Source organism: Lathyrus oleraceus, chromosome 2 (genome assembly GCF_024323335.1).
Source record: "Lathyrus oleraceus cultivar Zhongwan6 chromosome 2, CAAS_Psat_ZW6_1.0, whole genome shotgun sequence".
Taxonomy (NCBI): Eukaryota; Viridiplantae; Streptophyta; class Magnoliopsida; order Fabales; family Fabaceae; genus Lathyrus; species Lathyrus oleraceus.
Window position 1 is genome coordinate 116,690,849 of NC_066580.1, and position 72,089 is coordinate 116,762,937.

At 40.2% G+C, this 72,089-nt stretch overlaps 5 protein-coding genes across 5 annotated transcripts; 3 read left to right on the plus strand and 2 right to left on the minus strand.

The window, feature by feature from the left end:
• Positions 1 to 25,993: 25,993 nt before the first annotated feature.
• On the minus strand, positions 25,994 to 27,702 carry LOC127121216 (SPX domain-containing membrane protein At4g22990-like). The gene is made up of 2 exons (XM_051051787.1): positions 26,726 to 27,702; positions 25,994 to 26,477 (listed from the first exon to the last, which is right to left on the minus strand). The coding sequence occupies exons 1-2, from the start codon at positions 26,893 to 26,895 to the stop codon at positions 26,084 to 26,086; spliced, it is 564 nt and encodes a 187-aa protein (XP_050907744.1). The 5' UTR covers positions 26,896 to 27,702; the 3' UTR covers positions 25,994 to 26,083.
• Positions 27,375 to 29,924, minus strand: LOC127122173 (putative protein phosphatase 2C 76). The gene is made up of 6 exons (XM_051052554.1): positions 29,786 to 29,924; positions 29,424 to 29,688; positions 28,924 to 29,029; positions 28,668 to 28,831; positions 28,535 to 28,615; positions 27,375 to 27,735 (listed from the first exon to the last, which is right to left on the minus strand). The coding sequence occupies exons 1-6, from the start codon at positions 29,856 to 29,858 to the stop codon at positions 27,375 to 27,377; spliced, it is 1,050 nt and encodes a 349-aa protein (XP_050908511.1). The 5' UTR covers positions 29,859 to 29,924.
• Positions 29,925 to 49,726: 19,802 nt separating this feature from the next.
• Positions 49,727 to 51,785, plus strand: LOC127122174 (uncharacterized). Its single transcript, XM_051052556.1, has 2 exons — positions 49,727 to 51,243; positions 51,494 to 51,785. Exons 1-2 carry the CDS (start codon positions 49,727 to 49,729, stop codon positions 51,783 to 51,785), a joined length of 1,809 nt encoding a protein of 602 aa, XP_050908513.1.
• A 543-nt stretch (positions 51,786 to 52,328) lies between these two features.
• Positions 52,329 to 54,756, plus strand: LOC127122175 (uncharacterized). The gene is made up of 2 exons (XM_051052557.1): positions 52,329 to 53,967; positions 54,512 to 54,756. The coding sequence occupies exons 1-2, from the start codon at positions 52,329 to 52,331 to the stop codon at positions 54,754 to 54,756; spliced, it is 1,884 nt and encodes a 627-aa protein (XP_050908514.1).
• Positions 54,757 to 59,845: 5,089 nt separating this feature from the next.
• On the plus strand, positions 59,846 to 60,157 carry LOC127121217 (replication protein A 14 kDa subunit B-like). The gene has a single exon (XM_051051788.1). It carries the CDS (start codon positions 59,846 to 59,848, stop codon positions 60,155 to 60,157), a length of 312 nt encoding a protein of 103 aa, XP_050907745.1.
• The last annotated feature ends 11,932 nt before the right edge of the window (positions 60,158 to 72,089 follow it).

Sequence of the window (72,089 nt, forward strand, 5' to 3'; positions counted from 1 at the left end):
GGAAAAAATTACCACACGGATAAAGATCCGAAGCTATAGCAGTTAAAGGGGCAAGAAACCCTGAAATGTCTCCAGCTGGACCGTCAAAGGAAATCAGTCAACACGAATAATCAGAATAAAACTCCAAGGGGTATCCCACAAATAAAGTGGGAAACCACGCGAGTGTCTCTGCGAAAGCCATGTGAGCCCTCACAAAACTCGACAAAGGGTTAGAGTAGTAGGATGAAATCAAGAGAAAACAATGCCATGGAAACACAAGACAGGTTAGAATAAACAAAATAGGGTAACCCAGAGTTGCCCCTAAATCAAAATGTAACCACATGAATAATTCCATCAAAATTCACAAAAGGCTCACAAAAAGGTATCAAATTCACCCATAATACCTCATACATTTAGAACATTCAAATAAAAGGCATAAAGATGATGGATATAGGGCAAACCTGATTGGAGAGCTTGATTGAGTTGCGCCCGTGAGGTTTTCAAGTTGAGTTCCTTTCAGGGTTTGGAGGTTGCTCTGAACTCTGTTGGCTTTTCTTTCACTATCTTTTCCTCAGGGTTTTGCTTCTCTTCCTTCTTTCTCCAGTGAATCTCCCAGTGTAACTCCAAGTGTGTTTTCCTCTACTGAAACTTCAGTATTTATAGACTGATTTTCGTGGGTAATGGGCTCAAATGAGGGAGACCCAAGTCCAAAATAATTTTTATATTTTATTTATTTATTTATTTTATTTATTTAATTAATTAATTAAATTATATTATTATTTTTTTTTTTCATTTTTTTTTTTTCGTTTTTTTTTTTTCGTTTTTTTTTTCGTTTTTTTTTTTTTTTTTTTTTTTTTAAGGAAAAATGAAGGGTAAATTTTGGGGTATTACAATATGCATGTGAACAGTGCACGAAATTTCATTTGATTTCACTTAAAATTCTGTTTTGGAGCCAATGGTGGTGGTGGAATGCTTAAACAATGCACCAAATTTAAATTTCATGTTTTCCCTCCAAAAATCCAATGAATTATCAAATGCTCATGTGAATATAATTTATGCAATGTAATGCATGCTTTGGAAACTAGAGGTCAAAAGGAGAATTTAGCAAAAAGAACCACTTGAATTGGAGCTTTGGTTGGAAAGTTATGCTCATTTGAATCTCCAAGTACACTTTGCCATGTTTTGATCATATCTCCTTAACCACACATGAGAAATTGATGATCTTGGACTTTTTGGAAATGGGAGAGAATGATCTACAACTTTCATGTTCAACAAAATTTCATTTGAAGCTTTCTTGATGATGTAATCTTGAGTTGAAGTTGGGTTAAAACCTTTTCCATTTTTGGCAAAATTCAAATTATAGGTCACTTTCTATTTTTGGAAAGTTTTGACCTGACTTTAAATTCTTCAATGTTGATGTTTGAAATGTCAAATGAGACTTGTTTGAACATGAATGAAGTATTTCTAATCACTTCCCACCTCCAAATCCACTGTTGACTTGGCGGTTGACTTTCTAGGTCTTCAGTTGACCTGGCAATGTTCTGATGAAATTCAAGCCTCTACCACGTGGGATTTTGCTTCAAAATAACATCATGGTTCATATGAACTCTTGTGAATGATTATGGGGTCCAAATTCTCAAGAATGGCCACCATCTATTGCTTAATGACTGCCTTTGACTGCTTTGACTGTTGATTGCTTCATCTGCAAGGCAAAGGTTAGATGACATATTTTTGTACTTTTGGTTAGTGATAAAAGGAAAAGCAATGATATACAAATGCAAAACATGCTTGGTGATCAAGAACCACTCTCAATAAGATAACCAACCCACAGGGAAGGAAGCAAGGTGCACAATGATCCTTGAGGCAATGAAATGATATGATATGATGCCATGAGGGATCTTAGGGGCAAAATTGGGGTCTTACAGATGCCCTTATTTAAGGTCATTCTAGCCGGAGAAGTGAAGTTTAGAAATCTTCATCTCGACGCGGTAGAATGGGCTTAAATAACAGTAATGAGACAAATTTTGGTCCCTAAGAGACCTTATGATGCAAATGTATGCATGCAAAAGAAACAAACTCTGTGGGGAATATGGGTCCACAAAGAAAGACGATCCATTCGGAGTAATACACTCACTAGGAACAGAGACTCTAATAGGACTCTCATGGGGATAAGAAAAAAGAAAAGAATGCGTCAGCAGGACACGACTCTGAATTAGGGAAAACGAGAATTAGACACAGCGTCAACAAAGACACGACTGGACTAGAGACATCACTGGGGAGTGAAGGACTCAAACTATCCACAAAGGATACTTCGGATGAAAAATCCGGACTCGGACTGGGGAAAAAAGATTCACACAGAACCTCCCTGCCTGGGAAAAATGCATATATTAGGGAAAACGCCAATACAGCAAAAGGGTAAAATCACAACGGAAACTCCACTGGAGAAGGTCTAACAAAAAGACTCTCCTGGAGAAGCAACAAAGAATGAGGTGTTACCGGTATAAGGGTAACAAACTCAGGAAGAATGAATATCTAAGACCGGTATAAGGGTGAGAGATATCAATCAACCAAACATCTGAGAAAGACCTGAAAAAGGTACATCAACTCAGGAAAATCTGACTCCACAGGGGGCCGAGGTCATAATAGGGAGCAGGCCAAAGCGTGGATTGGTATATATGCCAAAACACTCATCATCCGAAAGGAGGGCTTGAAAAAAGCAAATCAACTTACAGGATGGACATTCGACTCCGCAACGGGAAAACGAATCTTACTCAGCTGGGAAAACAAACCCAAAGAGCGCATGAGATATAATATCCATTACCGTCAGAACGTGGATAGTATACTCGCATGAGATATATTATCTATTACCGTCAGAACGTAGATAATACACTCGCATGGAAGGAAACACCAGGGATACCGGTTACTGTGTATATAATAGGTGGCCAACCGAACACGTGAATTGGTATATGTGCCAAAACACTCATCATCTTGAAAAGAGCAAAACACAAACTTTTCAAAGGATGGTTATTCGATTCTACAAAGAATACGAATCTTACTCCGCTGGGGAAAATCAACAAAGGATTCCAACCAAAGAGCGAAAGAGACATATTATTCATTACCGTCAGAACGTGAATAATACACTCGAAAAGGAAGAGACACCAGAGATACCGGTTACTGGGTATATAATAGGTGACCAACCAAAAAGAGAAACAATCGTTACCAACAACAACAGGGTAAACGAAAGATAACTCACAGGGGATAAATTGCAAGCATCCGGCAATTATCCAAGAGAACAACAAATATTCGATTCCGCAAAGGAATACGAATCTTACTCGACCGAGGAAACACAACAGGCTTCGACTGAAGAGTGCATGAGATATATTATCCATTACCGTCAGAACGTGGATAACATACTCGCATGGAAGATTATCCACAACCGGTTACTGGGTTAATAAAGGATAAATCGACCGAAAAGAAAGGCATTGGGATACCAAACTAGGTATATAAAGATGACCGGTCAAAGGGAGCAACAATCATTACCAAGCAAAAGGGTAAATGAAAGACTCACAAGGGATGCATTGATAAACAAATCAACGATCCGAGGAACAAATCACTGGCAAACGGTGAAAAGGCCCACTGAGGATAAAATTGCTAGCATCCGGCAATTATCCACAAAACTTGATGGGGATACAATTGCTATCATACGGCAATTACCCAGAAGCAAGGAGGGAATATCAACATCGAATACTGGATGAAGATAACCACAAAGAGTAACCATCATCGGTTAGGATGAACAATAAGGTTAACTCTGCAAAGAGGAGAAATTAGGGTTTACAACTACCGAATACGGGGTAGAAGACCAAAAACTCTGGCTAAGGATAAAATTGCTAGCATCCGGCAATTATCCACAAGAAAGCACAGACTCCGTTGGGGATAAAACCACAACAACATAGGATTTACAACTATCGAATACTGGGTAGAAGACCACAAAATCCACCGTCAACCAGAATGAACCACAAAGGTTACCTCTGCTAGGGGATAAAAGAGATAGGACTCACAACCACCGAATACTGGGTAGTAGCCAACAACTCTGATGAGGATAAAAAGTAGGGTTTACATCTACCGAATATGGGGTAGAAAACCAAAACATCCGCGTGGGAATGAAAGAATCATAATTCCGCACGGGAAACAAAAATAGGGTTTATAACAAACCACCAACTACTGAGGAGCAGAAAAACTAGGATTTACAACTACCAATTATTGGGTAGAAGACCATCAACTCTTGTTGAGGAATAAAAGGTATATCACCACAAATTCCGCCAAGAAGAGGGAACATAGGACTTACAACTACCGCTATAAAGGTAGAGGCCCAAAAGATTCCGCTGGGGGATAAAATGAACTATTGTCGGTTACTGGGCAATTTATTCATTTATTCCACCGGGAAACACGAGAAACGGTTGACAAATGCCAATTCAGGATCAAACCAAAAAGACAGACTGAATCAAGACTCGTCCTATGAGGATATAACTCAATAGGAAGATCCATCCCAATATATGTGTTGGGAGGAAATGGACAAAACCTTCATCCACGAGAATATATCTCAGTGGGGAACTGCAGAAGGAAAGACAAACACTTTCTGCTTATGGGGCTGACTCTATATGGAGAGATTAAACACCCGACATCTGCTTGGGAAGATCTACTTGAGATCTATACCACCATTAGCAGGAGACAACAAACAAGAGATATATGGCAAAAATGCAACATGAATATCTGAATGTTTATGAGTATGCATGAATATGCGTAATTTATGTTTGATGAATGCTGACAAAACAGACATATCTAACACAAACAGGCCCAGGAATCAAATGCCTGGTACTACACTTCCAGAGGAAAATCCAAGGAAAGCCAATCTGCTGGAGATCTGAATGCTAAAAAGCAAAGATCTGCGGGAAGGCAAAAGATCAGAGATATCAAAGAAATCACAAAATCTCTGAGTGATGGATCAACAATCAACCCAACTGGGGAACAGAAGTTCACAACAGGCAACAACTGCCACAAAAGCAAATCTGTTGGGAAAATGGAGAAATCCCGAGATTTCTGCAGGGGGATCCTCAGTATCAACTAGGAAGCAAGAGTTCACTGCACAAGCGAGAACCGCTGAAGAGAACAGAACACACAAGTAGAATCTAGCTGCACAAGCAACTCTACTGGGAATAATGTCAGCCACTCCATCGGGGATACACCCACTGAGGGAAAAGTAGACCACAAAAATAGATTATGCAACAAGCCACTCTACTAGGGGTTAAAGCATCAGGGAATCAACCAAATCTATGGATGATAGATCACTAACCGACCCCTCTGGGGAAACAGATATTTTCAACAGGCAGAAACTGCCATAAAAGCAACTCTGTTGAGGATACCAACTCCGTTGGAGAATACCAACTCTGGCAGGGATTTCGTAAGGAAACATCACAGATACAATCCATCATACCACAACTCTACTGGTGGCTCCACTAGGGACGAGGAGGAGAGCTGGGGATCAACCACCAAATGCTGAACCTTCCAAAAAGAAATCAACAAGCTGAAGAGGAAATAATCACTGCTCCGCTGAAGGGTTAAGAGGTAAAAATCTCTACAAGCGCTCTGATGGGGAGATATAACACACATGAAGCGTATCATATCAACAATTCTGCTAGCAACTATGCTGAGGAAAATGATGAAATACCGGGATGTCAACCCATCCACCACTGAATCTTCCAAAGGAAAGCACCCATGCTGAGGAGAGAATACTGTTGGAGAGGACTCTAAAGTCTATAACCAACACTCTGCTTGGGGAACAACCCCAACAAAAGCTCTGCTTAGGGAACAAACCCAACAACAAAATCTGGAAAAAGAGGATACAACCATGCCAAGAATATGAACAAATGTCTTACCTGTTGGAAATCATGCCACCCTCGGGAGAGCACTGAGAAATTCACAAGTATCCTTTTATCATTGTGAATGTTCACTTTGTTTAAAACAAAAAATTTTGAAAAATTTATTTATTTAAACAATGACATTTTATCAATTAAAACATGCAAAACATTTGTTGAATTGAAACAAATAAGAGTGCAAATAATTGGATAAAAGCTCAAATTGATTTGATGGAATGGTAGCCTGCAAATGGCAAGACTCCATAGATCTGTACAAATTTGAAATCAGTGATATATATTGGAAGAGGGCTACATTGAACATAATGATCCTTTCTCTACCAATTTGAATCTCAATGTATTCGAAGCTTCAGTCGACGACGAATCGAGAATCTCTGATGAAAAGACAGCTGTGGAACAGAAAGTCTTGTCAGGGTGCAGCTACTTGCCAAATCCCTAATTTTTGCCTAGATTGCCCCAAGGTGAGGTACTCAATCTAGCGGGATGCAAATATACTTTTTTCATGTCTCTAACTTTTTCCTGGATCGCCCTTTCGGGTTCTCCACCGAGACGCTCATTTTTGCCTAAGCCGCCCTTTCGGGTTTTCAACTTACCGAGCTATTCTGTTTTTCTTTTGCATATACTTTTTTTAGGCAAAGTATTTCTTGACTGCATCTGAATTCACAGGACGAGTGAAATCCTCCCCATCCATAGTTGTAAGCATTAAAGCACCGCCTGAAAAGGCTCTCTTAACAACATATGGACCCTCGTAGTTTGGAGTCCACTTGCCCCTGGAATCGGGCGCGAAAGACAAGACTTTCTTGAGCACGAGGTCACCTTCTCGGAACACATGAGGTTTGACCTTTTTATCGAATGTTTTCTTCATTCTCTGCTGATATAATTGACCATGGCACATGGCAGTCAATCTCTTCTCTTCAATCAAATTCAGCTGGTAATAACGACTCTGAATCCATTCAGTATCAGTCAACTTGGCTTCCATCAAGACTCTCATTGATGGGATCTCCACCTCTACTGGGAGCACAGCCTCCATGCCGTAAACAAGAGAAAAAGGGGTTGCCCCTGTTGAAGTGTGGACAGATGTACGATAACCATGCAAAGCAAATGGCAGCATCTCATGCCAATCTTTGTACGTAACTGTCATCTTCTGGATAATCTTCTTGATATTCTTATTAGCAGCTTCAACAGCCCCATTCATCTTAGGTCTGTAAGGAGAAGAATTATGGTGTGCAATCTTGAACTCAGTGCACAACTCTTCCATCATCTTATTATTCAGATTAGATCCATTATCAGTAATGATCTTATCTGGCACACCATAACGGTAAATCAACTGGTTCTTGATAAACTTCACGACCACCTGCCTGGTCACATTTGCATACGAAGCGACTTCAACCCATTTGGTGAAGTAGTCAATCGCTACGAGAATAAACCTGTGCCCATTGGACGCTTTTGGTTCAATCATGCCGATCATGTCAATTCCCCACATAGAGAAAGGCCATGGTGATGAAATCACATTCAGAAGTGTCGGAGGAATATGAATCTTATCCGCGTAAATCTGACACTTGTGGCATTTCTTCACATATTTGCAGCAGTCAGACTCCATTGTCAGCCAATAGTAGCCTGCTCTCAACATCTTTCTAGCCATGGCATGTCCATTGGAATGAGTACCAAATGAACCCTCATGGACCTCAGTCATTAACAGGTTTGCTTCGTGTCTATCCACGCATCTGAGCAAAACCATGTCAAAATTTCTCTTATACAGCACTTCACCACTGAGGTAGAAACTGCCTGACAACCTTCTCAAAGTTTTCCTGTCTTTTACAGAAGCCTCAGGCGGGTAGACCTGGTTCTGGAGGAAATTCTTGATATCAAAATACCAAGGCTTGTCATCATTTACTTCTTCAACTGCAAACACGTGGGCTGGTCTATCCAAGCGCATCACGGTGATATTGGGAACTTCATTCCAATATTTGACCATAATCATTGAAGCAAGCGTAGCAAGTGCATCTGCCATCCGATTATCCTCTCGAGGAATATGATGAAAGTCAACTTCTGTAAAGAATGTTGAAATCCTCCTCGCATAATCTCTATACGGAATGAGACCAGGCTGGTTCGTCTCCCATTCACCCTTGATCTGATTGACAACCAAGGCCGAATCACCATACACATCGAGATGCTTGATTCTCAAATCAATACATTCTTCCAGTCGCATAATACATGCCTCATACTCAGCCATGTTATTCGTGCATTTGAAAGTTAGCCTTGCTGTAAAAGGAATATGCGTGCCATGAGGAGTAATGATTACTGCCCCAATTCCATTTCCGTACTGATTCACAGCGCCATCAAACACCATCGTCCATCTGGAACCAGGTTCCGGACCTTCATCAAGTGTAGGCTCATCACAATCTTTCATTTTCAAATACAGAATCTCCTCATCTGGGAAGTCGTACTGAACAGACTAATGATCTTCGATCGGCTGGTGCGCTAAATGGTCGGCCAAGATATTACCTTTGATAGCTTTCTGAGTTCGATACTCGATATCATACTCAGAAAACAACATCTGCCAACGGGCAATCCTCCCAGTTAAAGCAGGCTTCTCGAAAATATACTTGATTGGATCCATTCTGGATATCAACCAAGTTGTATAATTTATCATGTACTGGCGTAAACGCTTAGCAGCCCAAGCCAAAGCACATCACGTCTTCTCAAGCATAGAGTATCGAGACTCACAATCAGTAAACTTCTTATTGAGGTAGTAGATAGCAGATTCTTTCTTCCCTGATTCATCTTGTTGACCGAGTACACAACCCATCGAGTCTTCAAGAACAGTCAAATACATGATCAGAGGTCTTCCTTCTACAGGCGGAGACAAGATCGGAGGTTCAGACAAATATTCTTTGATACTGTCGAAAGCTTTCTGGCAATCTTCGGTCCAATCATGAGACTGATCTTTCCGGAGGAGCTTGAATATCGGTGCACATGTGGCAATCATGTGGGATATAAATCTGGAAATATAATTCAAGCGGCCAAGAAAACCTCGGACTTGCTTTTCAGTTTTGGGCGCAGGCATCTCTTGTATTGCTTTGACCTTTGCAGGATCAACCTCAATACCTCTCTCGCTGACAACAAAACCCAACAACTTACCGGAACGGACTCCAAATGTACATTTGTTCGGATTCAGGCGAAGTCTGAACTTCCTCAAACGCTGAAAAAGCTTCAACAAATGCTCAACATGTTCAACTTCCGTTCGGGACTTAGCAATCATATCATCAACATAGACCTCTATCTCCTTGCATCATATCATGAAACAAGGTAGTCATAGCTCGTTGATACGTGGCTTCGGCGTTCTTCAAACCGAAGGGCATCACTCGATAACAGAATGTTCCCCAAGGTGTGATGAATGTTGTCTTCTCCATATCTTCGGGTGCCATCTTGATTTGATTATATCCGGAAAATCCGTCCATAAACGAAAAGACTTTGAATTTAGCTGTATTGTCTACCAACATGTCAATGTGTGGTAGAGGGAAATCATCTTTTGGACTAGCTTCATTCAAATCTCTGTAATCAACACACATACGGACTTTTCCGTCTTTCTTAGGCACTGGCACAATGTTGGCCACCCATTGAGGATATATAGAAGTCACCAGAAACCCCGCATCAATTTGCTTCTGAACTTCCTCTTTGATCTTCACTGCCATATCTGGATGAGTTCTTCTGAGCTTCTGCTTCACAAGCACGCACTCAGGCTTCAAAGGCAGGAAATGTTGCACAATATCTGTATCTAGACCCGACATATCTTCATACCACCAAGCAAAGATATCAGAATATTCTCGTAGCAAACTGATCAACCCCTTCTTGACAGACTCTTCAAGAAGTGCCCCAATCTTCACCATACGAACACAATCCTCAGACCCCAAGTTGACCGTTTCCAGATCTTCGAGATGCGGCTGAATGATCTTCTTCTCGTGCTCAAGGAGACGGGTAATCTCATTAGGAATCCCCTCAACATCATCTTCATCTGCTTCAAATATAGGGAATTCAAAATTGGGAGATGGCGTTGGATCATTATGTTCAATGGGTTTTAGGATCAACCTGCATAATGATTTTGGATAATAAAAAGCTTTAGAATTTAAACAAGCAAATCATTATGCAGATGAAAAGATTGTTTTTATTCTTGTTTTTAGGGTTTTTTGTGATCACTGATTTCATGCAAAAGCAAAAAGTGAAAACAAATGGAAAAACAAATGTTTAACAATGCATTAATTGAATGAAAATATCATTGTATAAATGCTGCCAACAATGTCATCACTTCTCCTTTTGGCATAGGAGAAGGGTTTTGAACAAAGTGAACAAATTACGCTGACTTATGAATGACTGTAGGAACATCCACAGCGACCCAATTGTGGCAGATACCGCCAGGGATGACAAAGTTGTTCAAGTTCTCTGCATCCTCTTCCAGAATAGCAGCAGCTTCCTCAGCTTGATCAGCATGGATGAAACCTCCACTCTTGAACAGTCCTTTCTCGTTGAATGCCCTAGAAAAATAGCCAATGCCAGCCCGGGACTTATTATCTTCAAGCTCGATCATCTTCCCCAAACCAGCAACTGCACCATATTCAATGGCGAGCTTCGCATCACGATAGGAAGCAAATGAAGGAGACTTCTTCTCAATTGGCTCAACAACAGACAAAGCTTGGAAAGGCGTTCCAACTTCATCTTCAGCATCAATATATGAGAAAGAAGACAAGTGGCTAACCAGGAGAGCCTTTTCTCCCCCTACCACAACCAGTTTCTTATTCTTAACGAATTTCAGCTTCTGGTGTAGGGTGGATGTCACGGCGCCAGCCTCGTGAATCCATGGTCTACCAAGGAGAAAACTATAAGATGGGTGGATATCCATAACCTGAAAGGTAACTTGGAAATCACTTGGTCCAATCTTGATTGGGAGATCAACTTCCCCAATCACGGTCTTACGTGACCCATCTAAAGCTTTCACAACAACACCGCTCTGCCTCATGGGAGGCCCCTGATATGACAATCTCGAAAGAGTGGTTTTCGGCAATACATTTAGAGATGACCCAGTGTCCACCAGCACGTTGGACATGGCGTCAGTCTTGCAATTCATAGAAATATGTAAAGCCATGTTGTGGTCTCTTCCCTCCTCAGGGAGATCAGCGTCACAAAAACTCAAATTGTTGCAAGCAGTAATATTTGCAACTATACTATCAAACTGTTCAATCGTGACATCATGATCGACATAAGCCAGATCCAATACTTTCTGCAGAGCCTCCCTATGGGGTTATGAATTCAGCAGTAAAGATAGCACGAAGATCTTGGACGGCATTTGTAGAAGCTGGTCTACAACGTTGTACTCACTCTTCTTGATGAGCCTCAGCATCTCATCACATTCTTCGTTCCCAGTGCCGCTCGGGCCAACAGAAGAAACAAGAGTCTTTTGTACAGAAGAGGGTTTGGCAACAGCAAGTGCCGGATTCGGAACATTCACCGCAGTCCCAACCGGACGCTCAGCAGAATCAGAAACGACAGCTCTAGCCTGAGGCTTAGGTGCTGAAAATACACGACCACTTCGGGTCAATCCGCTCACGTCAGCAATATTAACAACAGAAGTTGAAGGCAACGACACTTCTTTCCCATCTTCCACAGCAACTGGATTGTATCGGAAGGGAATAGCTCTATCTGAAGCATAAGGCACAGGGCCTGCAGGCTTGATTACCAGAGAAGGAGAGACCTTCGGCTTGCTCCCATCATAACGGATGACAACAGGCTCGGGAAATTTGAACACAAGAGAAATCACATTCACTTCTGGTTCGTCTTCATCAACATTTCTGTTCTGAAGGATCTCAATGGTACCCTCATCCAACAGCTCTTGAAGCTCTCTTCGCACTTGGCGATAACCCAATCTATTAACAGAACAGATACGGCATCTGTCATGGTCATGCTCCATATGACTGTACTGACACAGCAAACGATGTAACTCGACCAATGACTGTCGAATATGACTCACATATTTGACTTTATACTTGCTAGGGCAACCATGGACCATGTTCACAGATTTCCCATGCTCGGGCAATGGGTTCTTCGTAACATTCGGGCCTGAGTCCTCAAAGCTCAGAATGCCGCATCGCATAAGGTCTTGAACCTTGGTTTTCAACGGATATCAGTTTTCAATATTGTGACCGGGAGCACCGGAGTGATAAACACAATGTTGATCTGGCTTGTACCACCACTGCGGGTTAGCAGGCACAGTCGGAGGCTCTCTGGGAGTAACCAGTTTCCGCTCCAATAGAGGAGGATATAACTAATCATATGACATAGGAATAGGATCAAAACTGACCTTCTTCCTATCATAATTCAAATTAGCCTGATTACTAGTGCTGCCACGAGGCTGGTAAGCCTGTTGCTGTGGACGATGTTGCTGATGATACTGAGGTTGTTGCTGATGCTGATTGTTGTCTCTGAAGAAAGGTGCTATATGAGCCACCTGGTGTTGATGACGCACTGGCTTCCTCCTATCGGAGGGTCTTCTAGGTTTAGCATGGGATTGCACAGCATGCGCCTCCCCATATTTCTTCTTAAACGCCCCATATCATTTAGAAGAGCTCTCATCTTTAGACAACCGTCCTTCCCGGGCACCTTCCTCCAAACGCATCCCCATGTTCACCATCTCGGTGAAATCAGAGGGAGCACTCGCGACCATCCGCTCATAATAAAATGAACTAAGAGTCTTCAAAAAGATCTTAGTCATCTCCTTCTCTTCCAGCGGAGGAGTAATCTGAGCTGCCAGCTCTCGCCATCTCTGGGCGTACTCTTTGAATGTCTCTTTATCCTTCTGAGACATGGCCCTGAGTTGATCACGGTCAGGAGCCATATCAATATTGTATTTGTATTGCTTGACGAAGGCCTCGCCAAGATCGTTGAAGGAACGGATGTTTGCGCTATCAAGGCTCATATGCCAACGAAGAGCCGCACCGAACAAACTATCCTGAAAGTAATGAATCAGAAGCTGATCATTATCTGTCTGAGTAGATATTTTCCTGGCATACATAACCAGGTGAGCGAGAGGGCAGGTGTTCCCCTTATATTTCTCAAAGTATGGGACTTTGAATTTGACGGGTATCTTCACACCGGGAACCAGGCATAACTCGGCAGCAGACTTGCCGAACAAATCTTTCCCTCGGATGGTCTTCAATTCCTTACGGAGCTCGAGGAATTGGTCATTCATAGCTTCCATCTTATCATTAACATCTGGGCCCTCAGACGGCTCAGAATGATAGATGGTGTCGTCTACCATGGGAATGGTATGCACGACAGGATGAGGCATAGCAAGGACCGGGCTAGATGCCGGCATGGAAGCAAAAGTAGGAGCTGGGATATCTGGCATGAAACCTGGAGGCATACCCCACGGAAACCCGGCTGGCATGGCATTCGGCACGAAATAGGCACTAACAGTTGGCACTGTCGAAGACACAACCTCAGATATAACAGTCCTCTGGGGAGGAGTTGCAGGAGGTGGAGAAGGTTGATTCTGAGCAGCCAAAAATTGCTCCATCAGAGCACTCAGTCTGGCGACCTCTTCCTTCAGCTCTCTGTTCTCTTGTTCAAGTTGATCCATCACTCTTGCAGAATTGGCTCTGGTATAGTACCGATGAGTCAACTTGTCTTCAAAATAAATGAAGAGCACAGAGTTAGGCCACAGACAAGAAGACCAGAACAACCTGCTTATGCAAAATGATGCACGCAATGCTCGTGCATATGCTTTGTTTTTATTTCAAGGAACTTTTAGGGTTCGATTTGCAAATTTTTAAATTTAAAGCATTTAATCGCATATGGAAAATATCTCATCGAATATATTCGAGACAAAGAAGTACAACATTTTTGATTATTACAAAGGGAAAAGGAAAATAAACATCCTATGGATCCCTAGAAGCTCGAGATGCTGGAAGACGGAATGCACAAAGCTTCTTGATCTCTCTCTCATATGCTGCTTCTATATCCGCTTTCACCTTAGCGAGTCGATCATACTTCCTCTTCCAGAATTTGGAAGACTGAGGAAGCAGAGAAGTCCAAGTATCATTCGGATCATCTATCACCTGATGCTCGAGAAACTCGATCAGAGCGTCCTTCTCCTTAAGCTGTTGAAGCAACTCTTCTCTTTCATGGATCCAGGCACGTGAAAGGTCTTCGTCTCTCAAATCCTCTACGCCTTGGTTAGGGAGGGTTGAAGGCCCAGCCACAACCAACGGTGTAGGTCTCGGATAATCGTATGGCATAAGATACTCTGATGCTCTCTGTCTGACCCAAGAAGTATATGGCTCCAAAGTAATGCAGTTCTTCGGACCCAACTCACTCCTACCCTTCTTGTGAATCTTGCGCCAAGCGCAGACCATCCTGGCTTTCAGGCCTTGGGGATCTTTACCCTCCTGAAAGAACACACCTTCTAACAGAATGTTATGAGGTTTATCCTTCAGGGGGAACCCAAGCTGACGACGTGCTAAGATAGGATTGTAGTTGATCCCACCACATGTACCAAGAAGAGGCACATTAGGGAATTCACCATAATAGTCAATGATCTGAACTGTATCATACACGCGATCATACCAAGAGATGTCATCATTGGTGAGAGACATGAGTCTCGCAGACCACCGTAGACATCCCTTGTTCTCCTTGAAAGCAACCGTCTGCGGTAAGTGAGAAATAAACCACTTATACAACAGAGGCAAACATCACACAATAACTCCTCCACCCTTTGCATTCCTCAGATGCAAAGAGAAATATGTATCACCCAACAGAGTAGGAACGGGATTAAGAACAGCAAAGATCCTAATGGCGTTCACATCCACAAATTTGTCGATGTTGGGGAACAATACCAATCCATAGATGAGCAACACAAATAAAGCCTCAAAGGCATCCTCACTCCTGGCCTTCCCATAAACGGTAGCTTGAGCAATGAGGAAATCAGAAGGAAGACCCTGAATTCCACCTTTGGTGGTCATATGCGCTTCAATAAGGGATTCATCTATGTGCAACAAGTCTGCAATCCAGAATACTCACAAGATGAGCATACTCCTCGAGAAGTCGGAATACTCTCCAAGCCACTGAACGGCACATGATCCAGAATAGGAATACCCACAAGATGAGCATACTCCTCAAGTGTAGGCAACAACTGAAAGTCCGGAAAAGAGAAGTAGTGATACAGAGGATCATAGAACTGCGCCAAAGTACTCATCAACCCTTCGTCAACCTGAGTAGTCAACAGAGGCAGAAGCTTCCCATAACGAGCTTTGAAACCCAAGGGATCTAATACATAGGATGTCAGATTCCTTAACTCTTTCAGATCGCGCTGTCTAAAGCTGTACTTCTTTGTATGCCTTTTTGGTCTTTCCATGTCTGAAAATTTTGCAAATAAACCCTTTAAGTTCCTTGAAAATTTTCTCATTTTTCTGATGACATGAATGCAGATGAATGCATGAATGCATGAATGCAACAATCACACTCAAGGATCAAGCAAGGCACACCAAACAAAGGTCATGGGAAAGCTCATAGCATCCTTAATATCAATCATCCATTTTGGTGGATTATGGTTTACACCTTATCGACACCCAAGTTCCATTGATATTAACAATACATGAACCGGCTCAATCATCCTTAATATCAATCATCCATTTTGGTGGATTATGATTTTCACCTTATCGACACCCAAGTTCCATTGATATTAAGGATGTCTGAACGACTCAACCATGAATCACGGGTTTGTTGAGAGTCACGAGCATGGAGTCTCGGTTAAGAACCACCCAAAGGGAGTGTACTAGGGTTTAAACCTGTCGAGCATGTTCTACCAGAGGTTCCCATAGTCATCATCCCATCTTTCGAATATTATCGGAGGAACGAATACTCGTATTCCAAAAATATTCTCAAGAGAGACTCTTATGAGTGTAGTATCGCGTAACAATCACATCAGATCTTACATCTGAACGACCTCCGCACTACGTCCTAAAAATAGGCCAAGATGGGCTTGGTAAACTAAGGTCCTTGGCTTCTAAGGCACATGATTGAAAGAATAATGCCTAACCACAAATAACTTGCGTGACATTATTAATCCAACATGACCTCCACCAAGTGAATGGACTCGCAAGTCAACTTGTTAAGGAATACTCCACACAAGTCGACAAGACTATGCCATTCTCCTATCCTAGAGTGCACTCGAGTTCGGGTATAGAACTCATCTCACAAAGATCACCAAGCAAACAAGCAATTGTATATCAAGCAAATCAATCATTACAATCAATACAGTTATCCCAAATTGTACAAAAATATGTCACATAACAGATAAACAAATATCATACAACAAGGGTGAAAAGTAGGCAAAACCACCAAGGAGATGTCCCCAGCAGAGTCGCCACTTTTCTGTAGCGGTGTATTCGTCACTTTATGATTTATTGACTAAATCAAAAGCAAAGCATACAAAGAATCGAGTCGCCACCGCACTTTTATTTATCCAAAGGAATGGCTAAAAAGCGAACAAAAGCCTAAGAAGTTTTACACATAGAAAACTAATGAAAAGATCAGAGATCTGGGTAAGGGGTTAATTACGCAATGGGAAGGTGTTAGGCACCCAAAACGTCCTAGGTACTCCTAGGGATCCCTTTTCACACTTGTTGTACGAAATGTTATTTGTTATGAAATATTTATTGTGCAAACATGGGTTGAAGGGATGAGAAAAGAATATACAATTTATTATTTTTGTGTTTGAACGGATGAACCCGTTGCCTACGTACCTTTCCATGGAAGGTAAGGATCAAAACACCGTAGTTCGGCTAAAAGATTTCCAAAATATGAGTGGATTCATTTTAAAACAAAATCCCTAAGGTCTTTCCTTATCCACGGGAGAAAACTCAACCTTATACAAACAACAAGTCCACCATGTGAGAAAAGCTTCAACTTGCTAGTGAGGGGTTAACCCTATAATAAGCAAGAAAGTCTTACAATTCAATCACTAAGGACAAAAGGTGAGATTAACATCAACCAACTAGGATAAATCAAACCTATGGCTAATGTATGAAAACTTATCAAGAATGGACAAAGCCACAAAACAATTGAATGAGTGAAATTAACCAATTAGGATTTATTCACAAAAGATGGTCAAAGTATGATTAGAATTCAATTCAAAAGAAGTATTATGAAAATGAGGTTTGGAAAATCAAAGGCCTAAGGCCTAGGTTTCTAATTTGAAAAGAAATGAAGATGTTTGCACAATAGTATTTCAGGTTTGTATTAGCATGCAAATGGAGGTTTAAAGAAACAAAAGGTGGGAGGTTAGGGAGTGTAAAACTTCTTAGATGTTCACCTCTTGAGATCATATGTAGATGATTCAAGTGATTCCTTTGGAATAAGGCAACAATGCAAATAAGCAAATGAGCAAAGCAAAGTGGATACCGAATGCCAATCAATGGACTTACACCAATCTCACAAACAAACATGGATACCGGATACCAATTGTAGCACCTCAAATTTGCACCCTACCATTTGCATATTCATTTCATTTTTTAGGTCATTAACATCACATTAACATTGCCTTAGCATTGCATAGCATATTGCATTTTTATCATGCAAAACTGATCAGAAGAAGTCATCTGAACAAGAGAGCAAGGGATTTTCATGCTGGAAAAGGTCCTATGGTCGTTCTGGAAAGCTCATGTGAATTAAGGCTCATGTTGTAGCAAGTTGGCCAAAGTTGGGGGTTCAGGAGTCCATGGTGTATGACCAAGTCATCTGAGGCCCATAAAAGTCAATTGTGAGTCGACTGAGGGCTAGGAGGTAGAGAGATGGTTTGAGACGCTTCCGTCATGTCCCAAAGAAGGTCATTTGTCATTGCAAATACTTATCTTGAAGAAGAAATCATTTCGTCCTTTCTCCGAACTAATATTGGAAATTCAAGTTGAGTTGGATGCTCTGAGTTGATTACTGAAAAGTTGAATTGGTTTTGGAGATTTAACCGTGGTTGCATTAAGCCCATTTATCCAATTCTTACCCAAGTCCATTGATCCATTTGTATCCATTTGGGTTAACCCATATCCATTGAATCAAAATCTAAGTCCACTTTTATTTTTAGAACCATTCGTTACCATATCCATTGCTAGTTAACCAAATCCATTTAATCATTTTTAACAATTATCGAAATTCCATATCCCTCAAAACCACTTTCATTCCAATTTAATCGTTACCCAATTTCATAACCATTTTTCCAATCCATATCCATTATTGTCCATTTTTCATGATACAAATATCCATTTTCAATTCTTGAACTACACTTGTTTGATCAATTCTAATTATTTTCCATAACTTGTGTAATTTTCCAATCTAATTACCATAATCATCATCCATTATCCAATTTTATTAGTCAATTTAATTTTTGTTTATGTCAGTAACAAAATGAAGTCCAAGCCTGAGCCAAAAGTGCAACTCAAAGCTGCTACCAAAAAGCTGTTGAGCCAAAACCAAACACAGGCAGCAAGCTTCACCAAGCGGTGCAAAGCTTCAAGCCAAGCAGAAGCTGCAACTTAAGTGCGTGCAAGAACGCATCCAAGCTTCTAAAGCTACTTCCAAGCTCCAACCTGCAGAGCACAAAGCCGTTCACAATAGCTCATTCAAAAACGCAGCTCAAAGCCAAAGCTAAAACCGCGGCAACAAACGCAAACTAATGCGTAAGCCACGACTTGTGATCCAGCTGCAAAAGGTGCAAAACGCAGGTGAATAAGCAAAGCTCCAGTGAATACATAAGCCAAATCCAACGGTAATGCATTGACACCAACCGCAAAGCCTGCAACAATGAAATAACAGAGTTAATCTTTCTTAAGGATCTAACAGTGTTACAACTTCTAACAGAATTCCACGAAGGTGAATTAACGGAAGTTAATCGAGTTAACGGAATAGAGCCTATAAATCTAACGCCACACTCATCAAAAAGTTTTTTGGGGGCTCAGAATTTTTTTCGTTCATCACAGAGTCACCATAACAGTAGGATAACGATAGAACCTTTTTTGATTTTTCGGTAATTGACGAATCGTAGAATCTGCAACAATCGCCATCATCGCGGCGAGAACTCTTCATCAACCTCACCACCAAACTCCAATCTCCGTAACCGTAATCTCCGTTCACCGAAACCGCTTCCAATCTTCACTCTTCAATTCTTCCACACTCCTTCACCATCATCTTCTTGGACCTGCAACCATCCGTAGTCTTTCAACAAACTCCATATCACAGAAACCGAAACCGGAGTAAAGCCACAACCTGCCACTCTCTCATCAACGCCTTCAATTCGCCATCCTCCATAGCCTGCGAAAATCTCAACAACTTCACAAATTCAGGACAGAAGCGAAGGATCGGTGAAGAGGATTGAAGAGCAGAAGGAAGAAGAAAACGGAGAGAAGCGCAAGCAAGATCCAGTGAAGAGGATTGAAGGATAATCACCTGGAGTTAACGTCGAATCCGGTACATTGTATTCTCCAAATTGCTTCGCTTCATGTACGATTTCGATTCAGAATTCGGATCCGAACAGTGAACACGAATCCAATCTTGGTTCTCTCTCTGCGTACAAAGATCACACTCGTGATCGTTTGTCGATTCCGGGAGCCGAAGATTTCACGGTGGGAGTCTGGATCCCGCGTCGTCGCCGCTAATCTTCGGGAAAACTTGCCTCTCTTGAGCTCCGCGTCTGGTTTGCCATAAGCGTAAGGCTAGGGTCTGTTCGCGTGGAACCGGTATGCTCCGTTCACGATCATGACTTGGAAACCTTCACCTTCGCGACCTATACACTGGCCGTCGCCGCTTTGCCTGAGAGAGTTGAACCAGGTCTTTTTGGAGATGATAGAGTGCAAACTCTGTAGGTTTGCTCAAAGACTCGGGCCTGGGGCCCATGCAAGCAAATATTCTAACACCTGCCTTCTATCCGCACCCCCTGCAGTCACAGGAGGTTGTTTGGGCTTTGGGAGCACTATGGCCCATGCGTTTTCCTACTGCACCCCACTGTTGGGCTTTGCACCCCCATAATCGAAGCCCAATTCCAGGTTTTCTTAAGTTTTTGTTAAGTCCTTAGGATTAAACTGAATTAGTCAAGGTAATTAGTTTAATTAGTTAGTTAATTAGTGTAAATAGATTAATTAGCTTGATTTTAGAATGTTAGAATAATTGGATAGTTTAGAATTAATTAGAAATTTTAATTGATATTAGGATTAGTCAATAGTTATTAGGTTAGTAGTATTAGAGATTAATTTTAGGATTACTTGTGGAAATATTAAACATTGATTTTAGAATTAGTTAATTAGAATTAGTAATTTTGGATTAATTTTAGAGATAGAATAATATGTTGATTAGTATAATAGATTTTTTAGATGTTAGAATTAAACAATTTTAGATTAGTCTAATAGAATTTTAGATAATTAGATTTTTTAGAATTTTAATTAGGTATTAAAATTTGGTTAGAATTTAATTAGAAAGTAATTAGAAATAACTTTAGATTAGGATTACTTAGGTTTTAAAAATGTTAAATCTAGTTTAGATATAATTAGAATTTTCATGTATAGATATTACTCCCTAACTGTGAAATGACCATTCTACCCCTAGGCTTAGAAATAATTCAATCTTGCATGCTCCCTTAATTTTAGGACATGTTAGTATTTGATTAAATGAATTTCATGTGGAGTATCAGTTTCTGTTCTGGATTTTTTCCCTCTTTTGACCCTAGGCTTTGACCTAGTGGTTTGGACTCACTGTTTGGATTATGGATTTCAGGTTCAAAGGCACATTCCCATGATTGGAGTGTCTCATTCATTAAAGCCTGATTATTGGTTGATGTTGGCTAACATTGTGTTGTTTTGTAGGCTTTGAGAACAAATTCACTTGTGCTTGTGCCTTGCTCATTGTCTGATGAGGCTTTGTCTGTCTGTTTAATATTGACTGTTGGTTGTTTGTCTATACAGTTTAACTGATTCTGTTTGATTTTTCCAGGTACCCTTAGTTGCTCAGTTCTCTTAAGAACTTGCATTGCTTTGCTTCTAAGCAATTTGCACCGAGGTATGACGTTTCTGACTTCATGTAGTCTGGAGACCCGGCTGTTACCGGGCCGGGCAAAACTGTCTGAAGTCCTCCTTAAGAGGCAATGCTTGTGTATGTTTATGTTTGTCCTAAGCAGGGAAAGTCCTCATTTGAGGCAATTGGTGGAAGGTAGGGATAAGCAATCTATCCCCCACTATTCTGTGAGTCTTCTCCTTGCTCCCATTACATGGTTGTAGCATTGAGATCCAAGCCCAAGATCTTGTACATTGTACAGTCGAGTCTATGTCCTGAGCGTAGAAGGGTCCCTCCATTCTGGACCCACGCTCCCTTGTTTGATGCTCTCTCGGACTTGAGATAGAAGCAATGAGGCACACCCCTCATCACCTTTCATCTAGCTTCACCTTAGCCCCTCAATGGCAAGGTTAAGAGCTAACCTGACCCCGATACAGAGGCTTGTTTGTTGAGGTTGATATGACCCCTCGACTAAAGCCTAACCCTGATGTTTGAGCCCCTTGTTGGTGTGTTTATTTCATGCTGTATATGTTTGTGTGGTGTGATTGTATCCCCTAGGTGCTAGACTCCGCGTAGTCTCGTTTGCATGTCAATTAAGGTAGCACGGTTCCTTCGTATAGGACTTCCTTTCTTGCTTGAGCTTTCCTAAAACACAAACAAACATTATCCCCTCTTAAGGATATGTCCACTCCTTCTACTACAGGTGAGTAAGTCTCCAAAGGTCGAGCATCCGGTAGATTGCGTAGTGACGTCGTCCACTTAAAAAACACAAACCAACAGGAATAGTTTAGCCGAACTACGGCAACTCTGATTCTCATGTTCAGGTGAGATACGTAGGCACGAGATGCGATGTCTTGTCGAGTTTGACTAACAACTAACACTAACTTCTCTTCTCTCGCCCTCGTTGCGATTGAGACCTTCCCCTTCTCTTGCCCTAGTTGCAATCGAGATCCTTCTTCTTGTTGCATGCTGTTGTGTGTTTTGGGTTCGGATGCTGACATAATTCCATCAATTGGTTGTCGGGCTCCATGTTTGCCCTTTTGAGTGTGTTTTGGGTTCGGATGCTGACATAATTCCATCAATTGGTTGTCGGACTCCATGTTTGCCCTTTTGAGTGTGTTTTGGGTTCGGATGCTGACATAATTCCATCAATTGGTTGTCGGGCTCCATGTTTGCCCTTTTGAGTGCGTTTTTGGTTCGGATGCTGATGTAAGCCCAGTGATTGGCATTCAGGCTCCATGTTTGCCCTTGCCTCTGTGTTGTTTGTGCGCGTGTTAGCCGAGCTACGAATGCTCTGATTCTCCTTCGTCCAAAGGAGATACGTATGCATAGGATGCGATATCCTAGCGAGCATGTGTCGTTTCCCCAGTCCGAACTACTTAGACTCTGATGTCTATGCTTGATAGACTAAGTAGGCCCAGGATGCGATATCCTGCCGAGTCAGTTTCAGTCTGTTTCTTGTGTCTCTTTCAGCCTGTATAGATGTTTATTTGAGCAGTGTTTTAGCAACCAATTTCCCTTCCTATTGTGCGTGGATCCCGTCGAGTACGACGGATGCGTAGGGGTGCTAATACCTTCCCTTCGCATAACCGACTCCCGATCCCATTCTCTTTGGTCGCGAGACCATGTTCTTTCCAGGTTTACTCTGAGCGTTTCCTTTCCCTCTTTTGGGATAAATAACGCACGGTGGCGGCTCTGTTGTTCTTGTTTTCCCGCCGGTTTTTCGCGTAATGCGACAGCTGGCGACTCTGCTGGGGACAACAAGAGAAGTTGACCTGTGCTGGTCCTTCTTCCCTAAGCGAGTTTCTCCTAGCGCTCTCTAGGTTAGGGCCTTGGTTGTTATATGCTGCTTTATTTATTGCATTCATTTGTATATATATGCATTTATTGTTTGCATTTATTGTTTGCATTAATGTTTGCATTCATTCATATTCATCTGCTGTGCTGGCTGTGTTTTTCTGTTTGGGGGTGGGTGATACTTGAGGTAAAAGGCCCAATACCCAGGCTATGAGTGCAATCTAGGAAACCTAGGAATAGAGTGATTCATGGGAAGCGGGTGGTATGGCGCCACTTAGCGGAACATTGATATCACGAGCAGTTCAGACCCTGGTGGGATATTATCGGTGCATACATCGGGTGTGCACAGGATGATATTCTGCGAAAGGTTATTTATGTTGCGTTTCTCTCGACCTTACCCTGGCCTAGATGACACCCGTGAGTGGGAGGGAATGATTATTACAGGTACAGTTGCTGACTGGTTGGTGACTTGTTGGTGACTCTTGGTACTGATGGTGACTGTGAATTGTGGACATTTATTTCTGGGACGCCGGAGTTCTGTCCGTGGTTTATCAACGGGTTCCGTTTATTTCGGATCCCCGGGTTGAATTTGAAAGTACCGGTTCAGAGGATCTGGCTGTCATCCGTTCAGTGGATGTTCCTGTGATAGTAATGTAATCTCCGGTTCCGTTTATTTCGGAACTCCCCAAGTCGGATTTATGGTGACTTAGTCCCGATGACTGTGACTGGTTCAGAGAATGGGTCTTCCGATTACTGGGTGGCACAGCAACCTGCATTCATGCATTTGCATTGGTCTCATTTCACATTCATCTGCATTCAACCCATGTCTGTCCGTATTCAGGGTCCATTTTTGATTAAGATTCTGGTTGAGAGATATCCAGATGTCAGAATGTTGTTGATGAAAAATTATTTGTCTCAGTGATGCTGGAATCAAAGGACAGAATATTCCTGATACGGGTAGACATTGCATGTGTGAGTCATACTAACCCATTTGCTGTTTTGTAGGTGTCAACCGGTGCGCATAGCTCGTTTGCTCAGATATCCTGCTAGGGGCCACAAATCCAAACTGATGGATCCACTCAACACCGATAAAGGCAGACATGTTTGGGATCGGTTATCGGCCAGATCAAGAGTCGTCTAGACCAAACAGAGGACGTCGTCCATCGTACACCTTTGTCAGTGCAGGAATGCTGGATCCTGGTCATGTTTGTTCAGTGAGTGAGGAGATCGACTGTGACCATGAGCTCGAGTTGTGGATAAAGTCGGGCGTACCAGGCAATTGGAAGGCCTCCAAAAGCATCACTGTCGCTCATCCGGAAGTGTAGTATTTCTGTGTTTTAATTTTGTTTGCATGAAAGCCATACGTTCTGCCCGAAACGTAATGGTCCATTGTAAGGGCCACCTCATGTGTTTCATTGTGCAACATTTTGCATCAGTAATAAATGGATGTTTTTGTGATTAAAAGCGGTGTTCCCTGTTTTTCATTTTTTGCAGTTTTAAAAAATAAAAATGGCAATGTTTTTCATTTTTCTTTTGAACTTGTCTCGTTCCAACCACAAAAGTGATTACCCTCCTGATCTCATCGATAACAATTTGGTTACACCTCTGTATGACTTCGACAATCCAAGCTATCATGCCGAAGAAGAAGGCGAAGAAGATCGTGATCTGCTGAAAATAGCCAGGTTGTTGAAACAAGAGGAGAAGGTGATTCAACCACACGAGGAGCGAGTCAAGATTGTCATCCCAAGTACCGCCGAGGTCAGAGAGGAAACGAAAGTTGAGGCCGCTTCAGAGGCAAGTCAAAAACAGAATGGTAGCCCTGTCGAAAGAGCAGGTTGATATCTTCACCTGGTTGCATCAAGGTACACCAGGGTGGAATACCCATGTTGTGGAGCACGAGCTACCACGAGAGAAGACTATCCTCTAGTAAAGAAAACCGGCGCCACAGATCAAAGGGCTACGGTGACTTTGTTTCATGATATGACTCATCGTGAAAGCGAATGCCATGTTGATGACATGATGACAAAGTCCCAAGCAAAAGAGGGGCATCCGGTGGATCTGGGGCAAATTGTTTGACCAGATCGAAACTACTCAGACTGAGGTTGAGCCTAAATCAGTGCACTTATGGAGTGCTGTCCGGTGAGCTGCCGAGGCTTGTTGTGGCACTAGTGCAGAAAGAAGATTTTACACCCGTTTTTTATACATATTACACCCGTTATGATAGGGTGTAAATTCAAAGGGTGAGATATGTATGAAGAATTTACACCCGTTTTAAAACGGGTGTAAAAAGAGAATATATTACACCCTATTTTAGATTTAAAAAAAGGGTGTAATTGGTAGATATATACATTAAATTTTAAGACATTTACACCCTATTTAATATAAAACGGGTGTAAATTGTCACCTATTACACCCTGTTTTAGATAAAAAAAGGTGTAATTGGTAGATATATACATTGAATTTTAGGACATTTACACCCTATTTAATATAAAACGGGTGTAAATTGTCACCTACATACATTGAAGTTAAACGAATTTACACCCTATTATAATTCAAACGGGTGTAAAATGACAAATATTTACACCCTATTTTTGATATATCAAATGTAAAATATCTTATAATTACATTTAATTTTAACACATTTACACCCTATTTTGTGTATGAAGGGTGTAAAATATCTCAATTTTTTTAAAAATATTTTATTTGAAATTTCATTAAACCAAATATTTTTATATATTCCTGGATATTCAATAAAAAACAAAAATAACCAAAACAAACATTTCTCTAATCTTTAGAATCTTGCACCAAGTCATACATCAACAAAAATTGTATTCATGTAAGAAAAAAATTCAACCACTTTGTTCATGTAACTTGTACCAATAAATCATTCATGGAACAAAAATATATCTATATATAAGTTTTTTTTAATCGCTTCTGTTTTGTCATTAAATCTTTCTTTTCCTGGTTCTCTTGCTCTTCAACCTTTTGCAAAAAGAATTAAGCCCAAAGTTGTCGGATGTGATCAATTGACTCTTTTTCATATGATGAGGTGTCTGTGAATATCTGCAAGTTCAAACATATAATAAATTAAACAACTACATGTTAAAACAATAATTTACATGTTTTTCATTAAATATATGTAATATAAAATACCTCATTGAATCTTTCAACAATACAAGCATCAATAATGTCAAACATATTTTTCATGACATAATATCCACATGCCCATCCGTTATCTTGTTGATGCCCCTGCATATAAACTCCTAGTTACATTAAAGCCACCAAAAACAACAACATCACAAACTTTTTTCCTTTTTCACAAAATTTGTACCAACACTAACTTTCTTCACTCGACATAGAAACACATACAATTTTAGTTGGTTCAGAGCATGTACAACTATAATTTTATCACCATAAGTGCAATTCAGTAATAAATATACTACATGTTTATAATGATAACTTACAAATATATCACTTGCAATTATAAAATCGGAATTTTCTTTTTCAATTTCGGCAGTTACCAAAATAGAAAAGAAAATTACTAGTAAAATGTTACCTTCAAGTACTTCAGCAGAAACAAACATGAGAAGACCTGAACAGATGTACTGCAGCTCAGAGTATGGAATGATTACATGAAAGGCCGAGACTATGCCAATTAAAACCATGATTTCTGATGCCAACAGAATTTGCCTACAAATAGATCAATAGAAAGCTGTTATATCTTTAGCTTCTTAAGGATAATATTTCAATTTTCAACAAATTTAAGGTTCTAAATTGATCTTGCAAAAGAAATCTATATTGAAAATCATAATCACTTGGATCTTTATATTGCTTTGTCTATTGAAGTTCAAAATTTACTATCATGCATCTTACTACAAAATCTAGATAAGCTTCTAAGGGTGCAATCAAATGAGACATGAGTTTTTCTTATATGTTACCTGTCGTCAAACCAGTTGCTTACATAGCTTCCAACAATAATGTTTATAGGAAGAACTGTCAAACCAAGGCCAGCAAGAAAAATGGCAACTGTGCCAGTTGACCACTTAAAGTAGTATGTTGTGATGACACTAGATTCTGCTAGTAAAATCTCCATCACATATTTGAGCATGAAATATATCAATAATTGAACCTGAAGATGTTAAGTAAACTTGGTCAGGACCGTTTATCTTGAATTCAATTGGAACTTTGTGAATTGCAAGATCAAACAATTAGAACATAAATAACTTGCAAAACATCTAGTGGATTGATAGTATGACATTTAGAGTTGCTCACAAACCTTTACAGAAGGTGTAAGGAGTCTATATGCCGATCCAATTGAAGTGGCTGGCTGACGAGATTCCTCTGGAGCTTCCTCGCTATCATCATTATCCTGATCAGCATCTTCATCTACCTTATCTTCCGAAGTAATCAGCAATGGTTGCTGTAGCCCCTTTTCAAGTGCATCACTGTCTTCTACTAGTAAGGGAAAAAGTGTCATTTTCTATTACTTGTATGATGCTTTACAGAATGAAAATAGTGCAAGGATATATTGCAGTCATAGATGATTTTCTATAATGATTAACAATGAGATGGCATGATACAGATTAACTATCTTGCTAGATCACAATAGAAAAAGTAAAAGTCATCAGTAGAGGTACCAGCATTAGATTTCTGAGATTTATCTGTTTTACGGTCCTCTTCAAATTCACGAGAAGGTTCCACAAAAGAGATCCACAGCCATATTGAATAAATAAGCCAAGCAATAGTCATAACCCACCCTGGCAAAGTATCTTGATTAAATGTAACATTGTAAATCTTAAAATTCGTCTGCAGTAAGCCAGCTAATGCAGGACCACAGGCCATTCCAAGAGCGCTGGCACTAACAAAACCTGCCGATGCTTGTATGCGGATTTTCAAAGGCACACAATCACTGATGTAGCGCCGGTTTACGGCTCTGGCAGAACCAAATCTGCAGTTATAATACAAGTTTATAAACCAAATGAGGTCTTAATGTAATAATATTTATCTAAAGTGAAATGGTAAGATACAACATGAAAACCTATGCTCATCAAGTAATATTGAAAGCAAGTAAGAGGTAGAAGACTATTTACCCACAGCAAAGACGGCCAATTAGGAGAATCCATATTGAATTAAAATCGTACGCTAAGGCATACATGGTATTCCCGAGAAAAAGAATTATGCTACTGAATACAAGAGGTCTGAAGTATGATTTATTTGACCATGCACTGAAATATACAGAGGAAAACAGCTGAGCCACGGCCATTGCGCCGATCACAATACCACAGACCGTTGGTGCAGCCCCAAGGTGCATAGAGTAATCATCAGCTGTAGGGACAATGATATATGTATTGACCATATACAAAAATGTGTTAACCAAGTTTAGAATAAGAGACGTAAAATGGTATCTCTCATCAACATTTTCATCAGTAGGTGCAGGCAGCTCTTCTTCCATAACTGTTGAAATTTCATTATAAGAAATGTGTTAAATTTCAATACATAATTGTAAAGAAACCAGTCACCCTGAAATCTATGGTTCTTTAAATAGATCTAAATCCTTTGTAATCACAGTTAACAAAAATACAATACAGAAATCAAGAGAATTCAGTTGAGAATTCTCTCATCACATTCGTGAGAAAAGAATTCCAACAATCTTCAACATGAACCACATTGCACATGACATAAGGCATATACACTTGATAAGTTGATATAAGCTTGGAGTTTACGAAAATAATTTCAACTGAACCTACCTTTTAAATAACACATCACCAATAGCTCGTGTAATGTTTAGACAGAAGCAAGGAGAAACAATATAATCTTTATGCGATATCCTAATAAAGACATGATAAACTTATATCTTTAATAATGGAAGTTTGGTTATACTGTATTTCATAATCTTTCTCACCTTTAGCTTCCTTAGGAGACTGAAAATTTTCAGAGCACAAGAAAGCCTTAGAATCCCCAATATTGGCAACCAAAAACTTATCATCTGCAACCAATACAACTGTTGCTGTAGATCCTGAATGAATGTTATTTCTAGAGGCTTCCTTCATAGGTCAATTGAAAGATGTCAATAAAGAACACATACAAAACTGTATCAAACAGAGTTTTGTAAAAGTGAACAAAAATTCAATCTCACCTCAGAAAACCTTACATCAATATCATGGATTGCTCTCAACAATGCTTCCTTCAAAATTTCCAAGTGAAAAGAATCATCAAAATTAGCAGAAAATACATTCTGCAACCTGGAAAAGTAATTTTAGATGAGATACAGACACACAAATGCGAGAAACTAAATTAATGTAAAACTAAATGCTGTTTGAAATAGTTAGTACACTAATAAACCAACAAAACAACTCCAAATCCGAACCAAATATCAGCAAAATAGATATTCAAAAGTTATCCAAACAAAAATCACTTTGTAAATAACACATTTCTAACTGATACGCATTCCTTATAAATTCTTAAAAAGAAAGCACCAATATGCCACATTTACATTCACAGCTTACATAAGACCAACCATTCATGATAAACTATACTCGAGGTTTGATCAACAATACTAGAGATGCAAAAACACCTCTCTAGTGCTAGCTATTAATAAAATGTAGAACTATAGCTGCAATGCAATTGCAAAACCACCTTTCAGAATGCAGTTCATGCCATTGCCAACCTAAAATCTCTTTCCACCTATGCAATAAGTTTCCGTGATCATGGTCTCGCCTGTGAAGCAATTTTCCTGTGGAAGTCTTTGATACAACAGAATACATTGCATCAAGAAGAAAATAAGTATGCAGAACAAAATACTCCATCAAAAGTTTTGACGCCATCTCACTAGCTTCAGCACCGTTATGTCCATCGAAAACCGCCACAATTCCAACTACAACCTCCCTGATCCCCATCGTACCTGCTCCAGCAACAAACACATAGAATCAGAAATAAATCTTCCGAAGAAGCCTCTGGAACACGAAACAGAAAGGAAATTGGAATAGTGAATAGTTTACCGGGGAATGGAATGCGAACATCGAGTACACAGAGAGTGCGATCCTCTTGTGATTTTCTTCGACCCTGGAGCATCGAAGATTGACAACGCGTTGCAGTTCGAGGAGAAGAATCGTAATCCTAAGCATGCATAACAAATACCTGTAGCAGCAAAATCAAAAAACTTAATAACCAACATCTTCTACTCACTGGAACCTTTTTTTGAGCAACCATACAAACTGAATCTTCAAAACAGATCAGAAAAAGCATAGAAACTTACTTCAAACCTTTGATTACGATGAATCCTTGAAACCCTTTGATTGAGGTGAATTTCGTGAAACTCTTGATAAACCCTAAAAGCTTAACTCTATGTACGCAAGTTGAAGGGTTTGAGAAGAAGGAGAAAGGAAAAAAGGATTAGGGTTTGAGAGAAGAAAGAGAAGGGAGAAAGGGTTAGGGTTTGGGAGATGAAATTCACTTTCACTTTGCGCTATGAATTTCAGAAAGGGAACGAAAAAATTGGTTTTAGCGCTCAGAATTGGGTTTTACCGCTCTGAATTTCAGAAACGGAATATAATTTTTTTAGAAGCGATTAGAATTTGTTAGTACAAGGAACACTGTTCGATTCCAACCAGAAGACATTTTTACAAATAATTTATTTTTATCAAAACATAGTAGAGCGGTCTCCTATAATTAATATTTTATTAAAATTGGTAAAAAAAAATATATGAGAACGGTTTTAATCAATTGTTAATGAAAATTGTTCTCTTTATCATCTATAAGAACTGTTTCGAACCGTTGTAAAATATTTTCAAAAAATATATACACTACCGCAACAGGATATAAAATGTGTTCTCTATTAAACTCTATGAGAACAATTATTTTACATCCCAAAACTTAGGCGTTGTCGTAGAATTAAAATGTTGTAGTTTATTTTTTAAGTAACTTCATCTATCTCTATTTTAATATAACGGGTTTAATATAAATTTAGTCATTTATATTGTTATAATTATACACCCTATTTTTAAATATAGGGTGTCTATTGTTATATATTAATATTAAAATTTATTATTTTTTTAAGAAAATTTAAGATTAAACAAATAAGAATAATAAAAGTTATTGTTTAAGGCACGAATATTTTATTTTTATTTTTAAATTTACACCCTTTTTTTGAATATCAGGTGTAATATAGAGTTGATAATAAATAATATTTGAATTTACACCCGTTATTTAAAAATAGGGTGTCTATTGTTACGTACTAAAATTCAAAATAAGACTTTATTTACAAAACTGCCACCGCATTTGCTTTTTACACCCGTTTTTTGTAAAACGGGTGTAAATTCACAAATTATATTATTCTTTTTGTACTAGTGTGGGCAAATCAGAGGAATCGAGGACGATCCTGTGAACAAAAAAAAAAAGAAGAAAAAAAACAGAAAAAAAAACAGTACAAGAGACGCCTGAACCGAAAAAAAAAGGGGAAGAGAAAAGAAATCAATGGTCAGGTGGAATGATGACTGCCAAGGGGCATGGAAAGAAAAAATGAGTAGCAGGAACCTCTGATTCTGATGCCTTCCTTGGAAGAAACAACTGTTAATCTGGTACTTGACAGCCCTCAAGGGGTCTACGAGGTGTGTATGTGTCAGCATGACGAGTCTTGTCGAAAAGAACATGCAATTTACCTAAGCAAAAAGTTTATCGACCGTGAAACAATACACTCACTGCTCGAGAAAACTTGATGTACTTCGGCATAGGCTGCTCGCCGACTGAGACAGTATGCTGGTTCATACCACCTTGTGGATGTCCAAAATGGATCTGATCAAGTATGTGCTTGAGGAGATAGCGTTGAACGGACGGGTTGCGAGAGGGCAAATGGCGTCAACTGAATACGATATTCGGTATACCTCCCAGAAAGCAATCGAGAAGAGGGTATTGTATGGTTATCTCGCCCAACAACCCATCGATGATTCTCAACCAAGGAAGTTTGAAGTCCCTGATGAGGATATCTCGAGGTACTCAAATCGAAAGATTGAGAGTGACCGATCCCGGAGGAGGGGCCTGACCCTGAACCCGAACGGGTTCTGATGTCTGATGGGGAGAGTTTAAAGTGAATGAGCTAGTGCTTCCCCGATAACATTTGAATGCACCAACGATGGTGGCTGAATACGAGGTTGGTATCCTGAGTGTCGTACTTCGGTACGTGCATCTACTGGGGCAACGCCTTTCTCACTCCGGTATGAGATGAAGGTTGTACTACCATTTGAGACTCAGGTTTCGTCATGGGGTCCCGTTGGACGTAAACTTGAAAAAGGATGAGTGGATAAGGACTCAGTATGACACGTTGAGCCTGACCGATGAGAAAAGGGCCGACAGTTACTTGTCATGGGGCAGTTGTACCCAGTGAATGAAGCGTGTTGTTAACCGAGACGTGCGACCTCGTGGGTAGCATGGAAGAGATGTGGTGTTGAAAAGGATCCTTCCTCCTCAAGACGATCGTGGGACAAGTGGATAAACAGTTATGAATGTCCGTTCGTGGTCAAAAAGGTCTCCTCTGACAGAGCTTTGTTGTTGATGACCACGGATGACGACGATTTTCCATCCCCTGTGCATGCGGACGCAGTTAAAAGATACTTCGTAAAAAGAGACCCGCTGGACAAAAAGAATAAGAGTCCAGGCAAAAAAATGGGCATCCCGGCGAACCAAGAAAAAAGAGAAAGGTTCGGGCAAAAGTTAGGGATACGAAAAGAAAAGAACTGTACACCCGGCAAGTTGAAAACCCCACAAGGGCGACTTGGGCAAAAAAGGGTATCCCGGTGGACTGAAACCCGAAAGGGCGGTCCAGGCAAAAGAGGGATTGAAACGAACAACTGCGTCTAGCATGATCGTTTGTGCTTTGGTTAAGACATCTCAGCTAATCTCCGACAGAAATCGATTGGAAGCGTCTTGTTCAGAAGGCCGAAAGTGAGGAAAGTCTTGAGGACATATGAGGTGTAACCGAGTTGGAACCCGATGAGATCACGGTTCCGCATTGCCAATAGGATAGATTTTTTCCTTTGTGCGCAATCACCTCTTTCCAGGGTTTGCTTCCCGTGTGTTGCTCAATTTTGAGCCATCCTTTTTGTTTCAGTCAGTAAAATGTGTGTTCAGTCAAATAGTTTTGTTTTTGTTTTCATTACCGCTTTGATTACGAAAACATCCGTTCGTTTTGATAAGAATATTTGCATTTTGAAACATAGAGGTCCCTTCCGATGCGTGCTTATAAGATTGAAATCTGGAAATCTTATTCGGAAGTTTGAGTGACCAAGATGTTGAAGTGTTGGCACGCCTGGGGCACGCTTTTATCTAACAATCTCTTGTGCAGGTGCTGTTAGATATCTTCATTCGCTGGCAAGTAGTGATATGAAGCCTTTTGACAAAAGATCCCCACAGAGTCCAACCAGGGGCAAGGGATAGACGAACGGTGAAAGGACGACGAAAGAAGGACGACGATCCTGGAAGGTTTAATCAAGAAGACTCTTCAAAGTCTAAGGACTGGGAAGTTTGTATAATCCCAGGAGTTCGATCCCCGTGAAGTACGGAGGATTCGGGAATACAAGGGGATGAATCAGAACAGTCCAAGATGAGCCTGGGAGTTCTCAAAAGTGGAAAGTCAACACTGTGGTAGGATGGTGAACACCAGTGTTCGACGAATCGAAGGGCGGCCCGTGTCCGATAGGCCGTATTCCCCCAATGGGTTTGAGAGTGTCATCTCTCTAGCAGATTCGAGATCAGTGCCTCCTCAGCAAGCCTGAAGGTTACCATATCCTCAGCGGAGTTGCGATTGTTTTCCAAGTCTGAAGCTGTCTTCCCAGCAGAGTTTGTGTTGATGGTTTTCCCTCAGCGAGGTCCCCAAGCGGATCGGGTTCGGAGAGAATCATCCCCTGGTAGAGATAAGCATGGGTTGCCTCCCCTAGCAGGGTAAGCGCCAAGCAAGTATGGGTTCGATGGAGTTCACCCCAAGCAAAGGTTTGTCTTTCCCCAGTAGGGAGGAAATCGACGCGGCAAGGAGATTCTCAGCACAGTTCTTGGAGCTCCCCGATGTTGTCTCTGGAGGAGACGTGTTTTTATGCATTCATCATGTAGATAAGCATAACATATTGCATCATTAGTGTGTGGCATTTCCATAATCATGGGGCATTACGCTAAAAAAAAAACTCATGCATCTGCATTGCAAGCATATCCATTAGCCCGAGGCCGTGGTGAATTGACCAAGAATGGGTCGTTGGAAAGAGTTTAGCATCGCTTGGATCGATTTCAGAATTGGGTTCCCCAGCAGGGTTGAGAGAATTGACCCCGCAAGTGAGTGGGTATCCCCAGCATTGTTACTCCCCAATTGGTAGCATCTTGCCAGCTTGGATCCATTTCCCTAGCAGATGTGGGTGTGTCTGATCTCTCCATGTAGAGTTGACCTCTTAAGCAGAAAATGTCTGTCATTTCCTTCTGCGCTCCCCACGAGTTGTGTCCTCGTGGATGACGGTTGTTCCCGTTCCCTCCCTTTGGGATGAGTTTTCCCTAGTGAGTTCTTTCCTCATTAGGATGTCTTGGTTCAGTTTGCCTTTTTGGATCGATCCTGAATTGGCTTCTTTGCGGCTGTCTCCTGTTTTTCCCTGGGGCATAAATGAATAGTTGCTCACTAACCGGCACTCATTCATCTTATCCTCAGCGGAATTTTTGGGCTTCTACCTACAAACCGGTAGTTGTAAGTCCTATCTTTGTGGTTTTCTACCTACAAGCTGGTAGTTGTAAAATCCCACTTTCATCCCATGGTGGAGTTTGTTTGTTGGCTTCTACCTACAACCCGGTAGTTGTAAGTCCTATCTTTGTGGTTTTCTACCTACAAATCGGTAGTTGTAAAATCCCACTTTCATCCCCTAGCAGAGGTAACCTTTGTGGTTCATTCTGTTTGTTGGCCTCTACCTACAAACCGGTAGCTGTAAGTCCTATCGTCGTGGTTTTCTACCTACAAACCGGTAGTTGTAAAATCCCACTTTCATCCCCTAGCAGAGGTAACCTTTGCGGTTCATTCTGTCGGTGGTTTTCTACCTACAAGCCGGTAGTTGTAAAATCCCACTTTCATCCCCTTGGCGGAGTTAACCCTGTGTGCTCATCTCGTTGATGACTGGTTACTTTTCCCTGGTTTTCTGCCTACTAACCGGTAGATGTAATCCCCTCTTTGCGGTTATCAGTACCCAGTTGGCGGTATTGATAGTCTTGTCCCCGCTGGATACTTGCCTTGATCAAGCAGTATTGTCCCCGGTGGGTCTTCTCCTTCCTTTAGGATATTTGCTCCGAGTTAGCAACTTCATCCTCTTTTGATTGGTCATATTTGCATACCTGTTCCTGGTACACGATGCCCTTCTTTTCGGTCGTTTATCCATTTTACAACCTACAACCCGGTTATGGATAATCTTCCATGCGAGTATATTATCTACGTTCTGACGGCTATAGATAATATGTCTCATGCACTCTCTGGTCAGTCTTTTGATTGTTTTCTCCAGCAGAGTAAGATTCGTATTCCTCGTGGAATCGGATGTCCATCCTTTAACAAGTTTGCCTTCGCTCTCTTCAGGATGGTTTCGGTCGTTTATCCATTTAACAACCTACAACTCGGTTATGGATAATCTTCCTTGCGAGTCCATTATCTACGTTTTGATGGCTATAGATAATGTATCTCATGCGCTCTTGGGTCGAAGTCGTCCTCCCCAGTCGAGTAAGATTCGTATTCCCTGTGGAATCGAATGTCCATCCTTTAACAAGACTGCTTTTCTAGCCCTCTTCAGGATGTTGAGTGTTTTGCAAACCAATTCACGCTTTGGCCGGTCACCCGTTTCATACCTACAACCCGGTATCCTTGGTGTTCCTTCCTGTTTGCTCGCTGTCGTGACCTTGATCCCCAGTGAGATCCCCTGCAAGTGTGTAGCCTTGCCTTGACATGTGTAGATGTCGTCCTGTCAGCACCCGCGTGTGTTGTTTCTTTGGTGTCGGTAAACACCATCTTTCGGTGTTTTCCCAGTCATGCGTAGTGTCTGGTTTACTTTTGATGTCGGTAAACATCATCTTTCGATGTTCTTAACGTCGTCCTCCTTCCCTAGTGAAGTTTCCTCCTCTCCGTTGGTGTCGATAAACGTCGAGTTTTTCCCAATCATCCGTTGATGATTTGGTTGTGCTCACTCTTCCCTAGAGAAGTTTCCTCCTCTCCGTTGGTGTCGATAAACGTCGAGTTTTTCCTATGCGTCCGATGATGTATGGTTGATATCTTTCCCCACAAGGTCGTCCCCAGAAGATTCCTCCTCTCCGTTGGTGTCGATAAACGTCGAGTTTTTCCTATGCGTCCGTTGGCGTATAGTTGATATTTTTCCCCACAGGGTCGTCCCCAGTCGAACCTCCTCTCCGTTGGTGTCGATAAACGTCGAGTTTTTCCTATGCGTCCGTTGGCGTATAGTTGATATTTTTCCCCACAGGGTCGTCCCCAGTCGAACCTCCTCTCCGTTGGTGTCGATAAATGTCGAGTTTTTCCTAGTCGTCCTATGACGTCTAGTTGCTTATTCCCCGCAGATCATTTGGTAATACCAGATGACTCCCCTCAGAATATTCCTCCTCTTCGTTGGTGTCGATAAACGTCGAGTTTTTCCTATTCGTCCTATGACGTCTAGCTGTACCCTTCCCCAAGTGGATTTACCTCCCCGTTGGTTTCGATAAACGTTGTGTTTTTCTCATTCGTCCGCGAACGTTTGATTGTATACCCCATTCCCAGTTCATTCATTAATGTCTGGTTGATTCCCAGCCAGAATTCCCAGTAGACGTCCTATTCGGTTTCCGGTTGTGGTGCCTTTCCCTTGTGAAGTGGCTTTCTCCTTCTCCCTTTCGTCCTATGACGTCTGGTTGAGTCTCCCTTTCGTCCTATGACGTCTGGCTGAGTTTCCTCCTTCTCCGTTGGTGTCGATAAACGTCGAGCTTCTCCCTTTCGTCCTATGACGTCTGGTCGAGTCTTCCCATTCATCCTATGATGTCTGGTTACCTCTCCGTTGGTCTTAGTAAACGTTGAGTTTTTCCCTTTACGTCCGCTGACGTATGGTTGTATCACTATCCTTCCAATCATTCATTAATGATTGGTTACCTCTCCGTTGGTTTCGGTAAACGTTGAGTTTTTCCCATTTCGTCCGCTGACGCATGGTTGTATCACTATCCTTCCAATCATTCATTAATGATTGGTTACCTCTCCGTTGGTTTTGGTAAACGTCGAGTTTTTCCCACTGCGTCGGCTGACGTATGGTTGTATCCTTTCCTGGTTATCCCCAGTAGAGTTGATTTACCTCTCCGTTGGTCTTGGTAAACGTTGAGTTTTTCCCATTCCGTCCGCTGACGTATGGTTGTATATCTCTTTCCATTCATCCGATGATGATTGGTTACCTCTCCGTTGGTCTCGGTAAACGTTGAGTTTTTCCTGGTTGCCCGTTGGCATCTAGTTGAGATGATTTCTGTTCCCATTCATCGTGTGTCGATGCTTGGATGTGCTTGTACCTCTGAAAAAAAAAAAACAACAAAAACAAGAAAAATAATTCCCAGCAGTGTGCAAATTCTACGGTTCTTGGTATTCAATCCCTGTTTACCCTGAAAGTCTGACAGCCGTTGCTCTCATCCGTTCGGGTTCCCAGTTGATTGAATAGGGGCAGCTGTAGCACCTCAAATTTGCACCCTACCATTTGCATATTCATTTCATTTTTTAGGTCATTAACATCACATTAACATTGCCTTAGCATTGCATAGCATATTGCATTTTTATCATGCAAAACTGATCAGAAGAAGTCATCTGAACAAGAGAGCAAGGGATTTTCATGCTGGAAAAGGTCCTATGGTCGTTCTGGAAAGCTCATGTGAATTAAGGCTCATGTTGTAGCAAGTTGGCCAAAGTTGGGGGTTCAGGAGTCCATGGTGTATGACCAAGTCATCTGAGGCCCATAAAAGTCAATTGTGAGTCGACTGAGGGCTAGGAGGTAGAGAGATGGTTTGAGACGCTTCCGTCATGTCCCAAAGAAGGTCATTTGTCATTGCAAATACTTATCTTGAAGAAGAAATCATTTCGTCCTTTCTCCGAACTAATATTGGAAATTCAAGTTGAGTTGGATGCTCTGAGTTGATTACTGAAAAGTTGAATTGGTTTTGGAGATTTAACCGTGGTTGCATTAAGCCCATTTATCCAATTCTTACCCAAGTCCATTGATCCATTTGTATCCATTTGGGTTAACCCATATCCATTGAATCAAAATCTAAGTCCACTTTTATTTTTAGAACCATTCGTTACCATATCCATTGCTAGTTAACCAAATCCATTTAATCATTTTAACAATTATCGAAATTCCATATCCCTCAAAACCACTTTCATTCCAATTTAATCGTTACCCAATTTCATAACCATTTTCCAATCCATATCCATTATTGTCCATTTTTCATGATACAAATATCCATTTTCAATTCTTGAACTACACTTGTTTGATCAATTCTAATTATTTTCCATAACTTGTGTAATTTTCCAATCTAATTACCATAATCATCATCCATTATCCAATTTTATTAGTCAATTTAATTTTTGTTTATGTCAGTAACAAAATGAAGTCCAAGCCTGAGCCAAAAGTGCAACTCAAAGCTGCTACCAAAAAGCTGTTGAGCCAAAACCAAACACAGGCAGCAAGCTTCACCAAGCGGTGCAAAGCTTCAAGCCAAGCAGAAGCTGCAACTTAAGTGCGTGCAAGAACGCATCCAAGCTTCTAAAGCTACTTCCAAGCTCCAACCTGCAGAGCACAAAGCCGTTCACAATAGCTCATTCAAAAACGCAGCTCAAAGCCAAAGCTAAAACCGCGGCAACAAACGCAAACTAATGCGTAAGCCACGACTTGTGATCCAGCTGCAAAAGGTGCAAAACGCAGGTGAATAAGCAAAGCTCCAGTGAATACATAAGCCAAATCCAACGGTAATGCATTGACACCAACCGCAAAGCCTGCAACAATGAAATAACAGAGTTAATCTTTCTTAAGGATCTAACAGTGTTACAACTTCTAACAGAATTCCACGAAGGTGAATTAACGGAAGTTAATCGAGTTAACGGAATAGAGCCTATAAATCTAACGCCACACTCATCAAAAAGTTTTTTGGGGGCTCAGAATTTTTTTCGTTCATCACAGAGTCACCATAACAGTAGGATAACGATAGAACCTTTTTTGATTTTTCGGTAATTGACGAATCGTAGAATCTGCAACAATCGCCATCATCGCGGCGAGAACTCTTCATCAACCTCACCACCAAACTCCAATCTCCGTAACCGTAATCTCCGTTCACCGAAACCGCTTCCAATCTTCACTCTTCAATTCTTCCACACTCCTTCACCATCATCTTCTTGGACCTGCAACCATCCGTAGTCTTTCAACAAACTCCATATCACAGAAACCGAAACCGGAGTAAAGCCACAACCTGCCACTCTCTCATCAACGCCTTCAATTCGCCATCCTCCATAGCCTGCGAAAATCTCAACAACTTCACAAATTCAGGACAGAAGCGAAGGATCGGTGAAGAGGATTGAAGAGCAGAAGGAAGAAGAAAACGGAGAGAAGCGCAAGCAAGATCCAGTGAAGAGGATTGAAGGATAATCACCTGGAGTTAACGTCGAATCCGGTACATTGTATTCTCCAAATTGCTTCGCTTCATGTACGATTTCGATTCAGAATTCGGATCCGAACAGTGAACACGAATCCAATCTTGGTTCTCTCTCTGCGTACAAAGATCACACTCGTGATCGTTTGTCGATTCCGGGAGCCGAAGATTTCACGGTGGGAGTCTGGATCCCGCGTCGTCGCCGCTAATCTTCGGGAAAACTTGCCTCTCTTGAGCTCCGCGTCTGGTTTGCCATAAGCGTAAGGCTAGGGTCTGTTCGCGTGGAACCGGTATGCTCCGTTCACGATCATGACTTGGAAACCTTCACCTTCGCGACCTATACACTGGCCGTCGCCGCTTTGCCTGAGAGAGTTGAACCAGGTCTTTTTGGAGATGATAGAGTGCAAACTCTGTAGGTTTGCTCAAAGACTCGGGCCTGGGGCCCATGCAAGCAAATATTCTAACACCTGCCTTCTATCCGCACCCCCTGCAGTCACAGGAGGTTGTTTGGGCTTTGGGAGCACTATGGCCCATGCGTTTTCCTACTGCACCCCACTGTTGGGCTTTGCACCCCCATAATCGAAGCCCAATTCCAGGTTTTCTTAAGTTTTTGTTAAGTCCTTAGGATTAAACTGAATTAGTCAAGGTAATTAGTTTAATTAGTTAGTTAATTAGTGTAAATAGATTAATTAGCTTGATTTTAGAATGTTAGAATAATTGGATAGTTTAGAATTAATTAGAAATTTTAATTGATATTAGGATTAGTCAATAGTTATTAGGTTAGTAGTATTAGAGATTAATTTTAGGATTACTTGTGGAAATATTAAACATTGATTTTAGAATTAGTTAATTAGAATTAGTAATTTTGGATTAATTTTAGAGATAGGATAATATGTTGATTAGTATAATAGATTTTTTAGATGTTAGAATTAAACAATTTTAGATTAGTCTAATAGAATTTTAGATAATTAGATTTTTTAGAATTTTAATTAGGTATTAAAATTTGGTTAGAATTTAATTAGAAAGTAATTAGAAATAACTTTAGATTAGGATTACTTAGGTTTTAAAAATGTTAAATCTAGTTTAGATATAATTAGAATTTTCATGTATAGATATTACTCCCTAACTGTGAAATGACCATTCTACCCCTAGGCTTAGAAATAATTCAATCTTGCATGCTCCCTTAATTTTAGGACATGTTAGTATTTGATTAAATGAATTTCATGTGGAGTATCAGTTTCTGTTCTGGATTTTTTCCCTCTTTTGACCCTAGGCTTTGACCTAGTGGTTTGGACTCACTGTTTGGATTATGGATTTCAGGTTCAAAGGCACATTGCCATGATTGGAGTGTCTCATTCATTAAAGCCTGATTATTGGTTGATGTTGGCTAACATTGTGTTGTTTTGTAGGCTTTGAGAACAAATTCACTTGTGCTTGTGCCTTGCTCATTGTCTGATGAGGCTTTGTCTGTCTGTTTAATATTGACTGTTGGTTGTTTGTCTATACAGTTTAACTGATTCTGTTTGATTTTTCCAGGTACCCTTAGTTGCTCAGTTCTCTTAAGAACTTGCATTGCTTTGCTTCTAAGCAATTTGCACCGAGGTATGACGTTTCTGACTTCATGTAGTCTGGAGACCCGGCTGTTACCGGGCCGGGCAAAACTGTCTGAAGTCCTCCTTAAGAGGCAATGCTTGTGTATGTTTATGTTTGTCCTAAGCAGGGAAAGTCCTCATTTGAGGCAATTGGTGGAAGGTAGGGATAAGCAATCTATCCCCCACTATTCTGTGAGTCTTCTCCTTGCTCCCATTACATGGTTGTAGCATTGAGATCCAAGCCCAAGATCTTGTACATTGTACAGTCGAGTCTATGTCCTGAGCGTAGAAGGGTCCCTCCATTCTGGACCCACGCTCCCTTGTTTGATGCTCTCTCGGACTTGAGATAGAAGCAATGAGGCACACCCCTCATCACCTTTCATCTAGCTTCACCTTAGCCCCTCAATGGCAAGGTTAAGAGCTAACCTGACCCCGATACAGAGGCTTGTTTGTTGAGGTTGATATGACCCCTCGACTAAAGCCTAACCCTGATGTTTGAGCCCCTTGTTGGTGTGTTTATTTCATGCTGTATATGTTTGTGTGGTGTGATTGTATCCCCTAGGTGCTAGACTCCGCGTAGTCTCGTTTGCATGTCAATTAAGGTAGCACGGTTCCTTCGTATAGGACTTCCTTTCTTGCTTGAGCTTTCCTAAAACACAAACAAACATTATCCCCTCTTAAGGATATGTCCACTCCTTCTACTACAGGTGAGTAAGTCTCCAAAGGTCGAGCATCCGGTAGATTGCGTAGTGACGTCGTCCACTTAAAAAACACAAACCAACAGGAATAGTTTAGCCGAACTACGGCAACTCTGATTCTCATGTTCAGGTGAGATACGTAGGCACGAGATGCGATGTCTTGTCGAGTTTGACTAACAACTAACACTAACTTCTCTTCTCTCGCCCTCGTTGCGATTGAGACCTTCCCCTTCTCTTGCCCTAGTTGCAATCGAGATCCTTCTTCTTGTTGCATGCTGTTGTGTGTTTTGGGTTCGGATGCTGACATAATTCCATCAATTGGTTGTCGGGCTCCATGTTTGCCCTTTTGAGTGTGTTTTGGGTTCGGATGCTGACATAATTCCATCAATTGGTTGTCGGACTCCATGTTTGCCCTTTTGAGTGTGTTTTGGGTTCGGATGCTGACATAATTCCATCAATTGGTTGTCGGGCTCCATGTTTGCCCTTTTGAGTGCGTTTTTGGTTCGGATGCTGATGTAAGCCCAGTGATTGGCATTCAGGCTCCATGTTTGCCCTTGCCTCTGTGTTGTTTGTGCGCGTGTTAGCCGAGCTACGAATGCTCTGATTCTCCTTCGTCCAAAGGAGATACGTATGCATAGGATGTGATATCCTAGCGAGCATGTGTCGTTTCCCCAGTCCGAACTACTTAGACTCTGATGTCTATGCTTGATAGACTAAGTAGGCCCAGGATGCGATATCCTGCCGAGTCAGTTTCAGTCTGTTTCTTGTGTCTCTTTCAGCCTGTATAGATGTTTATTTGAGCAGTGTTTTAGCAACCAATTTCCCTTCCTATTGTGCGTGGATCCCGTCGAGTACGACGGATGCGTAGGGGTGCTAATACCTTCCCTTCGCATAACCGACTCCCGATCCCATTCTCTTTGGTCGCGAGACCATGTTCTTTCCAGGTTTACTCTGAGCGTTTCCTTTCCCTCTTTTGGGATAAATAACGCACGGTGGCGGCTCTGTTGTTCTTGTTTTCCCGCCGGTTTTTCGCGTAATGTGACACCAATCAATGGATTTACACCAATCTCCTAAAACAAAACTGGATACTGGATGCCAATCAATGGACTTATACCAATCTCCTAAAACAAAGAAACAATGATACCAGATGCCAATCAATGGACTTACACTAATCTCACAGAACAAAAAAACAAGGATACCAGAGGCCAACCACTGGACTTACACTAGTCTCCCACCATATCATAGGAACAACTGCCAAGTAATGGACTTATGCTTGTCTCCTCCATGGACAAAGCAAAATGCTACAAAACAAAGTTTATGAAATGATATACAAATGATGATGATAAATGCACAAAGACACACTCAAGCACATATGCACAGATGAATCAAGTAATCAGACAAACAAGTCAATTAGCACACACTATATACAATCAATTAGGCTCAAGCAAGGTTAGGCTTCACAGCCAACTGGAATTGGGTATGTTGTACTCTTAACCCTAACATTGAGAGTTCGGGTGAAGCAGATGAAATGGAGATGAGGGGTGTGCCTCATAGCTCTTATCCCTGGTCAGGGAGAGCTTTAAACAATAGAAGGTGTGGGAGTTCAGAAAGTTGGAACTCTTCTCCACAAATAGACTCTATAAGATCTTGGGTTATTATCCACAATCCATCAACACATTGTGTGAGCAAAGTGGATGACACACTGAATAGTAGGAGATGGATTACACATCTCTTTTATCTACCAATTGCCTCATAAGAGGACTTTTCCTGCTTGGCACAAAAGATAAACAATCACAAGCATTGCCTCTTAAGGAGGACTTCAGACAGGTGCCTACCAATAACAGTAGGTCTTCCAGACTACATGAAGATTAGAGGTTATACCTAAGTGGTTAAGCAATCAAGCAAAAGCAAAGTTCAAATGAACTTAAAGCAACTTATGTACCTGTGGAAACATCAAACAAATCAGTACAAAGTTCAGACAATCAAACAACAGTCAAATAAGCAACAAACCATCCCAATGTACACAATGTGTAAGCCAAAGCAAAACTCAAATGAGCTAACATCAACCTACAAAACACACAAAGGTTAGTAATCAAAGGCAAACATCAATGCTCAAGTGATGGAGCATCAACAACTATGGAACTTGAATGCTCAACCTGAAATCAAAGCTCAAATATGAGAGGCAAACCACTAGGTCGAAACCTAGGGTCAAAGATGGAGAAAAAATTCAAAACAGAAGCTGAAATTTAACATGAATCAACTTCAAACACATCTTGAAACATTCCAAAAGGGCTCACATCAATATCATTAACCAAAAGCATTTCATGATCAATTGAATTTCAAGGCAATTTTAAAGCTCAAATGTGATCAACCAGAATGAAAAAGCCCAATTAAATCAGAAATGATTCAAATAAATCTGGAAAAATTCATGCTCAATCAGGACATTCATAACATGCATCACACAAAAAATCAGGACGATTGGAGATCATTTGGCATGGTAATCACATAGCACAAGTTGAACATCAAAAGGTGTGACACAAATTGTCACACCAACTTAGAACAATCATAAAACAGAGATGACAATTGATAAAAATACCAAATCAACACCAAAATGTCAAGCAATGTGTCTAGTTTCATCATGCAAAATTTCAAAATCATTGGATCAAAGACCAACATTTCACAAAGGTATAAGCATGGCAAGGTCAAATAAGCATACATGTTCAAACCTTCTAGGGCAAAAAATTATCCAGCCAAGCACAACTTTTAAAATCATGATGATAAAAAAGTAGACAAACCAAGGATCACAATGCAAAAGATTGGATTCAATTTGGATAAGTTTTCAATTTGTTATGAATTTTTAAAGATTGGAAACAAAATGAAATAAAATGTGACATTTAAAATGGATTAAGAGGGAATATTTATTTAAATGTTGAAAAATGGCGCGCCAGCATGTGAAACGCAGTCGTTTCACTTATGCGCTGGCAGTCAACACGCGGTCAAGGCAAGCGGACCAATGAGAGGCGAGCATGGCCATGTACATGAGCCAATCACATTCAAACCCTAAGAAACACATACAACAACGCTTTTTCGTGGCAGAATGAATCAAAAACCGTGGCCTATGTCTGCACTTCATCTTCTTCCTCGCGAAGAAGATGAACAGTAACTGTTCATGAATGTCCAAGAACAAATGCTCCAGAAATTATAATTAAGGACATCATCATGTTGCGTATCTCATGGAGATCACGAATCAACTAACAACTAAGCATAATTCCACATGTTAAGATCAAATCGAGCAAATCAAGTTTCATTAATGGATCTTTAATCTACCATAACTAACTCAATTTTGCATGAAAAATCACGATTCAAAGCTCAGCATGATCAGCACATCAAGATCCACAACAACATCATAACAAATATGAGAAATAGAGAGATCGATTCATAACATCTTGAAGAGCAGCAACTGGATTTCGTGTTGTCCAAGCCTTGCAATGCTCAAAATCTCCTCTATGATGCTTGTGGAGTTGACGGGATGAGAGAAGGAGGTTCAATTGCACACGAATCCACCAGAATTTGAATTTGCCATGGATGCTTTCAAGCTTCAATATGCTTCAATGTGCCACGATTTCCTTTGGTTCCACGTCCAAACTTGCTCAAGAACTCTTCAGAAGCATGAATCAAGCACTGGAAATGGATTAGATGTGAAGAAATTGCAAAAGGTTTTGAGAGAAAAGTTTGAGAGATTTTGATCTAGATCTGAAAAATGAATTGCTAATCTGAAAAACAGTTAGGGTTTTTGTATATATATGTCATGTTAATCACCCTTTAATCATGTTTAAGCCAAGGCTAATGGTAATTAACCAGAATGAGGTGCAAGTGCAAATTTGGTTTTCCACCCTTATGCATGATATGCATGTGAACAGTGCACGAAATTTCATTTGATTTCACTTAAAATTCTGTTTTGGAGCCAATGGTGGTGGTGGAATGCTTAAACAATGCACCAAATTTAAATTTCATGTTTTCCCTCCAAAAATCCAATGAATTATCAAATGCTCATGTGAATATAATTTGTGCAATGTAATGCATGATTTGGAAACTAGAGGTCAAAAGGAGAATTTAGCAAAAAGAACCACTTGAATTGGAGCTTTGGTTGGAAAGTTATGCTCATTTGAATCTCCAAGTACACTTTGTCATGTTTTGATCATATCTCCTTAACCACACATGAGAAATTGATGATCTTGGACTTTTTGGAAATGGGAGAGAATGATCTACAACTTTCATGTTCAACAAAATTTCATTAGAAGCTTTCTTGATGATGTAATCTTGAGTTGAAGTTGGGTTAAAACCTTTTCCATTTTTGGCAAAATTCAAATTATAGGTCACTTTCTATTTTTGGAAAGTTTTGACCTGACTTTAAATTCTTCAATGTTGATGTTTGAAATGTAAAATGAGACTTGTTTGAACATGAATGAAGTATTTCTAATCACTTCCCACCTCCAAATCCACTGTTGACTTGGCGGTTGACTTTCTAGGTCTTCAGTTGACCTGACAATGTTCTGATGAAATTCAAGCCTCTACCATTTGGGATTTTGCTTCAAAATAACATCATGGTTCATATGAACTCTTGTGAATGATTATGGGGTCCAAATTCTCAAGAATGGCCACCATCTATTGCTCAATGACTGCCTTTGACTGCTTTGACTGTTGATTGCTTCATCTGTAAGGCAAAGGTTAGATGACATATTTTTGTACTTTTGGTTAGTGATAAAAGGAAAAGCAATGATATACAAATGCAAAACATGCTTGGTGATCAAGAACCACTCTCAATAAGATAACCAACCCACAGGGAAGGAAGCAAGGTGCACAATGATCCTTGAGGCAATGAAATGATATGATATGATGCCATGAGGGATCTTAGGGGCAAAATTGGGGTCTTATAGATGGTACCGGTTCTAAGACCGGTAGTGATGAGAATTCTGAGTCCTTGGAGGGCTAAGTTTGTTTTATTTTTCATGTTATGTTTTATTCTATTGTATTTTCAGATTTGTAGTATTTTGGTTTTGGTTATGTACTTTTGGGGTGTTTTGTCCCCCATGCACATTTTGAAATTTTTAAGTAATAGTTATTGTTTATGTTTTTAATTTGTGTGTTTGGTTTTAATTTCTTTTGTTTAAATTTTTGGTTGTTGAGTGTCAAATCTTCTAGATTGGTTGCTCCTCAAAGAAGTATCCAATGAAGGTGCATCCGAGCTTGGATGGCAATGATAAAAATAAACAAGCGAATAATGCTAAGCTACATGGTTACCTCCGGTTAGAATTTTAGAATGCATTAAGAACTTTACTCTTTTCGTAATTGAATATTGTTCTTTTTGCAACATAATTGAATGAATGATTCATCTAGGACTTAAAACCACAAATTGTGAGGAAACCTCCATTGTACACTTAAATGCTGGATTCTAATAAACTTTGTTGATTCATTTGATTCATGCTTGGTCTTTTATTATTGTAAATTTGTGGAAGCAATTAGAAATGATCAAGGCGCTTGTTTTCTTATGAGCACAACCAGTTCCAAATACAACTTACCCGTGAGCAGAGAGAGTATTCGTTAACCCCTTTGAGCTTAAACAGTTGAATCTCAGCTTGAAATAAAGCGAGATGTCAAAAATCTTTTTTCTTGAAACCCGGAAAATTTTGATAATTGTTCTTTTTCCGTAAAAAGTCAAGAGCATTCACTTAGGGTAAGTAAGAAATAAGTTGGGGAGAACGAAACTGAGAATCGGTAAGTGCCACAACTCTTGAAAAACCGAGCAAGCATTGAAAAAAAATTAGAAAAGAGAAACATTGTTTTGTGAATACGATGTGAAAAGAAAGAAAAAAAAATATAGAGAAAATGAAATGCATGCTTGCTTGGAAGAAAAATAATGAAAAACAAAATTGAGTTGTGAAATAAAAGTTGTGAAGGTTTCAAATGAGAAACAAAGGGAACGAAGTTGAGATGTGTGAGTAGCTTGTACAGTGAATGTCTCTTTTGCATCGGCAATTTCGTTTTCAATGGCCTTAGAAATGACCCTTGTTTGCTAACCTAACCAAGCTACAACCGGAAAAGTCCTTAGTGATCTTCGTGCTTCCGCATTTTCATTTATAATTGTTAGACATTGTATGAATTGAATTGTCTTTTGCATCATTTGTTGGAGAGAGAGATTGTCCCCGCGGTTGCAAACGCGTAATTTCTTCAATTCTTATTCGAAGAGGAGAGATAGGGTGATTCATTCAAGATAATATTGTTGTGGATTGTTACATGTTTTACATTGCTATAAAGTTTTAGTTCTTGTGTAATATGTTATTCTAACCATTGGTAACTTGTGTCTAGTTGATTCTCTTGTGTTTGAGCCGTTTTATCAAATATCAGAGAAACCTTTTTCTTAAAGCAAATCCTCTTGTCCTTCAAGAGGCATACTTTTCTTGAGGATAAGCAAGAATCTAGTTGGGGAGAGTTGTTAGATGCCCAAAAGTGCTTATTTGAGCTATCAAATGTGGGCATCTTTCACTCCTTTTTGTCGTCAAAGCGTTCGAAAACGCCTTTGTTTTTGATGATTTGTAATACAATGTTAAAACGATCTTGGTACCCTTAATTTGTGTGTTATTGTGCAGGAATTAAGCATGAAAGAATAGAAAACAAAGACACAAGAAAGTTGGCAAAGGGACCAAGAAAGGAAGCATTCACCAGCATGCTCGCTAGGCGAGTGCTGTAGCGAAGTGCTCGCTAGGCGAGCACCCAGCGAGCTGCTAGCGAGCATCCCCAGAATTTTATAGTAGCAAATCAGCAAACTCACTGTGGCGAAGGTGGTAGCGAACGCTCCCAGATTTGGGCAAATTCACAGCTAGCACTTGCTCGCTAGGCGAGCCACTAGCGAGCTCCCAACGAGCAATTCCAATAGCAAAACCATCTAAACTCACTGGAGCGAAGGTGGAAGCGTAGGCTTCACCTAGCGAAGGTTTCTTCGCCTAGCGAACATGCAATCTGGACTTAGATATTTTTCTGGACGCAGGTGCCTCAGGTGGCCTATTTTGGGGCTCGCTAGGCGAAGCATTCTGCTCGCCTAGCGAGCATGACAGCTCAGACAGCAATACTATAAGTAGCAGGGGCTACTTTTTGGAAAAGACCATAATTTTTACTTAGGTATTTTCTGCATTTTCTTGGGATCATCCTTGTAACCTAGAAACACATTTTCTTTATTTTTTCTTCATCTCTTAGCAATATTCTACAAAAAGAAGGTGGATTCCCATCCAATCTCGATTCTTCGACTCGGATGTTGATCAACCTTCAACCGAAACTTGTTGACCAAGCTACCATGAAAATGAGTAGCTAAGTCCTTCATTTTGTCAAGGTTAGATGTAGATGATCATAAGCTTTGTGTGTATATGTGATGATCTTCATTTGTAAACTCTTTAATGATGAATGTATGGCGAAAACTTTGTTTTATTGATAACTCTTTGTGTTGGTTTATGATCGAGAGATGTTTTCCAACTCTTTACCTAGGTTTTCATCCAATCTTGTTTGTTAGCTAGAGATAGTAATGAATGATTTTGTTCACCATAAAGTTGAACCAAAAAGTTGTCATTTTGATAGATTGTGTGAGAGATCAACAATGGATCAGAATGGGAAAACCCATAATGTGTGTTAGAGATAAACACATTGGGAGGACTTTGTGAAATAGTTTATCATCTAAAGGAGTTTATGAGTTTTGTTGATCGAACATATACATGCAAAGTGATCGTCGAACCCTAACTTTGACAATACTTCTCAAATAGAAAAACCAAAACTTTTACCGCACTTTCTTACACTTTTATGCAAGCTACCGTGACTAAAACCAGAAACCCCCTTGTTACTACGAGTTAAGAATTAAAACAACTGTCGAACGGCGGTGATATCTCACAATCCCTGTGGAGACGATAACAAAAACCCGACACTCTAACCCTATTCCAACATAGACATGCTTGAAATCCCGTATGATCCCGTACGAGTACCTATCGAGATCCCCTATGATCTGATTCCAGTGCCTGCTACAGCATACCCGATCACACCACTTGTGATTACGGTCCCTGCTCCGTTCGCTTTTGATAATACAAAAGTAGTGCCATGGAATTACGACTCGAAGGTATTTCTATATGGGCAAGAGGTGAAAGAGGAGCCCACTAAAACTGAAGAAGCTAGTGTGAATATCACTGGAGCCGGGGGCATAACCCGTAGTGGTAGGGTATTCGCACCAGCATCTCCCGCGGGTGGTGTTGATCAAGGAGCCTCAAACAGAAACCCTAGAAAGCAGGTGGCAAATGATGATGGTCGAGGGCCAAATACGGCAGAAAAGGTAAATCCTAATGATGAAGTGGAGGAATTTCTCCGCGTTATCAAGAAAAGTGACTACAAGGTGGCTGTTCAACTCAATCAAATGCCGTCGAAGATATCCATGCTTGCACTCTTGATGAGTTTAGAGGCGCACCGAGAAGCTCTGATGAAGTTCTTAAGGACCACACATGTCCCTCAAGAGATATCAGTAAACCAGTTCGAAGCTGTAGTGGCCAACATATCTGCAAGTAGTTGTCTAGGGTTCAATGATGATGAATTGCCACCTGAGGGTAGAAATCATAACAAGGCGCTCCATATTTCCATCGAATGTGTGGACATAGTCTTGTCCAGAGTATTGGTGGATACCAGCTCTCCGTTAAATGTCCTACCCAAGAACTCGCTTTCCAAGCTGACCATCGAGGGATTGGTGATGAAGCCTAGCTCACTCATTGTGAAAGCATTTGATGGGTCAAGGAGAATGGTAATAGGAGAGGTGGATCTCCCCATGAAGATAGGGCCTCACATCTTCTTTATCACCTTTTACGTGATGGACATTTACCCCGCCTACAGTTGTCTCCTGGGACGTCCATGGATCCATTCGGCTGGCGCCGTAACCTCAACCCTACACCAAAGGTTGAAGTTCATGATTGGAAGCAAACTGGTAGTGGTGGAGGGGGAAGAAGATATAGTTGTAAGCCATTTAGCATCGTTCAGGTATGTCGAAGTGGGAGGAGAGATTCATGAGACTCCTTTCCAAGCCTTCGAAGTAGTGAACGTGGAGATGACACCACCGGTGAACGTAGCTCCGGGCGCAGAACTCCCTATGACTTCATGGAAGGATGCTAAGACTATAATCCAGGTTGGACACCCCGCAGGCTGGGGTAGAGTACTTGATCTGCCTGTAAACAAATACCGATCTGGGTTGGGGTTCCGTGCTCACCAAATGACTCAGAAGCCAAACATTGCCGATGTGAACAAAGGGCCGATTCCCACAATACCAGACACTTTCACTAGTGCGGGGCACCTCGGAGATGACTCCGTATGTGTAACAGAAGCAGAGAGCAGCCTGCCAGAAGAAGCATGCCTCGTGTATCAGAGGGCTGATGGACAAATACTCAACAATTGGACTGCCGTGGATATGCCAGAAGTCACCTTCATTGAAGAGTAATTTTCCTTATTTTGCTTTGAAAGCTCTGCGCCCTGCCCAAGGCGTAGAGTAAAATTATAGGGCCCCCCATATTTTCAAACAAAGTTTATCAATGAATAAAATAGGCGTCTTTGCATTCAATTTGTGCTCTCTGTCGTTCATTTCTTTGTTTTGTTTTATTAGCCAAAAAAAATATAATATATGGCAACATTTTTCGTTTTTCGTCTTTTCCGTTCTACCATCCTAAAATAAAACATAATCATGCAGATCCGCGTCGAGTTCCATTGATAATCAGACTGCTATAGCCCAATATGACTTCGATAATCCTATTAACCAAGCTGATGAAGGCGGTGAGGAAGATTGTGAACTCCCCGAAGAGTTGTCTAGGCTTTTACAGCAGGAATCGAGAGTCATCCAACCGCATCAAGAGACAGTAGAGGTTGTGAACCTCGGGTCAGAAGAGGAAAAGAAAGAAGTTAAGGTAGGCGCAACCCTCAATGACGAGGTGAAAGGAAAGTTGATCGAACTCTTGCGAGAGTATATGGATGTATTCGCCTAGTCTTATCAAGATATGCCGGGGCTAGATACGGATATTGTGGTGCATCGATTACCTCTCAAAGAAGAATGCTCCCCGGTGAAGCAGAAATTGATAAGGACTCGTCCTGACATGACCATCAAGATCAAAGAAGAGGTCCAGAAGCAATTGGATGCAGGTTTTTTGGCAGTGGCAAATTATCCTTAGTGGGTGGCTAACATCGTACCGGTGCCAAAGAAAGATGGTAAAGTACGCATGTGCGTCGATTACCGAGACTTGAATAGGGCAAGCCCTAAAGTTGATTTCCCGTTACCTCACATCGATGTGTTGGTAGACAATACGACCCAGTTCTCGGTATTTTCCTTCATGGATGGGTTCTCTGGATACAATCAAATAAAAATGGCACCAGAGGACATGGAGAAGACCACGTTCATCACCCCTTGGGGCACTTTTTGTTACAAAGTGATGCCATTCGGTTTAAAGAATGCGGGTACGACATATCAGCATGCAATGGTCACTCTCTTTCATGATATAATTCATTAAGAGATTGAAGTATATGTTGACTATATGACTGCAAAATCCCAAACTGAGAAGGAGCATTTGGTTCATCTTGAGAAAGTATTCGCATGGTTAAGGAAGTTCCGGCTGAGGTTAAATCCAAATAAGTGCACATTTGGGGTAAGGTCTGGAAAGTTGCTAGGTTTTATCGTGAGCCAACGAGGCATTGAAGTCGATCCTGACAAAGTTAAAGCGATACAGAATATGCCAGCACCGAAAAATGAGAAAGAGGTTCGTGGATTCTTGGGGCGATTGAACTACATAGCTAGATTCATATCTCACCTCACGACCACCTGTGAACCGATATTCAAATTACTCCGTAAGGATCAAGCAATCGAGTGGAATGACAAATGCCAGAATGAATTCGAGAAGATAAAAGAATACTTACAAGAACCACCGATCTTGATGCCACCTGTTCCAGGCAGACCTCTTATTATGTACCTCACAGTGCTTGATGGATCGATGGGGTGTGTTCTCGGACAACATGATGAGACGGGTAGAAAAGAGCATGCGATTTACTACCTGAGTAAAAAGTTCACAGATTGTGAAAGCAGGTACTCATTACTCGAGAAGACATGTTGTGCATTGGCTTGGGCCGGCAAACGCTTAAGGCAATATATGATGACACATATGACTCTCTTGATATCCAAAATGGATCCTATCAAGTATATATTTGACAAGCCTGCTTTCACAGGAAGAGTTGCTCGATGGCAGATGGCGTTAACAGAGTATGACATCCAATACGTCACACAAAAAACCATCAAAGGTAGTGTGTTGTCTGACTACCTGGCTCATCAACCAGTGGATGACTACCAGCCCATGCGCTTTGACTTTTCGGACGAGGACATCATGTTTGTCAGAGATTGGGGTGTTCTAGAACCAGAAAGGGGACCGGAACCAGGATCGCGATGGACGGTCGTGTTCGATGGAGCCTCTAATGCTCAAGGAAATGGAATAGGGGCAATCATCACCTCCCCAACTGGGTTTCATATCCCTTTCACTGCGAGACTATGTATTGACTGCACCAACAATATGGCAGAATACGAAGCATGTATCTTTGGGTTGGAAGCAGCTATTGACTTAAAGATCAAGATCTTAGAAGTTTATGGAGATTCCGCATGGATAATCAGCCAAACCAGAGGAGATTGGGAAGTTCGTGATCCCAAGTTGATCCCTTACAGAGAACATGCCTTGAAGCTGATACCGTATTTCGATGAAGTAACATTCCATCATATTCCCCGAGTGGAAAATCAATTGGTTGATGCTCTGGCCACCCTGGCTTCCATGTTTAAGGTCAAATGGAAGAACGAAGCACCTTCTTTCCAACTTGATTACTTGGACGAGCCAACATACTGTTTAGCGGCTGAAGAGGAATCAGACAGTCACCCCTGGTTCCACGACATCAAAAAGTATCTAGAGAAGCAAGAATATCCAGAAGATGCATCCATTACAGACAAGAAGTACCTTCGAAAGCTCTCAGCTAAGTTCTTCTTAAGCGGGGAAGTGTTGTACAAGATAAATTACGATTCGGTCCTGCTCAGATGCGTGGACAGACACGAAGCAGACCGAATCATAATGGAAATACATGAAGGATCCTTCGGTACATATGCCAATGGCCACACGATGGTAAAAAAGATCTTGAGGGCAGGTTATTACTGGATGACGATGGAGATTGATTGTCATCGACACGTCCAGACATGCCATAAATGCCAGATTTATGTAGACAAGATCCATGTGCCACCGGTTCCATTCAATCTCTTGACATCGCCATGGCCGTTCACCATGTGGGGCATCGACGTGATTGGGCGTATTGAGCCAACCGCCTCGAACGGGCATCGCTTCATCCTTGTGGCCATAGACTATTTCACCAAATGGGTGGAGGCAGTCTCGTATGCAAATGTCACGAAGCAAGTGGTGGCTCGCTTCTTGAAGAAGGAGATCATATGTCGGTATGGAATCCCTAATAAGATCATCACAAACAACGGGTCTAACCTCAACAACAAGATGATGAAAGAATTATGTAAGGATTTCAAGATCGAGCATCATAGTTCATCACCGTATCGCCCAAAGATGAATGGGGGCAGTTGAGGCAGCCAATAAGAACATCAAAAAGATCGTTTAGAAGATGGTGCGAACATACAAAGACTGACATGAAATGCTTTCGTTTTCTTTACACGGATACCGTACATCAGTACGTACTTCCACTGGGGCAACGCTGTTCTCGCTAGTGTACGGAATGGATGCAGTGCTACCTATCGAGGTAGAGATTCCTTCCTTGAGAATATTAACGGATGTCAAGCTGGATGAAGCCGAATGGGTGCAAGCAAGTTTGGATCAACTTAACCTCATCGATGAGAAACGCCTGGCGTCCATATGCCACAGACAGTTATATCAGAGGCGGTTGAAGAGAGCTTTTGATAGAAAGGTTCGCCCCTGAAACCTCGAGGTTGGAGACTTGGTGATAAGAAAGATTCTGCCTATTCATCCCGATCCGCACGGGAAGTGGACACCCAACTACGAAGGTCCTTATGTGGTAAGGAAGGTTTTCTCTGGAGGAGCTTTAATCCTATCAACCATGGATGGTGACGATCTCCCATCCCCCGTAAATGCTGACACAGTAAAAAAGTACTTCGCCTGATAAACCCGCTAAGTTGATCCTTAGGGACAATTTAGGCAAAAAAGGGTATCCCGGTGGACCATAAAAAGAAAAGGTTTAGGAAAAAATTAGGGATAAATCGAAAAAAGAAAATGAACCCGCTAAGTTGGTCCTTAGGGGCGACTTAGGCAAAAAAGGGGCAACCTGGTACACCGAAAACCCGAAAGGGCGGTCTAGGCAAAAGTTGGGGATTATATAAAGGCAAGTGGTGGCAGTTCGGGAAGGATCTTCGTACCCTGTCCTCATGAATATGGGAATTCCAGAAAGGGAGGATTGGTCCAGTCACTGCGTTCAGAAGCAAAGAAACGGGATATCTGAGGATATAAGGGCTATAGCAAGATGAGAACCCAATGGAGGCTTAAGTCGTTGTAGCTGTCTTTTCCATTTTTTTTCGCAATTACCTCCTTAAGGGATTGCTTCCTTTGTAAATCACCTGTTTCACAAGTTCATCATCAATAAAAAGTATTGTCATTGAGATACGCTCAGTCTTTTATAGATTTCTTTCTTTTTGTTTGCAAAGATGAATAAAACTTGTTAATAAACAATGCTTTGAAAATTATGGGGAAATAACAATAATACATTCAAAGCGAGCATGAAGTTGCTCTTCTGTGAGAAGTGTCTGAAGGATAATCACTGTGTCCAAGATATAGTGGCCTGGTCCATGTAGGATGTTCGACCCAGGAGTCTCGCCCTGGTTTAGCTGACTCCTCATGGAGAAAGATAGTTAGTCTGTTGGTTCAAATCCAGCTTGGATGTTCCGTAAGGCCCAAGGCTTACTCAGTGCTATCCGTGACCCAGGAGACCGTAATGTTGGGAAGTCAGATCCCCGTGTCATTTCCTACCATGTCGTCTGGCCAAAAGCCTGACCACGCATTAGTATTGCATATATAACAATCATGCATTACATAACATTGTATCCCTGAAAAGGACGTAGCATATTCCATCAATATGGAGCATTACGCCACACAAAATAAACATGCATAATTGCATAAAAGTCTTTCTCGAAAGCGTAAAAAAAGGCATAAAAGAATCCTCCGTTGAAACATTCTTCCTCCCCAGTTGCGAATAATCTCCTGAAATCCCCGAGTGGTATTCCCCGCAGGTTTTTTTTGAAACTCCCCCTGAGGGTGCCTTTTGCAAATACCTTGGAAATCTTCAACCAGTTGCCTGGGAGGTCCCCATTTCTCTTTCAATACCCGTCCATGTTGATCTTCAACCCTCTTCCATATCGATTTACAATACTCGTCCGTGTTGTTAACTGGTTTCACTACTCGTCCGTAGTGATCTTCTGCACTCGTCCGTGCTAACCTGTTGCAATACCCGTCTGTATTGATGTACAACACTCGTCCGTGTTGTTACCCTCTTTCAGTACTCGTCCGTATTGCCCTTGAACACTCTTATGTGTTAATCATTTAATTGTCGATACTCGTCTATATTGATCGTCAACACTCGTCCGTGCTGATACATCCTATTTCCATACTCGTCTGTATTGATCGTCAACACTTGTCTGTGTTGATACCTTCTTCCAATATTTGTCTGTATAGATCTTGAACACTCATTCGTGTTAATCATTCGGGTTTCAATACTCGTCCGTATTGATTTCCAACGCTCGTCCGTGTTGTTACCGTATTTCAATACTCATCCATATTGATTTGTAACACTCGTTCGTGCCAATCATTTCATTTTCAATACCCGTCCGTATTGATCTTCAACACTCGTCCGTGTTGTTACTTTTTCAATACCCGTCCATATTGATCTCTAACACTCGTCTGTGTTGATCATTTCATTTTCAATACCCGTCCGTATTGATCTCTAACACTCGTCCGTGTTGATCATTTCGTTTTCAATACCCGTCCGTATTGATCTCCAACACTCGTCTGTGTTGATCATTTCATTTTTAATACCCGTCTGTATTGATCTTCAACACTCTTCCGTGTTGATCATTTCTTTCAATACTCGTTTGTATTGATCTTTAACACTCGTCTGTGTTGTTACCTTTTTTCAATACTCGTCCGTATTAATCTCCAACACTCGTATGTGTTGATCATCTCATTTTCGATACTCGTTTGTGTCGATCTCCAACACTCGTCAGTGTTAATCATTGCATTATCGATACTCGTCTGTATCGATCTCCAACACTCGTCTGTGTTGTTACATGTCCACACCCGTTCGTGTTGACCCCCAGTGAAGTCGCCATCTTTCGACACTCGTCCGTGTTGGCCTTCTTTCTTCAATACTCGTCCGTATTGATCTTAACACCCGTTCGTGTTAATACCTACTTTTTCCCTACTCGTCTGTGTGGATCCCTGACACTCATCCGTGTTAATCTATGTCACCTGTTTGTGTTAACCTCAACGCTCGTTCGTGTTGTTAAACCATTCTTGATACTCGTTTGTTTAGTATCCATCACTCGTCTGTGTGGACCTCACCCTCCTTCTTAGCCTTTTGCTCGGAAGACTTTTTCTATTACATAGGAGCCGTTGCTACCTGTTGTGCGAGAAAATCGTAAATCCCAAGCAACACGCCTCCGTTGGTTTTGCAAACTCCCGTTTCTTTTACCGTCACGGGATCCTGCGGGAATACCCTGATCACTTGTCACATGCCAAAACGTGATAGGGGGTAGAAAAAGAAGAAAAGAGAGATGAAAATAGAAAATGGAAAAAAGAAAAAGCTTAGAGAAAGACTAAAATAATCTATCATACTGCATTAGCATGTGGCATATGTCATGCATACCCAACTACCACGTAACAGTCTGATTCCCAGCAGCTGCCCTGCACAAAGACTAGCTTGTTCATCTCACATATCCTAGTGAAGAAGACCCTCCTCGTGACCTATCTTCACATAGCTTTCCATTTGTTTCGCGTGGGAATTTTTTTCGATATTCTAGTATTTAATCCCCTCCCACCTCGATTGTACGGACGCCGTTGCTATCCGTACATTCAGGTTCAAGAAGATTAAATAGGGGCAGCTGTCATACCGCAAAATTTACCCTACCCTTCACCATGATTATATAGGTCACTAACCTAGACATTTTCATATCATCATGAGCATGCATTTCATCTACATAAGCAAGGTTCAACACAAGAGAGAAGTGACTTGAATTCAGAGCTTTATGCTTATACCTAGTGGAAGCTAAGATTTCTCAGCAAACTTGGGGTGGCCCCAATCCAACCCTAGCATGGAGATGCTTGGGTATTATGTTTGTATCTGGTGTCAATGGTGGCTTCTTGAGGGAGCAAAACCCTAAGTTATGGGTCCTCACTTGGTCATGGATCCATAAACCCTAATCAGGTCAAACTCATATTATGTGGCCTTCTAACCCTAATTTCAGCTGGCACATCATCATTCATGATGCTTGATCTCCTTGCTTGATTAAATTGCATTCAACAACTTCTTGTTCCTGGTTCATTCATGTGGAGTTCTTGGTTGTGTTTCTATTCACCATGCTCATGATCATTGATTCTAGTGTTTGGTCTATGTAGGTTGTAGTTCATGGCACATCTTGATCCTTTATAAGTCCTTTATTTCATGATTGTCATTGGAGTGTCACTCATGATTAGTTCAATGTCATATCCATTTCACTCTATTCCAATACATGTTCAAGATCCATTTATTCATATAAAATAACTTCAAATTCATTTCAAGAGCCATTTAGTTCAAATACCAATCCAAGACCATTCAGATGGGGAAGTGTCATTCATTACATGATCATAGAATGGGGAAGTGTCATTCATAATCATGGTATCCTACCTGTTGCACGTCCAAGGCCGAATCCAGCTGCATAATGCATGACAGTAGACTGCATATGGCCTGTGATAATACCTGCAAAACCATACAAAATGTGCCTTGGAATGTCGCGAAACGTAAGGCAATACCCTGCTGGAATGCAGTGGGCCAATTAGATCATGAATCCATACTAACAGTCAACATATGTTATGCACATTTGATTATGAACCTAAGGTTGCGGACAGTTGCAGAATGACAGAAATTTTTACCTGCTGCAGACATGTGCTTGACTTCACATCCATAAACACCAAGCAAACCTCGAAAGGCCTGATGTAAGATAGCATGTTAGCAAATAGCAAGCCAAGGTGAGCCACAAACCAGGATTCAAGACAAGTGATACCATGTAAGGTAGAGCAGTCATGAATTTCTATCAAGAGTATAAACAAGCTTACATACCATGAAGTACTGGAGCATAAGTTGTCGAATCTGACCAAGTCTAGGTCGTGAAGCGTGATACCTGCTGCAAGGAAGCTGCAACATGCTTGCAATCTTGCAGTAATGTATGGAAAAGTCAGCCTTCACATTTATGGTACCACAATAAACTTAACAGTGGGATAATAAACCAGGACATCAATGAGTAAAAAGATAGGATCTTGGATTTTGCCCATAGTGCAAGACAACCCAACTGAGTCGCTTTACAAGAACCCTATGCAAGCAATCAGCAATTGGAACCTTTCGCCAAGACTGAATTGCTCCAAGCCCTGAGACAAGTGAACTACCACATCCAGCAGCCTACCTGAGTTACCGGCAACATCTACAACGTCCAACATGAGCCAATCTTATAGCACATTAAAAAAATTGTCAATACTTTGCACCAAACCAAACCACACAAATTAATAAACCTGTAACAAACCATTTCACAAGCCTGTTGCAGACCTGCTATGCCGATTGCGCTCCAAAGGTTTCGGAATCATCAAAAAGGGTTCGCTTGAATTCAGATACAACATCAAATGTTGAATTGACCAAAATTCCTGGAAATATTAAAGTAAATCAGAAGTGCAAAGAGCAATGGAGAAAGCTACTTCATAGTCAACATGAAAATAAACCAATTCGCATTGCAGATTGCAATTGAATCAATCTAAATATGGATTCATTAAGCCCTGCCGTCTTTGTCAATATGGAACTGTTACCCTTCTGTGTTGGAAGAAGGGTTCGTACAGTGATACAAGTCGTGCGATCTAAGGGTTTAGTTGTCATTGGAAAATCACCGGATGAGAAGCAGATTATTGTAAAAGTATCACCTGATTCACCCCTACCATCTCCTCTTACAGCTTTTGTAGAAGTTATTGGTATCGTCAACAGTGACAAGTCCATCAAAGCTGAGTTATGGACCAACTTTGGGGATGAAATCGATATGTTCAGCTACCATAAGCTTTGTCAGCTTGCAAATGGATAATTCAAACACTTGTTCTTGTGATTTGAATTTACAACACAACCTTATCTGACTATACAAACACCTCTCTATCAGATGCAAATGGAGGATTCAAATACTTGTATCAGTGGGAAAAAGTGGAGGCAACAAAACAAAGCCCTGTCATCAGATGGAAACACGATGCTTGAAGCAAGACCATTTCAACACAGATGTAACCTGCAATAAGGCTTCAAAGCCTAACCTTTGCAGTCCCTGGCTTTACCTCTGTAGTGCAAAGAAGACGATGTGCAATACCAATTCCATGACAGCATGTGTCCTGCAAAATTCAAATCAGGAATCATCCAAATAACAATCCAATTCAAATCAGTGGTCATTCAAGCAACAATCCAGTTATTGAATACAAATCAGTTTGGTTCAATAACAGGTATCCACAATTGGATCAAAGAATTGGAAGCAAATGGATTAGAGAATTGAACTTGTGGCAAATCCCACGTGATTTAATGACTTAAAGCTCACCTTCACATAGATGCCAGCTGGACGATTCAGATTTAACTTGATATCCAATTCTCCAAATTGCCCTCTTGGATAAAGCTATATAAGAGGCAATCATTACCAATCATTAGGGTTCAGACTTTTTTCCCCTCATTCGAAAAAGCATTGTGCAATCGCTTCCCTCCCACCTTCAGTACACGCTCATTTTCCATTGTTGTGAGAGCTTCATCACTCGAAGCTCTACACGGCAGAGCTAAGCCACCGCCACCGCTGGAAACTTCAAATCTTGAAGATCATTATCGCTCACACGCTTCCAATCCGCTTCAACATTGCGAGAAGAGGAAGAGAGGCGCTCAGAAGTTGTGCTCGTGACCTTCGTCATTATCGTCTCCATTTCCGTCGTCGCCTTCGACAGGTAGTTCTTAATCCATATGCTTACACTTTGATTCATTTGCCATGATGATGTATTGGATTGTAGATGCTGTTATTTGTCACCGTTGCATAATCTTTTGCGAACTTCTGGTAGAATCTCCATATGAGACTTGAGAGCATTTCTGCTTGTGAATAAGCGCGTTTGAATAAGCGCTTTTCTGTTTCAGTTTCATTTTTGTTACCTGCTTACAGTAGCCTTGTAGAGGCTTGGATCAGGCCCAAATGGAATTCGTTTTGGCACCTCCAACCCCTAGCCAGTACACCACCCCCGCGATTGGGCCTAACAACTGAAGGAGAATTGCGGTACAAAACGTAGCGGAAATTAAAATTTTCTCCTTTAGAGATCCTTGCGAATGGTCATGATCAGTGATAGAATATTTACCTCTTGTGAAGATTGAAACCTTTGGTGCAGATCTCTTGTGACAATCAAAACCTTTGATACAGATCCACGGAACAATCACGAATGTTGAACGATGACAACGTCTCTACTCAGTCCACACGAACGGATTCCTTCAATCTCAGTGCTAGCTGGTACGAACGAAGGCTTTGAGTGTGTGTGTATGTGTGTGTGTGTGAGAGAGAGAGAGAGAGAGAGAGAGAGAACGAAAATAATGCAACCGCAATTAATGCTTCTGAACAAGGGTTCTATTTATAGAACCACTTGTGTGGGCTTAAAGCTAAAAAGCCCACTTAAGTGTATTTTGGCCCATATCTTATAATATGCCCAAAACCACTTAAGCCCATGGTACCTTACCATATTTCGTATTCTACTTAAGTACACCATACCTTACGATGTTCTACAATTCACTTAAGGGCACCGTACCTTACGGTGTTCCTTAGTTACTCTATCTCTCATCAATCCGTCCTTTGTGTGTGACCTTGTAGGTTTTCGCAACGTTGGCAATTATATTAAATCACGTATTTAACATAATAAACAGTGAGCGGTATCTAGCAACACATCACTGCTACCTAAGACTCGAAAATGTCATATGATCTGACAAATCCTTCTGTGATAATACTTATGCGTATAATTACCCTTTTGCCCTTATGTCTATATTGAACATAAGGCATAGACCGTGTCATCCTTGTCCAGTTCAATATTGGGCCCATAGACATTTATCCTATTATGCAGGATGGGCAAATTCCATCTAGGTCACTCATGTCCCTCAACATGCTTCGTGGAGTACCCATCAACTGTCTTTATGGTTATCCAATTACGGACAATGTTGGATCAACAATAAAGCACTCGACTCTACATCTAGGGTCCATAGTGGTTTCAGGTCGAAGAGTGGTATACACCATTATCACCATGAGAATAACTTATGACACTTTGCATAACATTCTATATAGTATTCTCATAGCGGGTCAATCCGGTATAAATATTACTCTTAACATTCATACCTATGTTTAAGACTTGATAACTCCTTATCCATGATCCATGAGATGTGATCATCAGTCTATATACATAATAGTCTTAATGCTTTAATTTTATCCCACTTCACAATAAAGCTCGACTACGGATACTTTAAGAATAATGTCCTTATGTTTAATGTGATCTCATGATCAAGTCACACTTGATACATTAAACGGACTAGCTATTCTAGGGACTTTATTAAACAAACGTAATAAAGAAAACGTCTTTTATAATTCGATACAAGTACCAAAAGTATTGGCCTCTAGGGCTTACACTAACAACAACTCCATCTCTGGCCCAATCCCTTTTTTGGTTGTGCATATCTTGTTTTTGGTAATTAGGTAGTCAGGATAGTTATTAGTTATTAGGTAGTTAATTAGGATAGTTGATTATTTTATAATTGTGAGCTAATTGTTAGAATTTATTTTGGCATAATGGTTTAGTATTGATAGTTTGTGTGATAAATTGAATTTTAATTTTGTTAATTGTTCAATATTATAAATTTGGTTTAGATTTAACATTCGATTGCAATTGGCTTGTTATTTCTCTTTTGATCTTTAACATCTAACATCTAACCATTAACATCTAACATTTAAATTCCACAATTAACCTATAACCTTTAATTTCGGCATTTTAAATTCCGCTTCTAACATTTATTTTTTGTCATTTACTTTATGCACTTTTATTTTTTATTTTTTATTTTTACTTTTCTTTTATCACATTATGCATCCATATTCCATCATATTCACTTCATTCTAAAATGAATCTAAAAATGGTTAAGACCTTAAAAAATGGAAAAAAGATAATAATTTCCCAAGCATGGAGAGAACTTTGGACAATGGACTTAGAGACTCATTAGGATCCTTTGCGAAAGAGACCTTGGAAAAATGTGATCTAACATGGAAGAAGCGTGCAAGTATCAAGAAGAATTTGTAATATCAATCGTAATCTTTTATTTGCTTTCCCATTTAAAACACAATTGCACACACATGGCTTTCTCTTGGGCTACCTGACAATGAGACCTTTTATTTCCGCACTCCCTTGTACTTTACATGTACCCCCTCCCCTTTCTCATGTACGCATTTACTCGCTTTCTTGTATTGCTTGATTAGATACTCCTTAGGCATTAGGAACGTTCTCCCACTCAAAATCGATAATCAAACCCTTGATCCAACGTCAAGCGGTCCTTTTTCAAATCAAACCAATAAACAAACCCTTGATCCAACGTCAAACGGTCTCTTTCTCAAATCAAATCCAAAAATACAATAAATGGCGATTAGGATCGTACATCACGAGCCTTAAGCGATAAAGAAGGGATGAGACTGGAGCTTTCCTACACTCGTTCTGAATGCTTCGAACACAAGACGTTTGGCTGGACCGTTTGAGGTATTCATCTTTATCCATAGTCTCTAGTGCAATCCAAAATTAATAACACTTTCTCCAAAGCTTAAAAACAACTCAACGCATTCAAACCTTTTGTTTGAGCCTTAGGGCGACACCATTCGAAAACCCTTCTTCAAGGTAATAAAATCAACAAAACAAACCAAACAAATTCAAAACCACGAACTACGAAGGCTCTGATTTCTCACTTCAACAAGTGGGCATACGTAGGCACGAGGATCCATTCCTTGGCGAGCACACTAATTTAAAGTCTACCTCCACTCCGTAATCCTTTGGCAAGCAAACATTCGATAGACAATACACACATAAGCGCAAACATCCTAGATGGTTCCCATGGAGTACCATGGATGTGAGGGGTGCTAATACCTTCCCCTTGCATAATCGACTTCCGAACCTGTTCGTGGTTGCGACGACCATTTTTGGGGTTTTCTCGATATTTTCCCATTCCTTTGGAATAAATAAAAACCGATGGTGACTCTGTATTTTTCGCGTAGCAACAGGTGGTATACACCATTATAACCATGAGAATAACTTATGACACTTTGCATAACATTTTACCTAGTATTCTCATAGCGGGTCAATCTAGTATAAATATTAATCCTAATATTCATACCTATGTTTAAGACTTGATAACTCCTTATCCATGATCCGTGAGATGTGATCATCAGTCTATATACATAATAGTCTTAAAGCTTTAATGTTATCCCACTTCATAACAAAGCTCGACTACTGATACTTTAAGAATAATGTCCTTATGTTTAATGGGATCTCATGATTAAGTCACACTTGATACATTAAATGGACTAGCTATTCTAGGGCCTTTATTAAACAAACATAAAAAATAAAAAGCCTTTTATTATTAATAAATAATTCGATACAAGTATCAAAAGTATTGGCCTCTAGAGCTTACACCAACATAAACACTCTTTTCAGGACTTTCTACCGTAAGCTTTGTCATACCCCAAAATTCACCCTACCTCTCACAAGGTTCATCTAGGTCATTAACCCTAGACATATGCATACCTTCACATCATTCATTTCATTTGCATAGACATGTCCAATACAAGATGGCATGTATCATCGATTCCAAGCTTGTGATTGTACCTAGCGGAGGCTAGAGTTTCCCTGCAGCTAAAGGTGGCTCAAACTATCAAACCCTAATTGGAGGTATCTCTTGAAGCTTGTGTATTGTGACCATCATTGGTGATCCATCTATGACTTCTTGGTGAAGCAAAACCTTAATTATGCCCCATACCCTTTGTGTGACATCCTAACCCTATTTCCATATGATTCTCCTTCATGCCATGGGTGTGTGTTTCGCTTTCTTGATCAAGCTTCACCCAACAACCCCTTGTGCAAGGCCCTTCATGCTGGTTTCCTTGTTGTGATTCCATTCATTTCATGTCCTTACATGCATCGCGTGTTTGCATTCATCCATAGCATTTCATCTGAGCATTCCATATAGCCATTACCAGTCTTGTTTGGTTCATCCATGTTCGTCCATATGGCCACTGATCCTTCATTCAAGTCCCACAAATCCACTTCATGCCATTGGTGTTTGATACATGGGTCTTTGGTCATTGTAGCAGGGTATTTGTTAGCTTTAGATTTATTGACTAAATCAAAAGTAAATCATACAATTCGAGTCGCCACCACACTTCTATTTATCCAAAGGAAAGGTTAGAAAGCGAACAAAAACCGAGAAGTTTTATCAAATCAAAAACTAATAAAAATGTCAGAGATCTGGGTAAGGGGGTTGGTTATGCAATGGGAAGGTTTTAAGCACCCAAAACATCCTTAGTACTCTAAGGGAGCCCTTTTCATAAATGTGGTAAGGTAGGTTGGTATTTGTGAAAATTATTTGTGCAAACATGATTGGGGAGATGAGAAAAGAATATACAAGTTATTTACAATTTTTGTGTTTGAATGGATAAACCCATTGCCTACGTACCATCTTAAAAAAGGTAGGATCAAAACCTCGCAGTTCGGGGTAAAAAATCTCAAAAGAAGTTGGTGAATTAATTGGTTCAAAATCCTTAAGGTCTTTTGTTATCAAAGGGAGAAAACTCAACCTAAAACCACAAGTCCACCATGTGAGGAGAACTTCAACATGCTAGTGAGGGGTTAACCCTATAATAAGCATGGAAGACTTATAGTTCATCACTAAGGATATAGGTGAGTATTATATCAACCTCTAGGATAACTCAAACCTAATAGCTAATGTTTATGAAAAGATTTAACACACATGGTCATTGGAACCACAAAACAATTGAGTGAGTTGTATTTACATATGAAAAGCATTCACAAAATAAGGTCAAAGTTGACTTAGGATTCCATTCAAAATAAGTGTTATGAAAAAAGTTTGAAAAATCAAAGGCATAGTGCCTAGGTTTCTAATTTTTGAAAAGCAATGTCAAATGTTTGCACAAAAGTTTGGCTTGGGTTAGAGTGGAGAGAAGAAGACAAGGGCTAGGTCCTAAACATGCAAAAATGAAGGAAGAGAAATAAAACCACATTGGAGTTCCCTTCTTGAGATTATAAAGATGATCCAAGTTGCTCCTTCCTTTGGATTTGGCAATCAATAAGCAAATAACTCAAGCAATCAAGCAAATAATCAATCAAGCTCCTAGGAATCTTCCAATTGGCTTTGGTATCTCTCACTTTGGATGCTCATGACAATGGTTCTTCTACTTGGCTCAAGTTTAGGATCCCTAGCACACAAGAACACACAAATCAAAAAGTTCCACAATGCAATAGAAAGAATGGACAAAAGTGAGTTTAGAATTAGGATCCTTTCAAATGTCTTCTTCAAGATTAAGCATTCTAAAGGCATGAGGCCTAGTTGCTCTTTGACAATTTTTCTTTTTAGCATTCTAAAGGCATGAGGCCTAGTTGCTCTTCAAACTCCATTTTTTTGCATAGGTAAGGTCCTAAAATCTAAGTCCTTTTCTCCATTTGTATTGGGTTCACACAAACAAAACAAAACAAGCACAATAGTATATACACAATAATGTGCTCAAGTGAGCAAAAGGCAAATTGCATTAACATAAACATGAGCTCAAGTGAGCAAAAGGGCAAAAGAAAATAAATAATGAGCAAGAAATTAAATTGCATTAAAGTAAATTGCAAGAATTAAATGCTTGAATTAAAAGTTAGTAATTAGTAGTTAGTCTTAGTGTTCCATAAGGCAATTTAGCGCTATGTTAAACAATCGTAAGTGGACTAATGTAGTAGTCACACCTATCTGAGGCCGGTCAATAAAACTATAGGCAACAAACACAAGTTAGAGACCATGACTAGTAAGCCAAGCTCCTACAACTTGTCATGCCAAAAGAAAAGAAGAATGATCTTGTATGGATTTAGGTTTTTTTCTTGACCAAGAAGTAACCTATCTCTAATGCAAAGCAATTCACTTGATCTTTGATCAAGATGAATTTGATTTGAATCAAAGAAGATTAAGCCCCTCATATGTCAAGGCTAACCACCAATCATTAACTCATTGATCAAAAAGAAAAAGAAGAAGAAGAAAAAGAAATGGAAATGTACATAAATGGAATTCAAATGACATAAGCAAAATACATTGACCAAATATGAAATGAATCAACATCAACCAATGGTAAACAAAAGTGAGATGAAGCTTAGAAGTCAAGGAACAATAAAAATATTTTTGGTATTTTTTGGAATTAAAATAATACTTGAATTAAAATAAACAAAATAAAGGCCAAACTTCAAATCCATTTCAAATCAACTTGGAAAAGTCCAAATGGATCATCCTAAGTTCAACAAGGTCAAACATGGTTTGACAAATTTTTTCATCATTTTTAGAAACCAGAAACTAATTTTAAACAATTAAAAATGAATAAAAAATAACATAATTGAACTAAAATCTCAAATAAATCTCAAATCAATTAAGAAATTGATGAGAATATTTTTCATAGATTCATCAGCATTCAAAGATATTAAGAAAATATTTTTGGCATTTTTGAATATAGGAAACTATTTTAAATGAATTAAAAATAACCAGAAAAGAGAAAATTTACAAAAAATATTAAATGAACTCATAAAAAATATTAAAAATCATTTTCAGAAACTAGAATTAAAAAGAGAAATAATGCAATTGGTCCCATATTTTTTGAATTTAAAATGAAGAAGATATGAATTTTTTAAATAAAATGAAATAAAAGAAAATAGAATGAAAAATCAGAAATTAGAAAAAATCAGGAGTGTCTGATCTTGCCTCATTAAATAATGTGGCTAATCAGAAGGCTCAGAGATGCGCGCTCATGGTATGGATCCAGTCAAAGCGAAACACAAAACATTATTGAAAGTCATAACATTGCATGACCCAGATTAGATCAGAGCAACAAGATCCAATGGCTATGGACTCAGCCACGTGGGGACGGTGGTGGAAACCACCGTCTTCTTCGGTGAGCTTCACCGTCCGGCCAGAATTTGCAGGTTTTCAAAACCTCATTAAAATGCACGATCCTTATATAATTAGAAAGTTAGGGTGATGTACATCACCCTTGTGCCATTGGTTTCCACTCAAGATCACTATATGAAGAGAAATCTGAGATGGAAGTTTATGGAGTTCAAACTGAACTTGATCAATTCATGAAATTAAATGCACAGATCAATTGCCTCTTACATGAGGACTTTAGAGGAACCAACAAACACAAGAAATGAGCAAGATCCAAGGAGTTTCGAATCAAAAAAGTTTGAACAACAACCTTTGAAGTGCAGCTTTCAATGGCAAGATCTCTTCCAATTCTTTGATGCAATGTGTTCTTGAGATGGCAAAGAGGCTAGGCTAAGGAATTGAAGCTCAATGATCAACCAGTTAGTTGAAAATTGAACTGAAAAATTTGAAAGAGAAAAGCAAAATTCCTTTGAGTGAAGGTTAAAGATTCAGTTTTGCAGCAATTCAGGCGCCTTGAGATTGGAATTGAATGAAGCAATACATGTGTATTTATAGCAAGAGATGATGCAAGCAATGACAAACTCGTGTGCATGTGGAATGAGGGCCTCCATGCATGGGCCTGTAAAGGCGCATGGGAGGCCCAAACTTGATGGAAAATGCAAGCTGAAGTGTAATTGAAGTGTTTTGGACGTGCAGATCTCATAGCATTGGCTTGTGCACAAAGTTTCAACATGTTTTCCATAAATGAATACAAATCTTCTCCACTTTGAAAATGCCCTTTACCAAATTGAAACATAGCCATGTGGGTAATGGTTGGAAAGGTCTTGACATGAGTAACAAATGTTATGTTGAACAAAAATCCATTTGGAGTTGGGAAATTTATGAAAACAGGCCATGAAGTTCAAGGTGCAAAACATGTGTATGGGAATTTTGCCAAAATGGACCAACTTCAAGCCCTTCTGTTTCAATGATACAAGCCTCAAATGACAAAACCTTCAACATCAAAGTTGTATATATTTTCAAGACAATCAATTTGGACTTAAAATGTGCATCATTTGGATTTTTTATGAGAAAGTTATGGGCACTTGAAGTTGAACTTTTTCACATTTCAATGGCTTTGGTCCAAAGTGACCTATAATGTTTTGTATTATCACATGTGTTTCTTTTAGGATTATGAAATTTTGTCCAACATAACAATTGAAGTAGATATCTTAAACTTTCCAATGAATTTTATCCCACCTCAAAATCATAAAAAGCTGAAGGAGTTAGGTCCTTGGGAAGTTGACCCAAATTTAGGGTTTCAGTCAAAATGACCTATAATGTTTTGAGATGAATTATGACCTTCTAAGTTTCAAATGAAATTTTGATGAACATGAAAGTTGTTCATATGGTTCTTAAGAACATTTTTTAGTTTGGGTTCATCTTCATTTGACAAATAGATCAAAAGTTAGGTCTCAGTGGATTTCAAAATAGTCAGATGAATTGACTGATGAACTTCTCAAGTCCAAACCTCAAATCTTAATGAATTGATGATTGAGGACACTCACATAAGCTCATATATGCATAAAATTATTAATGAAATGACTTCCCTTGATTGTATTTGATCATGGGTTGAGGTTGCTTCATGAGCAAGGCATAGTCAATGCACAGATGAATTAGGGTTTCCTTGGGAAAAAAATCCTCAAGCCCTTTGGTTTATCTTGATCAAATTGACATTTTGAGATACTTGGGAGGCATATGTGATGATTGAGATCTTTGTGAACCATTGTCATGCTTGCTTTCAACTTCATCTGGCCACATCAATGTGCATAGGGGCCTTCTAGAAGCCTTGGATCACTTGACTGCTTAAGCTTCAAAACAAAACCAGTTAGTGACATATTTTTGTGCTTTTGGTTAGTAAACAAAAATAAGAAAATCAATGATATACAATTCAAGCATGCTTGGTGGTCTCAAACCAACTCACAAGTCCCAACCTAAGGGTAAAGAAGCCAAGATGCTATGATTCTTGAGGAAAATGCAATGTGCAATGATATGATGCCATGAGGGATCTTAGGGTCAAATTTAGGGTCTTATAGTCATGTCATAGTATTTGTTCATTTTGGCCCTTGCTAGGTCTATGGTTCATTCACAAGTGGTATCCATTAACTTATGTTAATATGGTTCATTCATTCCATTATTTTTAATCATGTTCCATGTTAATCGATACAATTCACTTCAAGTCATGTTTATCCACACAATACATTCAAAGTCGTGTTCATGTCATTTCAATCCAAATTCATTCATTACAATATCAAATTCACGACCAAGACCATATTCAAGTAGAGATTACATTACATTCCATTGTTCATTACATGAAAAAGTGCAAAATTTGGAAACTTTGACCAATTGTTGACTTTTTGGTCAACTAGTTGACCAAAGTCAACCACCTAGATAAAAATCATTTTAGTCATTTAAACTATTCACCATTTTAAACCACTAACGAGCCATACCTAAATCAATATAAATTATCCATGTTCATTTCAAATGACCATTTTCAATACAAAATCATTTTGAAACCAAATTCCAATTCATTCAAACTCCAATTCATTCAGTTTTCCATCCAAACCAAATTTACTTCTAAAGATTCAACCTCTAATTTCCATCATATCACAAATTCATTCAAATTCCATATAATCATGCTCCAATACAAATTCAAATTCGACTTCTAAATATAACCATGTCTTATAAATACCATACTTCATTCAATTTCCAAATACCATTACAACCATTTCAACTGAATTCATATTACAATCACAACCATACAAATTGCAACATATATTTCCATAAACCACATACATATTTCAATTTCAAATGACAAATTACAACATGACCAATCCAAATTCCATAGCCAATTCCATGACAAGTCCCTAAAATCCAAAACTCATGCAATCCAATACTCCAAGTGGTTATATTTAGAAATCCCTCAATTCATTCACCTCTTGCTAACTGACCCCATCCTTCTTCAACTCGACCGAAATCCCTTCAAGAAAACTCAACCGACAATAAACTTCATCCTGTTATTTCTTCATTCCAATGTCGATGTTGATTGTCGTTGTTATGTTCTCACTGTGACTTGTTCGAGGTTCAAAGTCGAGGCCACGTGATGATGGCATGAGTACCAGAAGAGCGTTTGGTTCGAGCTTCGTGAGGGGTGATATCGCGTGCATGGTGTTTGTGCATCAAATTCGTCATTTGTGTTTTGCCGTTCACCATGGATGTTTCGTTCCAGAGCATAGTGTTTGGTTTGAATGTGAAAAGTGAAGTCTTGATTTTGGCCGCTTATTCAAGACCCGGATCCAGCTAATTGGAGCTTGGGCTCAGGCCCAAGCGATTTCCATGGCTTCACACACCCTCAATCCCTTATTTTCACCCCTATCCCATTGTTCATAATTTAGTTTCTTAACCCCATTAATATTTTGATTAATCTTTAGTTAATTTAATTATAATTCTAGTTTGGTGATTAATCTTGATGTTGGTTGTTAATGGACGATGTCGGAGACACGTGAATCCTTGAAGATGATCCCTCACCATCAAAAGGAAGTCTATCAATCTAAAGGTCAGATTATCTAGCTTCCTTCCTGCCAACAGAATCACGTTGGGACACTCTATCATGTCTTAATCTTTCCTGGTTATTAGACTTTTTTCTTGCAATCAAACAAGCACAAATATATGTCTGAACAAGATACAGAAACAAGTCAAACCAAAAATCAGATAACATGTTATTCTAGATTCCAATCTCATGACTAAGGGTCCAGATT

Excerpts from the sequence above, each read along its gene's own strand:
- LOC127121216 (XM_051051787.1), bottom strand. The coding sequence starts at position 26,895 with ATGCTCAAATATGTGATGGAGATTTTACTAGCAGAATCTAGTGTCATC. Across the intron at positions 26,478-26,725 it reads AGCAACTGGTTTGACGACAG|GCAAATTCTGTTGGCATCAG; the intron begins GTAACATATAAG and ends ATCTATTTGTAG.
- LOC127122173 (XM_051052554.1), bottom strand. The coding sequence starts at position 29,858 with ATGCTCCAGGGTCGAAGAAAATCACAAGAGGATCGCACTCTCTGTGTA. Across the intron at positions 28,616-28,667 it reads GAGAAAGATTATGAAATACA|GATATCGCATAAAGATTATA; the intron begins GTATAACCAAAC and ends TGTCTTTATTAG. Across the intron at positions 27,736-28,534 it reads GGTGATGTGTTATTTAAAAG|ATTTGGTTCTGCCAGAGCCG; the intron begins GTAGGTTCAGTT and ends TTATAACTGCAG.
- LOC127122174 (XM_051052556.1), top strand. The coding sequence starts at position 49,727 with ATGCTTGAAATCCCGTATGATCCCGTACGAGTACCTATCGAGATCCCC. Across the intron at positions 51,244-51,493 it reads GAAGTCACCTTCATTGAAGA|ATCCGCGTCGAGTTCCATTG; the intron begins GTAATTTTCCTT and ends ATAATCATGCAG.
- LOC127122175 (XM_051052557.1), top strand. The coding sequence starts at position 52,329 with ATGACTGCAAAATCCCAAACTGAGAAGGAGCATTTGGTTCATCTTGAG. Across the intron at positions 53,968-54,511 it reads AAAAAAGATCTTGAGGGCAG|TACGTACTTCCACTGGGGCA; the intron begins GTTATTACTGGA and ends ACCGTACATCAG.
- LOC127121217 (XM_051051788.1), top strand. The coding sequence starts at position 59,846 with ATGGATTCATTAAGCCCTGCCGTCTTTGTCAATATGGAACTGTTACCC.